The 70,858-nt window shown below is 46.0% G+C and overlaps 8 protein-coding genes across 8 annotated transcripts in view; all 8 read left to right on the top strand.

Annotated features, from left to right (window-relative positions):
- Positions 1-4,565, top strand: part of abcg1 (ATP-binding cassette, sub-family G (WHITE), member 1) — an 11,315-nt gene extending 6,750 nt beyond the window's left edge. Inside the window, exons 7-15 of the mRNA XM_062385176.1 lie at positions 294-417; positions 613-727; positions 859-1,004; positions 2,048-2,149; positions 2,235-2,403; positions 2,487-2,587; positions 3,611-3,769; positions 3,848-3,966; positions 4,187-4,565. Coding sequence (XP_062241160.1) covers positions 294-417; positions 613-727; positions 859-1,004; positions 2,048-2,149; positions 2,235-2,403; positions 2,487-2,587; positions 3,611-3,769; positions 3,848-3,966; positions 4,187-4,415 — 1,264 coding nt within the window. The 3' untranslated portion in view covers positions 4,416-4,565. The remainder of the gene's footprint in view (positions 1-293; positions 418-612; positions 728-858; positions 1,005-2,047; positions 2,150-2,234; positions 2,404-2,486; positions 2,588-3,610; positions 3,770-3,847; positions 3,967-4,186) is intronic.
- Positions 4,566-12,983: 8,418 nt separating this feature from the next.
- Positions 12,984-13,958, top strand: LOC133951432 (olfactory receptor 2K2-like). The gene has a single exon (XM_062385357.1). The coding sequence runs from the start codon at positions 12,984-12,986 to the stop codon at positions 13,956-13,958; it is 975 nt and encodes a 324-aa protein (XP_062241341.1).
- Positions 13,959-14,042: 84 nt separating this feature from the next.
- LOC133951431 (olfactory receptor 2A12-like) lies at positions 14,043-14,588 on the top strand (the record flags this gene model as incomplete). The annotated part of the gene is made up of 1 exon (XM_062385356.1): positions 14,043-14,588. A coding segment is annotated over one exon (546 nt), but the record flags the coding sequence as incomplete, so codon positions are not given.
- A 16,838-nt stretch (positions 14,589-31,426) lies between these two features.
- Positions 31,427-32,386, top strand: LOC133951430 (olfactory receptor 2G6-like). The gene has a single exon (XM_062385355.1). The coding sequence runs from the start codon at positions 31,427-31,429 to the stop codon at positions 32,384-32,386; it is 960 nt and encodes a 319-aa protein (XP_062241339.1).
- Positions 32,387-44,109: 11,723 nt separating this feature from the next.
- LOC133951429 (olfactory receptor 10A3-like) lies at positions 44,110-45,084 on the top strand. The gene has a single exon (XM_062385354.1). It carries the CDS (start codon positions 44,125-44,127, stop codon positions 45,082-45,084), a length of 960 nt encoding a protein of 319 aa, XP_062241338.1. The 5' UTR covers positions 44,110-44,124.
- A 1,171-nt stretch (positions 45,085-46,255) lies between these two features.
- LOC133951428 (olfactory receptor 4E2-like) lies at positions 46,256-47,191 on the top strand. Its single transcript, XM_062385352.1, has one exon. It carries the CDS (start codon positions 46,256-46,258, stop codon positions 47,189-47,191), a length of 936 nt encoding a protein of 311 aa, XP_062241336.1.
- Positions 47,192-58,497: 11,306 nt separating this feature from the next.
- LOC133951427 (olfactory receptor 8U3-like) lies at positions 58,498-59,436 on the top strand. The gene has a single exon (XM_062385351.1). It carries the CDS (start codon positions 58,501-58,503, stop codon positions 59,434-59,436), a length of 936 nt encoding a protein of 311 aa, XP_062241335.1. The 5' UTR covers positions 58,498-58,500.
- A 2,393-nt stretch (positions 59,437-61,829) lies between these two features.
- LOC133952174 (olfactory receptor 11A1-like) lies at positions 61,830-62,750 on the top strand. The gene has a single exon (XM_062386509.1). The coding sequence runs from the start codon at positions 61,830-61,832 to the stop codon at positions 62,748-62,750; it is 921 nt and encodes a 306-aa protein (XP_062242493.1).
- The last annotated feature ends 8,108 nt before the right edge of the window (positions 62,751-70,858 follow it).

Here is a 70,858-nt window from a genome sequence, read left to right as displayed (position 1 = left end):
TTTAATGTTGTTTCTATCTCTCATGCTTTTATCTTTTATCTTGTATTATTTTATTGTAAGGTGACCTTGGGTGACTTGTAAGGCGCCTCCAAAAAAATGTATTTTTATTATTATTATTATCAAACCAAATATACTTCACGTGTTAAAGGTTTCGTCGTAATTTAATGCTCACTTACAAATCTGAAACGTTTTTATGATCTCTCCCGGCCCACCTGCAGTGGCTTCACGGCCCACCAGGGGGCCGCGGCCCACACTTTGGCCCGATTTAAACGTCCTGTCTGCCTCTGTCTCAGTGGTTTGGACAGCTCGTCCTGTTTCCAGGTGGTGTCTCTGCTCAAAGCTCTGGCTCAGGGAGGACGAACCATCATCTGCACCATCCACCAACCCAGCGCCAAGCTGTTCGAGCTCTTCGACAAGGTAACTGAACCAAGACGCAGCAACTTGTTACACAGCAGAACACAAAGGCTCTGACATGTCAGAAGAACATCCTGATCCTGAACAGGTCGAGTCCTGTTTTAGTTATAAAACTGTATTTATTCACAAGTGATAAAAACTGATAAATCAGTTTATTAGGTTAATAATTCATGTGTGTGTGTGTATGTGTGATTTCAGTTGTACGTCCTCAGTCAGGGTCAGTGTATCTACAGAGGAAACGTTTCCAGTCTGGTTCCGTACCTCAGAGACCTCGGACTCAACTGTCCCACCTACCACAACCCTGCTGACTTTGGTAAGAAACCCCTCAAATTAACGTGCACACACAAACACACACACACACACACACACACACACACACACACACACACACACACATACATTTACAAACACACAAACCCTCACCCTGGCTCCTTGGTCTCTCAGTGATGGAGGTGGCGTCCGGGGAGTACGGGGATCAGATGGTGCGGCTGGTAAAGGCGGCTCACGACAGGAAGTGTGAGAAGAATTATCAGATGGAGCTGAACGTAGAAACAAACCTCCACCCATTCCTTTGGCAGCGCACAGAGGAGGTACGAAACAAACGCACCCCAACAACAACCTCTCCACTTCATTAACAACATTGAAGACTTTTATTTTTAAAAGATTCCTGAAATATATGTTCAGATCTGTAAATGAGGCATTATATAATAATAATACTCTATTCAGCATAAATCTGACCACCATTAAATGTTGACCACGTTTTTCAGATTCAGTTATTTCTATAAATCAAACTTTAAGCAAAGTTAAAACCTTCAGAATAAAGCTGTCTTCAGACATGAACTGAAGTCGGACATGTTCCTCACATGTTCCTCACATGTTCCTGAGGTGTTCCTCACATGTTCCTGACGTGTTCCTCACATGTTCCTGACGTGTTCTCCATGTGAGAACAAATGTCTGAGTCAGTGTCTCTGGACATGTTGTGGATCTTCTCCTGCAGCCTCCTAGTAGAATGTGTGTAACATGTCAGAGTGAGTCCATGTGAGGAACCAGCAGGACAATGTGTGGAAGCTTCCCAGTGATCGAGTGGACGTGTTGATGAGGTTTCTAACACGTGACGTGAAACATGAAGAACACAAACATCTCAGGATGAAGAAGAGGAGCCGGACACGTAGAAGACGAAGACGTCCACTTGGAAACACGAGGAGATTCCAGATCTTCTTGTGATGAGGGCCAACGCCGGTGTGGACGAGCTGTAAACAACAACACTGATCTTTCCACAGCAGAGTTCATACGTCAAGTCCCGCCTCCTGCTGCTCTACAGGATCCGCCCTGCTGCTCTACAGGCTCCGCCCCTGCTTCTGTACAAGCTCCGCCCCTCACCTGGATGTTGCCACATGTTCCTGTTTTGAGGAGTCGGACCCAACAACCTGCTGCTGCTTCACAAACACCAACTTCACAACATGTCCAGAGGGTATTTTACAGAGTTCACGTCTGAAAATATTTTTTGTCCTCATGTCCTCATGTCCTCATGTCCTCTGGCTTCAGTTGCTTGTTATTGTAACTAGATGACTTTGATAGTGGATTTGCAAAATCAAGTTGTTGACTCAACATTATTAAAAAACTTGTTTCTCAGGAGAATTCTTCGTCTGACGGTTGTCACAGTTTCTCAGCCAGCTGCATGACCCAGTTCTCCATCCTGTTCAGGAGAACTTTGCTCAGCATCCTCAGAGACTCAGTGAGTTTGAACAGAAGCACCTGCTGTTCGGGTAAGATGACTGCAGCCACACCTGTTAGTAAGAGTGTTCTCATTGGTGGAGCAGGTGCTGACTCACCTGAGGATCTCGTCTCACATTGGGATCGGTGTTCTGATTGGTCTTTTGTATCTGGGAATCGGTAACGAGGCCAAGAAGGTTCTGAGTAACTCTGGGTTCCTGTTCTTCTCCATGTTGTTCCTGATGTTTGCAGCTCTGATGCCGACAGTTCTCACATGTGAGTCACCGACCTCTCCTTCTCACCCTCTGCTCAACAACCTCTTTCTGTTGTGAGATGATGTCGTTACCTTCTCTGTTCAGTTCCTCTGGAGATGGGAGTTTTTCTGAGGGAACACCTGAACTACTGGTACAGTCTGAAGGCTTATTACCTGGCTAAAACCATGGCAGACGTCCCCTTCCAGGTAAATAAGACAAAGGTTGGTTGGTTGGTGTGTAGATATATAGATCTAAGTATGGGGACAGACCTCTTCATCATTGAACTCAGGTGTATAAAATCATCACCTATCATACAGTCTGCCTTTACAAACATTTGTGAGTGAACGGGTCATTCTGAAGAGTGGTTCTGTAATATAGCGCCACCAAAAGTTGAGTTAGTGAAGGTTCTTACCTTGTAGATGTTCTACAATCAAGTGTGAGTGGTGTAATTGAAAAGTGGAAGCGTTCAGGAATCACAACCACGAGGTGACAGATCACGTAAAGTCACAGAGCGAGTTCCCCGAGTGCTGTGGCCCATGGTGTGGAGACAATGTCAACACTCTGGGTGAGTGTGGAGTTAGGGATCTGGCCCCACAGAGCCCCGAGCCCTAACCACTGAACTACAACGGAGAGTCGGAGCCCTCTGGTCCAGCATCAGTGTCTCACACATACCTTCTGAAGGAAGGATCAGAAATTCACAGACACCATCCAGAGTCTTGGTGAAGAGTGAAGCTGCTGCAAAGAGGGGACCAGCTTCTTATTAATGCCTTTGGATTTAATAAAGTCATAAAAGCTCCCGTAGGTGTATAAATATATATATATATATATATAGTTGTGTTTGCAATGATAAGGATTTCCCCTTCCTGTAGAATTTCTCCCCTGGGATCTTTAAAGGGGACATATTATGCCCATTTTACCACAGTTGTCTGTGTCTTTGTCTTTCTCGCTCGTCCAAGGCCCTGTAGCGAGACTCCCTTCATGGGCATGGTGTGACTATGACGTTTATTTCGGTCGTAATCCCATTCGACGCAGTCTAGCGTGTCGTTTCTGAAAGAGAGGAACTACAACAAATCACGCGAGTTGTTTCTTTCCAGAGTTTTTGGGACGGTAGACATGCCAGATACCCACATCAACCTGTAGAAGCACTACAAAAGTGGAATTTTCATAATATGTCCCCTTTAATTCGATCGAGAGCTAACATCCAGGTCTCGGTGTCCTCTTCCCTACAGGTGGTCTTCCCGCTGGTGTACTGCAGCATCGTGTACTGGATGACGGCTCAGCCTCCGAATGCCGGACGCTTCTTTCTCTTCCTGTCTCTCGGGGTCCTGACCTCACTGGTGGCTCAGAGTCTGGGTCTGCTGATCGGAGCCGCCTCCACCTCCCTGCAGGTCACTTCACCAGAGTTCCCCATGTGACCTCACCGTCTTCACCCGCTGACTTCACTCAGTTCTGTTCGTGTCCTGCAGGTGGCGACATTTGTGGGTCCAGTCACGGCGATCCCGGTGCTGCTGTTCTCTGGGTTCTTTGTCAGTTTCGACACCATCCCCTGGTACCTGCAGTGGATGTCCTACATTTCCTATGTCAGGTGGGGGCGCTGTCTAATCAAAAAACATTCTGGGGATGGATCCTGGGCAGATTTATAACTGGTGTTGTGTTTCACCCCAGTGTTTCTGGGTCAAGTCCTGGTGCCCCGGGACCAGGGCCCGGGTCCAGGGCCTCATTGCTGGTTCAATGAGTCTAAAAGAGACTTATGGTGATCATCTCAATGCTTTGACTGAATCTCCTGATCCTGCCTTGTTTTTCAGATATGGTTTTGAGGGCGTCATCTTGTCCATCTATGGTCTGAATCGAGAAGATCTTCACTGCGAGAAAAATGAAACATGCCACTTCCAGAAGTCCGAGGCCATCCTGAAGGAGCTGGACATGCTGGACGCCAAACTCTACCTGGACTTCATCGTGCTCGCCATCTTCTTCTTCTCCTTGAGGCTCATGGCTTACTTCGTCCTGCGGTACAAGATCCGTGCTGAGAGGTAGACAAGGAACATGATGAAGAGTCACAGTGGAAGATCTGAGCTTGGGGCCACAGTTAGCGTTTAGCTGTACAAACACAGAACCTGCTTTGGCTTTAAAAACAAGTTCAGGTCCTGATCGGGAGCTGGTCTAAATAAAGAGACAAACAATTGATGATTTGTTATATTATTGTGATTTTATCATCAGTGACTGTTTATAAAGATGACCAGAAGGTGGAGTCGCACACTCACCTGCTGCAGTTTTCACTTCCTCCTCAGTCTGTTTTTCTTTTTACATATTTTACATTACAGTAACAACTGAAAACTTTACAGAATCATTCAAAAATATTAGTTTATCTAGAATCAGAGACAGTCTCTGATACACTTTAAAGCAGGACTCAGTTAAACTGACATAATCGTGAGAACCAAACCCATATCTTTTCAAAATAAAATCTCTGTAATGCTTCATAACACTAGTACTTGGTACCGAACTGTGAGAGGTTTGGTCAGTTCTCCATCAAGGACCTGGTAAAACCTCACAGCCCGTCCACTCCGCTCTGCATCGACCAATCAGCTGCTCCCTCACTGTGAGGGAGCAGCTGTCCCTCAACAACATCACGACTGTTTCCTGTCCCAGCTCCTAAACGGTGGAACCAGCTCCACATGGACATCAGAACAGGACATCTTTCTCAGAACGAAGATACTTCTCTTCAGACTAAACTTCGGATAAAAAATAAAAAATAAATAAATTAATATTAAGTATAGATATATTTAGTAGCGCTTACATGTTGCACTTCGTAGTTTGGCCTCTTGAAGCAAATGTTGCCTTCTTGATTCTTGTTGTTCTGGTTTCTTCCCCTATGGTTGATGCACTTATTGTGAGTCTCTCTGGATAAAAGCATCAGCTAAATGAAAGGTGATGTAAAGTGGGTTTGTGAACATGGCTCCTGAGGATATCAGAGACATTTGGACTTGGTGTAAAAAACCTTGTTTCCTGTGGAATTTGAATGACAGGGCTTCTGGTCACTTGATGACACCACAGGAGCAGGATTGAGGCTTTTATATTTAATTCTGATGTTTTAATACATTTACAGAAGTGTCTACAGGTACTTCAGGCTGCAACACTGATTACCCCTGAAACTCTAGAAGTGTTTTTCGGAGTCAAACACTTTAAGCTGCTTCAGACCTGAACTCCTCAGTTCTCTGGATCTTCTCTGGAGGATCAGACTCAGTTTCTGTTTGTATCCGGGTGTTTGGCTCTCGGGGTGAACAAGCTTCTACTCCAGGTCTGGGTTTAAAATGTTCAGGTCAGAGGCAAAGATTCTCTACGACCATCAGAACCATCAAGACCATCAGGACTCTCAGGACCATAAGGAACATTCAGACCATCAGGACCATCAGAAACATTTGGACCATCAGGACTCTCAGGACCATCAGAACCATCAGGACATCAGGACTCTCAGGACCATTGGTACCATCAGAACTCTCAGGACCATCAGAACCATAAGGACCATTTGGACCATCAGGACCATCAGGACCCTCAAGAACATCAGGACCATCAGGACCATCAAGAACATCAGGACCATCAGGAACATTTGGACCATCTGGACCATCAGGACTCTAAGGACCATCAGGAACATCAGGACCAGCAGGACCATCTGAACCATCAGGACCAGCAGGACCAGAAGGACCATCAGCCGGTCGCCCTTCCTTCCATTCAGTCACTGTCCACGCCTGTATGTCCCTCGTCTGCCGTCCATCTCAAACTCCACAGGACCTGGAGGTGATGGAGGACTTATTCTTCTGCTTATCTTTAAGAGAACTCAGTATGTGAGTCTAGTCTCATTAATGATTATTTATTATTTATAAATTATTCATAGTATTGATCAGAAAAATCACACAATTTACTTTTCACAAATCTGATGGATACATCTAAAACACAGTAAATGTGTTAACTTATATATAAACTGTATATATATATAAGTTGGCCTCTTTCAGCTCCTGTGTGTGTTATATATAATATATCAATAATATTTAAATGCATATATATTTATATAAATGCATACGCCAAAAAGCTGCAGGAGGAATCTCACAACATTTGTTCTAAAGAAGACACTGATTAGTGAAAGTTCAAACTCCAGCTCCCAGAGGCTGAAGTGTCCTCAGGTGGATGATCACCTCATTAAGCTGGACACGGTTAATGAAGTCCCTCAGGTCAAAGGTCACTGCAGCTCATCAACGTGTTTGTCCCTGAGGCGTCTTCACACGAGACACAGTTTCCACTGGTTCCCTCAGAAAGAACAGAGCACTTGGAGTTTTCCACAGAGACCAATCAGCAGGACCGGTAAGGACCTCCCCTCGGACCCGTGGACTTCAGGTCACATGACAAACTGAAAGTTACATGTGAATTTTAACTTTCTGATTCTTGTCGTGTAGAAAACTTTCTGAAACTGTTGAGTTGATTCCTGCTCACATTCACTGAAATTCTCTTTTATCAGGGACTTTCACTTCTTGTTCACTGATCTGTCTGTGATACATGTGATCAACGGGCTTCTGCATGGTACTGACCTGTGACCTGTGACCACTGACCTCTGACCTGTGACCTGTGACCTGTGTCCTGTGACCACTGACCTGTGACCACTCACCTCTGACCTGTGACCACTGACCTCTGACCTGTGACCTGTGACCACTGACCTCTGACCTGTGACCTGTGTCCTGTGACCACTGACCTGTGACCTGTGACCACTCACCTGTGACCTCTGACCTGTGTCCTGTGACCACTATCAGAGAGGCGGTGGACTAGTGGCAGAAAGTTACGGACATCGGACTGGAAGGTCGTTGGTTCGACTCCTCGCGATGACAATACAACATACCGGCCAGGACAACACCCGGATGTGTTCCAAAGTCCAAAGAGCACTCTCCCTAACCCCACTGTCTAAGTGCCCCTGAGCAAGGCACCGTACTCCCCCAACATCTGCTCCCCGGGCGCTGTGCATGGCTGCCCACTGCTCTGTGTGTCCTGTGATGTTCACCAGATGGGTCAAAAGCAGAAGACAAATTTCCCTACTCTGCATGTCGTGTGATTGTGTTTGGGATCAATACATGTATCTTATGTTATCTTAGCTGTGACCCGTGACCACTGACCTTTGACCCGTGACCACTGACCTGTGACAACTTGATTAGCCGTTTGAATTTTGTTAGGGTTAGCTCCAGCGCCCCCTAAAGGCTGGTTTCTGCTGATGAGATGTTTTCATTGCAGCAGCCAATCAGACTGGTTGATTTGCACAGCTGCACAACTCATTCTTCTGTGATGTCCTCAGGTGTCTCTAATGCAGCCATTCTCAAACTGAAGAAGCCAAACCTGTCATCACAATACGATCCACACACAAGACGGCAATCAAATGGAGTTCAGCGTAAGTTCAGTAAGGAAGACTTAAAACCCCATTCAGATCAGCTGACTGCGGGCGGTCCTAAATATCGGGAATGCCCATGGGAGGGCTTACCCTGTATGCTGTCAGCTGATCGTAGGTGTTCCCAATCATCTAATCAGGCCCGCGCTGGTTCCTTCAGCCAGTCACACAGCAGCTGTCAAACTTTAAAAATCCCTTCTCTTCTCTTCCTCAGCAGTGTCAATGCAGTGACTCGCACAACGCAAGCTGTCACTCATCTAGCTTATTCACATCGCTTTCATTTCGACGTCGGATCCTGACAACGACTATCATACACAAGAGGTTGGACCCAGCATTCAAGAGATCGGTCAAATCCTACGGATCCTCGGTGCAAGGCTTCGCCGGTTTAACTGACGAGGCTCCCACGGGGAGGTGACTTCATGGCTCAGATTCAACACCGCGGCATCGTGTCAGCTTCAGGCCGGCTTCCTCCTCGGCTCCGGGAGCAGCGGTTCAAGAAAACAGCTTGATTCTACCGGGTCGCAGTTCTGAACATGATCCAGCGACCCCAGCGGGTCCCGCGCCGCGTCTGTTCGCTGTCGAAAAAAGTTCAACAAGCGACCTCTTCCAAAGCCCCCTCCCAAACACAAGTATTACATTGTCCTTTTTAACACTCATAGTAACCACTCTAGCTTTAGATAATATTCTGACCACCACTCTGCAGTCCCCGGTCCTCAGCACACTGACACTCGTCTAAAACCCTCGCATGGCGCAGGCGCCGCATCGACGTATTTATTATCTGATCTGAGATTCTGAAGCATTTTACTTTTTCAGAATCATAAAACCGCGCTGTGGTTGAGGCATGCAATACACACCTGAACCGGACCGATTCATTTCCTCTAATTGATTACAGGTGCGCGTGCATTTGATGGCCGTCTCGTATATCCCGAGACCACGTGAGCGTCAGTCGTGCACGTCCTCAGAATAATCTAAACGTCCCGGCGGACATTAAAAAATACTGGGCCTGAATCCCATCAATTCCCCGCATCAGTGAACGTTAGAAACGTACTGGCATCGTCACGCCGTACACGATTGAGGGGCCATACAGATGATCTTCATGGCAGCGCTGCCTCCCTGCGTAATCTTAAAATCCACAAACATCGTTCACCAGGGGCGTTTCTAGGATTGAAAGAAAGGGGGGGCTTAGCCCCAAGGATGCTGAATGTTTGTCTAAGCCTAACCCTAGACATAATTTCAGGGTCATTGTGAAATCTGACAATACAAATATGAACTTTTCTCAAATGAAGAGAAATAATTCTCAATGAATCGGATGATATAGCACTATGAGGGACACTATGACATTACGTTTTCACTAGCATTAACTGATTATAAACAACAACATTCTGTAGGCACCGGTATTATTGTTTTAAAATACTAGAGATAGATATTAATGCAAAGAATAGAGAGCTGTCGATAGTTTCTTACATTTCAAATTTGCTTGTCCAGTCTTGCTCCCTGGAGACATTTTCTAACAAAATAGCTAGCTTAGTGTTAATATAGCTCATTACAATATTCCCTTTCATTTGCCTCAAGTAAACCTAAATTTAAGCAGGTAACAATTGTTAACATCTACAGAGCCACATTCTGCACTTAAAATGTCACTCCGTGCATCATTTACTATGAGCTAAACTCCTTGGCTGCAATCAATAATCAAAAACAATAGTTGATAAAAAGTAAAGATCCTAACTTATTTAGGGGGGCTGAAGAACAGTTTAGGGGGAATTCAGCCCCCTAAAATCGTAGAATACTGAGCACAAAAGTATTTTCATGACGTTTAAATACAGACTTATAAACTCTGGAGCGAACAACAATCTAAATTAATAGATAAATTAAATCATTCTTTATATTAAATCGATTCGTTCAACTCATCGTTCCCATAAAATAAATGCATAAATTCAAATATAAATAAATAAAAATAATCTATGAACACGTTTACTTACACGTTAATACACAAATTATCCCCAGCGGCGAGATTATAGGTACACCGTGATCTGATCAAGGTGCAAGCGCAACAGCTGAGTTCATTTTAAATTGTCAGACGTGTGCTCCTGAGAGGTCCTGCAGTTTTCATCTGCTGGATGATCCCCCCCCCCCCCCCCCACGATAGTTCCACGGAGTCAGGCGCAGCCTCTCTAACTAAACGCTTCAATCATTCGGTGTCCCGCAGTCCGAATTAAAATAAATAAATCAATTGTACAGCATATTCGCGACGTAAATCCTCCCATGCAGCTAATACGCCACTAATAAGCGGCTGCTTTCCTCAGCACTTCGCGGTACACATCATCTCTCATGAATTCCATTAACTATTCCATCCATGGGACTTGGAATGTCACGCATAACGTGCCGATCCGACCTGCGTCTGGCCCCATCTGCACAATCACAATCAAAATAAATCAAAATAATAATATAATTTAGCAGTGCATCTGACTGATTATCTGCAGTTATTCACAAATGTACTCCATCTGTGAGTTTTGGGGGATTTTCAAAGACAATGGCGTAGCCCTGGCCTTCTCCATTCGTCCTGTATTCCTCATTTTGGAAACCTCCTCTCTAAAACAAAACAGTTCTTCACCAGCATAAACAAGTTTAATTAAAGCAAACTCTTGCCTGCACTCTATTCAGCCATGCGTTCAGAATAGGAAATGCAACTTCTTCAGCCTTCCAAGGTATTCCCTTGGCTCACTAGAACAACCGGGAAGAGTATCTTCTGCCTTCACTCCCTATATCCGTCCTCGCATAAACACATTCCTTTTGAATCAAAGTTTAAAAAAAAAACAAAAAAAAACTGATGTCTTCAAATGCATATAACTGGTGGTGGTTCCGGATCATCTGCTCATTCTTTGAGTGACGCTAGCTATACAGTTAAATTCTCTTTAAATCAGAATCAGAATTATTTTTATTGCCATGTATATTTGCACATACAGGAAATTGCCTTGGGCACTCTCCTCACTACATACTGCACTACACCTGGTCGGATGACCCCATACGTGCGAGTAGCGTATGTGCACCCTGTATTTTACTTTCGGTCCAGCGGACCTTATTTTCAGTTTTGTCATATGACTTAATTTCTGTTACGGTGTGCCGTGCCGATTTGCATTTCTGTTGACATTTAATCTCATTTGGTCTTGGACCGTAATTCTGTTGGTCGAATGACCTTTTTATTTACGTTTGGTCCTCGTGACCGTTTTTTAAGTTTACATTTTGCATTGACCATGGCTTTAACTCGGTCAGTGGACCTTCACTTAACTTTGCCATGCCACTTAATTTCCGTTGGCGGTGAGCCGAGCCGCTTTTAATTTCTGTTCATCATGCGACTTAATTTCTGTTGCAGTGTGCAGTGCCGCTTTCAAATTCTTCTCAAAATTTTATCTAATTTTGGTCTCTGTGTAGTGAATAGGGGACTGACATAATTCACCCTCACGCTCAGTACAGGCACAGTCGGCATCAGTCTCCTACGAGGGCGATGACGTCGACCCCGGGGCATGCCGGGTGACGTGATGACGTCAGGATCCAGAGGCATGATGGGAACGTGGTGACGTCTGAGACCCGAGGGCATGCTGGGATGTTAAAAGCCATCTTGTTTGTTCTTGTTTTTTGATGCTAATAAATGTAGCACAATTTGTGTGTCCAACTTGATGGAAGTTGCCCGTTCAAATTACCTTTTTTTTAAGTTCTACATCTAGAACCTGCACTCACCCCGACATTTTACCTTCAGTCCAGCGGAACTAATTTTCATCAAGCAACCTAAAAATGTTTGTAGCGGTCGCTTTATCGACATGTAATTACCGTTATATGTTTTTGCTTCAATTATGTTTTACATTTTGAGATCCCTGTTTAAACTTGCGAATACCTCTTCATTTACCTCATATCTTGTCCACTCGGGGGCGCAGATGCACTCCGACGAGTCATCTTCATACTTTTTATGTATGTATTATCCTCTAGGATTCTACAACACAAGGTAAGACTCACCAGTATCTCACTTCCCCTGATCTACATTCTTCGTCTTCCTTCTTTTGGGGGTATTCCTGTTAGACGTTCTGCTCCACCCCCTTCTAATCCTGATGACATCACACAGGGGTCTAAAATGCCAAAGACTATAAATATTTGCATTCTCTGTGCACTCTAAAAATAAACTCGTTAAAGTAAAAACCAAGTCTCTCCTGATTGAAATGGAGCTCAGCGTAAGTTCAGTAAGGAAGACTTAAAACCCCATTCAGATCAGCTGACTGCAGGCGGTCCTAAATATCGGGAATGCCCTTAACCTGTATGCGTCAGCTGATCGTAGGTGTTCCCAATCATCTAATCAGGCCCGCGCTGGTTCCTTCAGCCTCAGGGTCCACAGGTGCTCCTCGATGACCCAGGCCTCTCCTCTTTGTTGGGAAACTCACACAGGTGGTCAAAGGACTGGTAGTTTTTCTGGACCACTCTTCTGTCCCATAGCTCGAGCTTCCTTCTCGTGGCCTCAATCTGTCCGGACAGGAAACAGGGTCAAGGCTTTTCCTTGGAGGGACAGATTGAGGAAACTCACGCAGCCAATCGAAGACACAGAATCGATCTGACAGTTCAAGTTCCCGACCTCGTCACTCAGTTCAGCACTCGACTCCTTCAGTCACATTCTATCCCCGATTATTCAGGGACATCAACATCAGCAGTTTTTTATGAAGATTGCTAAAGTGGAGGACCAGCTCAAATCTCTGAGGAAACACTGACAGTCATGTTGTCTGAACACTGTTCAGCTCAGTCAAAGACGATAATCGTGTTGCACTGATCAATCGTTGTCAGTGATTCAGTCTGAAGAGAAGATGAATTTGAGAATGAATTCCATGTCAGAGGCAGAATCTTTGGTCTGAGTTGCAACGTGAAGGGGGTTCTGATGACGTGGGACGGTCTCGGGGGACGTTCCTGTTGTTAAAGGCTCGTTGACAAGTGCAGTCGACTGCAGCTCGTTCTGTCGGCTGCTTGTTAAACAGACGTCTGAGTAAGTTCAGCTGCATGTTCACGTGTTTGTGACGCTATGTCGAGGAGCTTGTGCTGGTTCAGTGTCAGAAGGAATGAAAACAAAGGTGATGTTTGTGTTCAGTGAACCAAAGGATTTCAGTTCTTTGGGGGGGTTAATGTTTCAATATTTCTAAACAGTTTTTACAATGAAAACGAAAACGATGCTGAATTCAACATCATCAACTTCATCTTACTTTGTTCTTGAGGCTTATTTACATGTGGGAAATTTGAGATACTTGTTCTTCATGTTGACTGCAGTGATTTACGTGTTCATCCTGATTTCCAACACGTCTCTGATTGTAGTTATCTGTATGAACAGAAGTCTCCATGAACCTATGTACGTGTTCCTGTGCAGCCTGTTTGTAAATGAACTGTATGGTAGCACAGGGTTGTTTCCTCTCCTCCTGCTCCAGATCCTCTCAGACGTTCACACGGTTTCTCGTCCTCTTTGTTTCCTGCAGATCTTCTGTGTTTATTCTTACGGAAGTGTCGAATTTACTAATTTAGCCGTGATGTCTTATGACAGATATCTGGCCATCTGTTGTCCTCTGCAGTACAACACACGTATGACGGTGAACAAAGCAGTCACCTTCATTACTGTGCTCTGGTTTTACTCTTTGGTGAAGTTTCTGGTTACTTTATCGTTGAACATCCGTTTGCCTCTTTGTGGAAACGTCTTGGACAGTTTGTATTGTCAAAACTTCCTTGTGGTGAAGTTAGCATGTTCCGACACCACAGTGAACAACATCTACGGACTGTTCATTGTTTTCATAACCATATTAGTTCCTCTGCTTCTGATCCTGTTCTCCTACACGGAGATTCTCAAAGTTTGTTTCTCTGGTTCCAAACAGACGAGACAGAAAGCCGTCAGTACCTGCTCCCCCCACCTGGTGTCGCTGCTCAACTTCTCTTTCGGCTGTTGCTTTGAGATCCTGCGCAGCAGGTTTGATATGAGCAGCGTCTCTACTGAGCTGCAGATCATCTTGTCTCTGTACTTCCTCATCATTCAGCCGCTGCTCAGTCCCATCATGTTCGGAATGCAGATGTCAAAAATACGACAAACGTTTATACGTCTGTTCTGTTCTAAAGTCACGACTGTGTCTGCTCACGAGAATCAGTGACAGCAGATAATTCACAACATTGCAGCAGATTAAACACCTGACATGTTAGAGACGTGTTGTGTTTTAATATGAACTTTATGGAACACACGTATGACGGTGAACAAAGCAGTCACCTTCATAACTGTGCTCTGGTTTTACTCTTTTGTGAAGTTTCTGGTTACTTTATCGTTGAACATCCGTTTGCCTCTTTGTGGAAACGTCTTAAATAATTTGTATTGTCAAAACTTCCTTGTGGTGAAGTTAGCGTGTTCCGACACCACAGTGAACAACATCTACGAACTGTTCGGAGTTGTTCTGACCGTCCTAGTTCCTCTGCTTCCGATCCTGTTTTCCTACACGGAGATTCTCAAAGTTTGTTTCTCTGGTTCCAAACAGACGAGACAGAAAGCCGTCAGTACCTGCACCCCCCACCTGGTGTCGCTGCTCAACTTCTCTTTCGGCTGTTTGTTTGAGACTCTTCAGAGCAGGTTTGATATGAGCACGTTTCCCTCTGAGCTCAGAATCCTCCTGTCTCTGTATTTTCTCATCATTCAGCCGCTGTTGAATCCTCTCATGTTCGGACTGCAGATGTCAACGATACGAAACGCCTGGAAACTCCTCATCTGCGCTCAGACATCGCAGGAAGTTTGAACAACTTTAACAAATGTGTTGATGAAAGACGCTGATTTTAATTATAGCTCATTTACACTTCAATGTTTGTTATTTCATGATTCAGCCTCAGAGGTTGAATCAGAGGCTTCATGATCTTTAGCTGTAGCGCGTCTCTCATCCTGAAACTGTGACTCAGTGTTTCAGTGTTAATCTCAGACTTCATAAAACATTACGTAAGAGAATACATCTCCCACATTGCATCTCTTCCCAACAGTAACATTTTCCTAATAAGGTTTATTGGCCATGTGTCTAAAAACTGTGAATTAATCTAAATACATAACATCCCTTTAACAACAGTCTCCTTATGAACACATTGAAATTCACTCGAGTGTCATTGGATCAAATCAAAGTCATGAATATCAGTCTGATAGTTTTCATCATTAATGTTTTATGTCACAAAGGGTAAAGAAAGAGATCATTGATTCCTGGATCCGACCCCTGATCCAGATCTGCATCTAAATTTAACGAGTTCCTCTGTGACCCGAAAACCTTCCTGCACAGGTGCACTGGACATTTCTCCAGATGAACGATATGAAAACAATGAGACAAAGACATGACAAAGTGCTTCACTGCAAACCAACAGAACCAGGTTCAGTTTGATCCAGACCCAGAACTCCTCCTCTGCTCCGAGGAACCTTTCACATTCTGTACATGGATTTAAAAGTTCATATGTATTTATGTACATTCATAAACTGATTTAATAATGTTTTCATCACAGCCTGAGCATCGTCACAGTGACACAAGCAATTCCTCATTTTTCTAGAAACACTGGGACGAAAGCACGTATGTGTTTTAATAATCATTTATCATTTGGATTCGTGAGCTGCTGTGAGTATATGAATATTTTGTTGCTTGTATTGAATTGTTTATATAAAAATATGGATGCTTTTTGTTTATTAACATTATTCAAAACAACTCAATAAAAAGAAAAGATACATCAACAAATACTAAGAAAATAAAGATGATTTCTTATGTAAAGTATAAACATCTTTTCTTCATTGTTTCTTTTGTAAATCACATTTCATTGAGCTGATGCTTTTATCCAGAGAGACTCACAATGAGTTCATCCTGAGGGAACAGCCCAGAACAACAAGAATCAAAAAGGTAACATTTGCTCATCATGCCAGGCTGTCGTTGATTGGCAACCCACAACCATGCTTGTGTCAGTTCTGTCATTTTAGTTATGTTGATTTCAGTTTCTTTGTGTTTTCTGTTGCCTGTTTTTTTTTTGTAGTTTCTGTTCCTTGTGTGTTGTTTCTGTCTTCCTGTCGACTTCCTGTCGTTGATTGTCGTCCCCAATCCTCACGTGTTTCACCTGTGTTTAATTGTCCCTCTGTGAATTTAAGCCTCTGTGTTTCCTTTGTCCTCTGTCCTTGTTGTTCTTCTACCTGCTGTCGTCCATGGTCCTGTCCTGCCTTGTCCTGATCCCCTGAGCCTCTTCACTTTGAACCCCTCGTGTAAGCTTCCTTGTGTTTTTGTCTTCCCCTTTAGTGCTCACGTTTGTTTTGTTAAAAGAACAAGTTTAATCTAAATCACATTTTTTTTTTAAACTCTGCATCTGGGTCCATCTCCTTCCACAAACCGTAACAGAACTATCCGACCACATAATGGACCAAGCAGAGATAGTTTTTTTCATGAACAAGTTTATTATTTTGATTGTCTGGTTGAGGAGCTGGGTTTACCGGGAACCAAGAACAAAGCAGAGACCCTGGAGGAGATCTCGGTTGTGGAAGCATGGCTTAAAAGCGCCCTTGGGTTAGCCATTTTGTCCCGCACCTAGTGGTGGAGCAGGGCAGGCTAAGGGAATTTCGAACTTCTCCAGCCCCATCCTCCCGGCAGACGCCACTCTGGTTCCGGCGTTGGAGGTCCTTGCGGTGCCAGCTCCAGTCCCTGCTCCAGTCCCCGCTTCAGTCCCTGTCCCGCGCCGGAGGGTCCCGGCAGATGCCACTCTGGTTCCGGCGTCGGATGTCCTCGCGATGCCAGCTCCAGTTCCTGCCCCACGTCCGGGGCTGAGGTCGTAGCTCTTGCCCGCTGCCCCTGACCGGTCTTTGGGCCGCCCGCTTGAGCTCCCGTGTTTGTTCTCTGCCCTGGAGCGGCCATGTTTTGGGCCATCTTGGGTCCGGCCCTTGAAGGGGGGGTACTGTCAGTTCTGTCATTTTAGTATGTTTTCTAAAATCTAAGTTCCTCCCTTTTGGAGCGATTTATGTTTAGTGAGTTCTAGCTAGTTTGATAAGCCTCCTGTTTAGGTGAGCCTTTTCTTTTGTCCTTTTTTTCATAGCTTGGTTTATCATCCTTCGGGAGCGATTTATGTTTATAGACCTTGTTCTTTTCCTAGTGCTTATTTTGAATCTTTTAGGGAGTTTTCTTCCCCGGTTTATTTTTTGCCAGGTCCTAGAAATATTTAGTAAGTGTTTCATAGCCAAGTAAGTTGTCACTCATCATAGAGGATCTGAACGCAATAAAGTGTGCTGTAAGTGAAATCCTCTGCATCTGAGTCCTCATTCTAGTCCAGGCCTGACATCCCACTTCGGCCAGTATGGACTCAGCAGGGATGGAACAACTCACTGCAGCCCTGCGAGCCCAAGAAGCCCGGCTCTCCCGTCAGGAGGAATTCCAGACCGCCATGGCATCCCAGATGGGGCATCTCTTGACACAATTTCAGGGCCTGCACTATCATCTAGTGCAGACGACCACAGCCACAGAGCCTCCGGTAGCAGCGGCATGCTACACCCGTGGTACCCGTCCTGACTGGGCCGGCCGTTGGAGCAGGATGAAAGTAGCCCCACCAGCACGATTCGCTGGTGAACTGGAGTTATGCAAGACATTTCTCATAGACTGCTCCATACACTATGAACTAAACCCCCATGCTTTTCTGTCTAAGAGGGCTGGGGAGCTGAGCGGGCTGAGACAGGGCAGCGAATCCGAGTGTGATTACGCTATCCGTTTCCGCACCTTGTCGGCGGAGAGTGGCTGGAACACAACGGCCTTATACGACGTGTTTTTGAAGGGGCTGGCAGCTCCTATCCAAGACCTTCTGTTTCCCTTGGACCTACCTACAGATCCCGACTCACTCATCGCAATCGCAATCCGGACAGACAACAGAACCCGTCAACTTAGGCAGCAACGTCTCCCGAGACCCACAATGATGGAGAGACCCCTACGCACTCAAGCACCAGGATGCTATACCACCCGTCGATCACCGCCCGAGCAGCATCATCATTCTCCTCCGGAAGAAGAGGGAGAGCGCATGCAGCTAGGAAGAGCTCGACTAACACCCGGGGAACGATGGAGACGTCTGCAGGAGGGCCGATGCTTCTACTGCGGTGAATCCGGTCATCTCGTCGCCACCTGCACTGCCAGAAGGACCATGGTGGTGAGTGAATTCAAGGGTTCTGACACCACCTCATGCACTCTCACGACCGTCCAGGTAATGCACCACACCACCACTGAACTCAAGGCGCTCATCGACTCAGGAGCTGATGAAAGTTTGATGGACTGGGAACTAGTACAACAACTGGGCCTTCACACAGAACTTTCGTTGCTATGTATTCAAGTCACCGTCACAGACTCTAATTTTAGGACAGCCATGGTTATTTCAGCACAATCCCCATATAAACTGGAGATCAGGAGAGATCCTGGGCTGGGGAGAGGACTGTGAGAGCAACTGTTTGAACCTCTCGGTTCGGGAGGAGGGAGTCAAGAACATTAAATTGATCTGTCAATCCCGTCGCAGATCCCAATTACCCGGACCTGAGCTCCGTGCCTTCCTGCTACCACCACCTCAAAGAGGTTTTTAACAAAACTAAGGCCCTCTCACTTCCTCCTCACCGACCCTATGATTGTGCCATTGAGCTGATTCCGGGCTCAACCATTCCCAAGAGCCACCTGTACGCGGTTTCTGGGCCTGAGAAGGGAGCCATGCGGTACATCGAAACCTCCCAGAAAGCGGGGCTGATTCGCCCCTCATCATCATCAGCTGGAGCCGGGTTCTTCTTTGTGAAGAAGGATGGCTCCCTAAGACCGTGCATTGACTACAGCCCACTCAATGCCATCACTATAAAGAATCGCTATCCACTTCCTCTAATCTCATCCGTGTTTGACCAGCTCCAACAGGCCAAGATCTTCACCAAGTTGGACCTTCGCAACGCCTATCACTTGGTGCGGATCAGAGAAGGTGACGAGTGGGAGACTGGTTTTAATACACCCAGTGGACACTATGAGTATAAAGTCATGCCTTTTGGTCTCACAAATGCTCCTGCTGTTTTCCAGGCAATGATAAATGACGTGTTAAGAGAATTTCTTGACCTTTTCGTGTATGTTTATTTGGATGACATACAGTGGAGGAAATAATTATTTGATCCCTCGCTGATTTTGTAAGTTTGCCCATTCACAAAGACACAAACAGTCTATCATTTTAATGGTAGGTTTATTACAATAGTGAGAGATGGAATATCAAAAGGAAAATCCAGGAAATCACTTTAAATAAAATATATAAACAGACTTGCATTTTATCGAGTGAAATAAGTATTTGATCCCCTGCCAATAAATGGCTTAGTTCTTGGTGGCAAAACCCTTGTTGGCAAGCACAGAGGTCAGACGTTTCTTGTAGTTAATTACCAGGTTTGTGCACGTATCAAGAAGAATCTTGGTCTGCTCCTCTTTGCAAATCATCTCCAAATCCTTAAGGTTTCGAGGCTGTCACTTCGCAACTCGAAGCTTCAGCTCCCTCCACAGATTTTCGATGGGATTAAGGTCCGGAGACTGACTTGGCCACTCCATGACCTTAATGTGTTTCCTTTTGAGCCACTCCTTTGTTGCCTTGGCCGTATGTTTTGGGTCATTGTCCTGCTGGAAGACCCATCCATGACCCATTTTCAGTGCCCATGGCGGAGGGAAGAAGGTTTTCACTCAGGATTTTACGGTACATGGCCCCGTCCATCTTTCCATCAATGCGGTGAAGTCGTCCTGTTCCCTTAGCAGAGAAACTCCCCCAAAGCATAATGCTTCCACCTCCATACTTGACGGTGGGGATGGTGTTCTTGGGGTCATAGTCAGTATTTTTCCTCCTCCAAACACGGCGAGTCGAGTTGATGCCAAAGAGCTCAATTTTGTTTCATCTGACCACAGCACTTGCTCCTTAGACTTCTCTGAATCATTCAGGTGATCATTGACGAACTTCAGACGGGCCTGTACATGTGCATTCTTGAGCAGGGGGACCTTGCGGGCACTGCAGGATCTTAATCCATTGCGGCGTAGTGTGTTCCCAATGGTTTTCTTGGTGACTGTGGTCCCAGCTGCCTTGAGATCATCAGTGATACCCCACGAGGTGAGATTTTGCAAGGAGCCCCAGAACGAGGACGATTGATGGTTGTTTTGTCTTCCATTTTCGAACGATCGCACCAACAGTTGTCTCCTTCTCACCCAGCTTCTTGCCTATGGTCTTGTAGCCCAATCCAGCCTTGTGCAGGTCTACAATCTTGTCCCTGATGTCCTTAGACAACTCTTTGGTCTTGCCCATGGTGGAGAGTTTGGAGTGACTTATGAATGCATGTACAGGTGTCTTTTATACAGGTGATTGGTGACTGATTGACACACAGGTGTCTTTGCTGCAGGTAACATGTTTTTTTCAGTGTATCTAAGGAGTAGGAGTATTTAACCAGTCTGTGGGAGCCAGAATTGTTGATGGTTGGCAGGGGATCAAATACTTATTTCACTCGATAAAATGCAAGTCTGTTTATATATTTTATTTAAAGTGATTTCCTGGATTTTCCTTTTGATATTCCATCTCTCACTATTGTAATAAACCTACTGTTGGGCCACAGTCCAGAGGCTGAACACCAGACACTGGAGCCGACGGTGAGGACAAAGGGTTGTAAAACTTTTGGAGGGAAAACATTCTCCAGCAGGCCTGAGAATCTCCCCCTGGTGGTTGGAAAATGTCCTGAAGCGCCTTCAGGACCCCCGCTGAGTTCCAAGCCCTGATGATGCTGGCTTAAAGCCAGCATCATCCTATGACCAGCACCTCAAGGAGGCAGAACCTCTCAGGTAGAATAAAACCACTGAGACATCAATAATCGCTGCCATTTTCCCTGCTCTGAAGACGTCAACAGACCCCTCCGGGTCTTTCCAGATGATTTAGTTGCTAAAGGGGGCAACCAGAGTCATTTTCTTTCATTTCTTTCATTTTCTTTTATCTTAAGTCTGATCTTACTTTGATAGAGACTATTTTTGTTTTTAACCACAGGAACTCACTCGCTCGCTGGCCGAGCTCAGAGACTTTCTTTCCAAATCCACAGCTGCGTCAACCGCTGCTCATCCCTGCAGAAGAGACGAAGCCGAATTCCGTTCCAAGAGCAAGAGACTTCGCTCTTTTCGGTCCAGCGCTGACCTCCGTTGCAACCACGAGACCCACCGGAGCACCGCTTAAGAGGCCAGGACACTGATTTGTTTTCCAGGAATCCGCCCGTTCGCACGCATCCTGAGGTTTAACGACAGATTCACTGGACTTCCGGGAAATCCGCGCCCCACGCGCAAGCAACACCGCGGAGGTCACAGTAAGAGGCTTTATTGTCTGGGCAGAGACTAGTTTAAATACTTAGCGTGTCATTTGTTTGATTGTATGTTTGTTTGTAGATCGCTGATCTGTTTTTAGCCGTGCTACACGGCGGGCCGAGAAGACACATCCGGTTCCTTTGTTTACTGTGTTTTTGAGAAGAGCGCGATACAGAGCCTGCGCTTCCTTTTTGCGTGTTACCGTCAGAGATATTGTGCGGAGATTTACATCTGTTAAAAGATAAATCTCACGTAACTGGTCTGCTTCGCTGGAAGTTTGTCTCTGACGATGTTTTGAGAGCTTTCCTGATCTCTCTCTCTCTCTCTCTCTCTCTCTCTCTCTCTCTCTCTCTCTCTCTCTCTCTCTTCTCCTAAACCTGTTTTTACACACGTCCCGAACTACATTTATACATTTCATGTTACATGGAGAAATCTAGATTTAACGAGCATTTATACATCTCGACGCCATTCGGCGCCCAAACCACGAGATAAGAAATCTCTTTGTCTTAAAGATCCCCTTTGTTAAGGTCAGTGACCGGCAGCCATTTTGCTTTTCGCAACGTGGCTTCACTAAGGTAACCTCCATCTTGGAAGTACGTGAATGTAACATCACCTTGAATTCGGCCAGAGGACGTCACCACGTCATTACGCCATAGCCACTCCCCTTTCTCTTTCTTACACACACACACACACACAGACAGGCAGACACACACGACCACACACACACACATAGATACTCCGTATTACATGTGTGACAATTGTGATAAGTGCTGCTGCTGTTGTTACCATCTTTGAAATATTGGAGTTTGTTAAATGAAGAATCATTGAAATAACATTAACTTTATTTCCCCTTTTTAATAAATACTTTTGTAATTAAAGTATTTGTATTTCTGTGATTATTTGTGCATATGTATGTGTATACAGCTGGATTACCATAGCCTGTGTTCGAACTTAAAACTCTTCATTGTTTATTATATAATCATTAATACTAAATATTGAGATTATTAATATAACCTATATCATTGAGACTAATATTTAAAGATTGAATTGTTGGTCCCTGTAACCAGGGTGGTGCCCCGCGACAATAAGCAATGATTACAGATTTGTATTATTCTTAATTGATAATTTTATTGTTTTCATTAATTATTTTAACTATTATTAATGGATAACCGTATCATTTCTAATTAAATGTGTTACTAATCTTAACTAATAGCTTTATCATTTTTTGATTAATTTTAAGAAATAATTGTTATTTTAATAATCATATTTCATGATTATTAATAATTAGCCAACGTCAATTCTACTCCTACTATTGCACAACATAAATGGTGCCCCGTGTGAGGCTATCTAACTCCAGCTGTATCATAATACTGTGTACAATAATCCAGATTCATTGTCAAAGAAAGAATTTTTTTTTTTTTTTTAATTTCTAAATTCCCCTGCACCTTTGCAACACAGGTATACTCGTGCCTTGTGTATCTGTGATTGGCTGCAGAGTGTAATCGGTGGTTGTGTATTCGCGATGCACAATAATTATAATTAATTTCTTAAGGAGAAACATAATTCGGAAATTTATTTCTCTTTGAATTTTTTATTTTGTAATCCCTTTGCACCTGTGCCAAGCAGGTATACTATTGCCTTGTGTATCCGTTGTTGGATGCTTATTGCATATTAGTGGTTGTGTCATCTCAATGCATGATAATTATAATTAATTTTCTTAAGAGGAAAACAATTATGGAAATGTATTTCTCTTTGAATTTTCGTTATTCTTAATCCCCTTTGCTAAGCAGACGTTGTGTATCACTATGGTTGGTTGCTGACTACGTTTCAGTAGTTTAGTAATTTTTTTTATTGGAGAATTTCTGCATGCTTTGAATTTCAAAGAGACTAACTAGATTTGAGAGACTAGTTACGAGTAGACTAGTTGTTAACCAACTAGGTCTAAAGGATTGAGCCATCGAGCTATCCTACATAGCGCTACTATATAGACACAGAGTGAGGCTCACCTGTGCATCTTGTGTAGTGTTTATTAAGTTTTATTCGCTTTAACCTAAGCAAGCTTGAGCAGCCCACCAGGTGCGATTCGCAATCAGAAGATGAGTAGCATGGACCACCCTGGGGCGAGGGCTCCCTCAAGGCCAGATGACCTGTCAGGGACAGTCGCCAGTCTGATCAATTTTTCCAAGTGATGAAGTGAGTTAGTTGAGGGATTATGATTTAAGTTAATGTGATCCAAGGATTGAAGAACTGACCATACACCTCAACAACACCACTGGTCCGAAATTGAGTTTATCCTACGTTCTGGGTCACCTGGCACTCCTCTGCAAACAGAGGGCCACGCGACAAGCCCAAGAACATGTTGATGCGCTCAGAGTCATGCTAGCAGCATGCCTGGCGGAGCAAGAACAAAACTCCCACAATCGGTTTAGATCTCATTATATGAATACCTCTCAACAGAGAAGTTATTTTTAGCCAATGGAAACCATATCAGTACCAGGAGTATAGATATGGTGACCGAAACCCAAAACATGGGATGCATTCTGGGACAGGAGTTAATACGGAGAAGTGTGGCTGAAACAGAGAGACATTGTGCCACCTGTTCCTCCAAGCTCTCCTAAAAGACCAGACACTGATCCCCATGTGCAAAACTAAACAAAACTCCCTCTCCCCTCCGAATCTGAAATGGGGGGGAGAAATCCCAACTCCAAACAGAGAGACCACTCAAACCACTCACATCATCAATAGTTGCATGTCTTAGAACATCTGTCAGTAAATTGTATAACGTATGTTCAGGTAGTGAACCTTCTTAGACCTCGTTGAGTGAATCTTGAAGTTCTCTACCACTACGGTTGTGCAGCCCTCCCGGGTAAACTTGGCAATTCAGTCTTGGCAGTGCAATTTCCTATATCGGTAGATCTGCAGAACCTAGGAGTAGGATTCATCCTTAATTTACCGATTAGCGAACAACCGAACGTGATTCGCCGTTCTAAATGTGGTGGTTTGACAAGATAACACATGTTTACCTCAAACACCAGCACATACTCAGAATTTCCTTCTGTTTCCTTTTCTTTCATTTCACTCTTCACCGAAATTCATTTGGTATTTTAACAATAACTGCTGATAAGCATTGTGTGAAATTGAAAATGTGTGCCGTGCTTTAGAATATCTGTTATTTAGCCTGTCTGCCCAGACAATTACCTCTCTCTGTTTAGACTCATGCCTCAAAGACAATTATGCCTCTCTGCCTCATAATGAACTAACTTTCACTGCTTCAACTCCACTCAAGGATTCCCTGTCATGGATTATAACTGGACTCTTGACCTACTTTGCCCTGGAAACCGGGGTCACAACCCACTCTCCAGACCAAAAGGGGGAATGTTGGGCCACAGTCCAGAGGCTGAACACCAGACACTGGAGCCGACGGTGAGGACAAAGGGTTGTAAAACTTTTGGAGGGAAAACATTCTCCAGCAGGCCTGAGAATCTCCCCCTGGTGGTTGGAAAATGTCCTGAAGCGCCTTCAGGACCCCCGCTGAGTTCCAAGCCCCGCCCACTGAGGTCCAACTCTGACACTCAATTGGCTTAAAGCCAGCATCATCCTATGACCAGCACCTCAAGGAGGCAGAACCTCTAAGGTAGAATAAAACCACTGAGACATCAATGCTCGCTGCCATTTTCCCTGCTCTGAAGACGTCAACAGACCCCTCCGGGTCTTTCCAGATGATTTAGTTGCTAAAGGGGGCAACCAGAGTTATTTTCTTTCATTTCTTTCATTTTCTTTATCTTAAGTCTGATCTTACTTTGATAGAGACTATTTTTGTTTTTAACTTGAAAAGGCTGTGCACAGGAACTCACTCGCTCGCTGGCCGAGCTCAGAGACTTTCTTTCCAAATCCACAGCTGCGTCAACCGCTGCTCATCCCTGCAGAAGAGACGAAGCCGAATTCCGTTCCAAGAGCAAGAGACTTCGCTCTTTTCGGTCCAGCGCTGACCTCCGTTGCAACCACGAGACCCACCGGAGCACCGCTTAAGAGGCCAGGACACTGATTTGTTTTCCAGGAATCCGCCCGTTCGCACGCATCCTGAAGTTTAACGACAGATTCACTGGACTTCCGGGAAATCCGCGCCCCACGCGCAAGCAACACCGCGGAGGTCACAGTAAGAGGCTTTATTGTCTGGGCAGAGACTAGTTTAAATACTTAGCGTGTCATTTGTTTGATTGTATGTTTGTTTGTAGATCGCTGATCTGTTTTTAGCCGTGCTACACGGCGGGCCGAGACGTCACATCCGGTTCCTTTGTTTACTGTGTTTTTGAGAAGAGCGCGGTACAGAGCCGGCGCTTCCTTTTTGCGTGTTACCGTCAGAGATATTGTGCGGAGATTTACATCTGTTAAAAGATAAATCTCACGTAACTGGTCTGCTTCGCTGGAAGTTTGTCTCTGACGATGTTTTGAGAGCTTTCCTGATCTCTCTCTCTCTCTCTCTCTCTCTCTCTCTCTCTCTCTCTCTCTTCTCCTAAACCTGTTTTTACACACGTCCCGAACTACATTTATACATTTCATGTTACATGGAGAAATCTAGATTTAACGAGCATTTATACATCTCGACGCCATTCGGCGCCCAAACCACGAGATAAGAAATCTCTTTGTCTTAAAGATCCCCTTTGTTAAGGTCAGTGACCGGCAGCCATTTTGCTTTTCGCAACGTGGCTTCACTAAGGTAACCTCCATCTTGGAAGTACGTGAATGTAACATCACCTTGAATTCGGCCAGAGGACGTCACCACGTCATTACGCCATAGCCACTCCCCTTTCTCTTTCTTACACACACACACACACACAGACAGGCAGACACACACGACCACACACACACACATAGATACTCCGTATTACATGTGTGACAATTGTGATAAGTGCTGCTGCTGTTGTTACCATCTTTGAAATATTGGAGTTTGTTAAATGAAGAATCATTGAAATAACATTAACTTTATTTCCCCTTTTTAATAAATACTTTTGTAATTAAAGTATTTGTATTTCTGTGATTATTTGTGCATATGTATGTGTATACAGCTGGATTACTATAGCCTGTGTTCGAACTTAAAACTCTTCATTGTTTATTATATAATCATTAATACTAAATATTGAGATTATTAATATAACCTATATCATTGAGACTAATATTTAAAGATTGAATTGTTGGTCCCTGTAACCAGGGTGGTGCCCCGCGACAATAAGCAATGATTACAGATTTGTATTATTCTTAATTGATAATTTTATTGTTTTCATTAATTATTTTAACTATTATTAATGGATAACCGTATCATTTCTAATTAAATGTGTTACTAATCTTAACTAATAGCTTTATCATTTTTTGATTAATTTTAAGAAATAATTGTTATTTTAATAATCATATTTCATGATTATTAATAATTAGCCAACGTCAATTCTACTCCTACTATTGCACAACACTACCATTAAAATTATAGACTGTTTGTGTCTTTGTGAATGGGCAAACTTACAAAATCAGCGAAGGATCAAATAATTATTTCCTCCACTGTACTTATCTACTCCTCTGACCTGAAAAAACACCAAAACCATGTAACTCAGGTACTGAAAAGACTGCTAGAGAATATATATGTCAAAGGAGAAAAAAGTGAATTCCATGTCGAGACTGTCTCCTTCCTGGGCTTCATCGTAGCCCCTGGAAGAGTGCAGATGGATCCGGCTAAAATTAGCGCTGTGGTCGAGTGGCCTACACCTGATAGCCGCAAAAGGGTTCAGCAGTTCCTTGGGTTTGCTAACTTCTACAGGCGGTTCATCAGAGGCTTCAGCGCAATAGCTGCCCCTCTCCATGCTCTTACCTCCACACAGGTGCAGTTCCACTGGTCTCCTGAAGCTGATGCTGCCTTTCGGACCCTCAAGCACCGATTTACCTCGGCTCCCATCCTCACCCTGCCAGACCCTTAACGACAGTTCGTGGTAGAGGTGGACGCTTCCAACGAAGGGGTTGGGGCCATCCTCTCCCAGCGGTCAGAGCAGGATGGTAAGGTGCATCCTTGTGCCTTCCTGTCGCGGCGGCTATCCAAAGCGGAGCGGAACTATGACGTTGGTAACCGGGAATTGCTGGCGGTCAAACTCGCGCTGGAGGAGTGGAGACACTGGCTCGAGGGGGCTGAACATCCGTTCATTGTCTGGAAAGATCATAAGAATCTAGAATACATCAAGAAAGCCAAAAGACTCAATTCTCGCCAGGCCAGGTGGGCGCTATTTTTTAACCGATTCTCCTTTTCTCTCTCATACAGGCCGGGGTCCAAAAATGTTAAGCCAGACGCCCTGTCTCGTCTCTTCGACCCCGAACCTGTTGCCAAGGATCCAGAAACGATCCTCCCACCTACCTGTGTGGTTGGAGCACTGGCTTGGCAGATAGAAGATGAGGTTAAGCAGGCTCATGGTGAGGTCCGATCACCTAGTGGGTGCCCAGAGAATCGTTTGTTTGTCCCGGTTGAATTATGCCCACAGGTGATCCACTGGGCCCACACCTCGCTGCTTTCCTGCCATCCGGGAGTTCGAAGAACGATGTTCGCTATCTCCCGGAGGTTCTGGTGGCCCTCCATGGAACCGGAGGTCCGGGAGTACGTAGAGGCTTGTCCGGTCTGCGCCCAAAACAAAATGTCCTCCGGGTCACGCATTGGTCTCTTGCAGCCACTTCCCATCCCCTCCAGACCGTGGTCCGACATCTCGGTAGACTTCGTCACGGGGCTTCCGGTCTCTCAAAGTAACACCACTGTCCTCACAGTGGTGGATAGATTTGACATGCCGCGGAAAGTAATGGTTGAGTTCTACACAGCCATCATCTAGTACATCCTCACCTCATCCATCACCGTCTGGTTCGCTGCCTCCACTGCCAAGGACAAGGGCAGACTGCAGCGGATCATCCGGTCAGCTGAGAAGGTCCTCGTCTCTGACCTGCCGGCTCTCATAGACCTGTTCCACTCCAGGACCAGTAAGAGAGCAGGCAAGTTCATCGCTGATCCTTCCCATCCCGCTCACCACCTGTTCCAGAGACTCCCGTCCGGAAAAAGGTTCCTGCCATCAGGTTCCCCATGGCAGTGGGACTCACAAACAAGCCCCCTGCATCACACTGACTCCGCATCACACTGACCCCCCCCCCCCCCCCCCCCCCAGCCCCCACCCACCCTTGCACATAATTTATAACTCTATATTACTGGCACTATCACCAATCTCTGCACCTTAAAACCATACGTAACTCTTCTACTGTATATATTGTTGTTTTTTTATATTGTTATATTGTTCGATATTGTTGTTTTTAATTTGTTGTTTGTAAAGTGCACCAACCACACCAAGGCAATTTCCTGTATGTGCAAATATACATGGAAATAAAAAGAATTCTGATTCGGATTCGGATTCTGATTACGTTTCATGAAACGCCTCTTTGTATAAGTTCTGTCTTTTTTTAACTTGCGGCCAGTTCTTCCATTTCGAGCACCCGTGCTTGTTGTGTTAACTCTGCAGAGCTCATTATTATAAAGACTCAAAAATCAATTCCTGTTTGAGAATTCCATTATTTGAAATCTCAAGATGAATTTCCATCACAGCATATATATATTTATATAAATGCTTACGCCAAAAAGCTGCAGGAGGAATCTCACAACATTTGTTCTAATGAAGACACTGATTAGTGAAAGTTCAAACTCCAGCTCCCAGAGGCTGAAGTGTCCTCAGGTGGATGATCACCTAATTAAGCTGGACACGGTTAATGAAGTCCCTCAGGTCAAAGGTCACTGCAGCTCATCAACGTGTTTGTCCCTGAGGCGTCTTCACACGAGACACAGTTTCCACTGGTTCCCTCAGAAAGAACAGAGCACTTGGAGTTTTCCACAGAGACCAATCAGCAGGACCGGTAAGGACCTCCCCTCGGACCCATGGACTTCAGGTCACATGACAAACTGAAAGTTACATGTGAATTTTAACTTTCTGATTCTTGTCGTGTAGAAAACTTTCTGAAACTGTTGAGTTGATTCCTGCTCACATTCACTGAAATTCTCTTTTATCAGGGACTTTCACTTCTTGTTCACTGATCTGTCTGTGATACATGTGATCAACGTGCTTCTGCATGGTACTGACCTGTGACCTGTGACCACTGACCTCTGACCTGTGACCTGTGACCACTGACCTGTGACCTGTGTCCTGTGACCACTCACCTGTGACCACTATCAGAGAGGCGGTGGACTAGTGGCAGAATAATTGGACTATGGGCAGAAAGTTACGGACATCGGACTGGAAGGTCGTTGGTTCGACTCCTCGCGATGACAATACAACATACCGGCCAGGACAACACCCGGATGTGTTCCAAAGTCCAAAGAGCACTCTCCCTAACCCCACTGTCTAAGTGCCCCTGAGCAAGGCACCGTACTCCCCCAACATCTGCTCCCCGGGCGCTGTGCATGGCTGCCCACTGCTCTGTGTGTCCTGTGATGTTCACCAGATGGGTCAAAAGCAGAAGACAAATTTCCCTACTCTGCATGTCGTGTGATTGTGTTTGGGATCAATACATTTATCTTATGTTATCTTAGCTGTGACCCGTGACCACTGACCTTTGACCCGTGACCACTGACCTGTGACAACTTGATTAGCCGTTTGAATTTTGTTAGGGTTAGCTCCAGCGCCCCCTAAAGGCTGGTTTCTGCTGATGAGATGTTTTCATTGCAGCAGCCAATCAGACTGGTTGATTTGCACAGCTGCACAACTCATTATTCTGTGATGTCCTCAGGTGTCTCTAATGCAGCCATTCTCAAACTGAAGAAGCCAAACCTGTAATCACAATACGATCCACAAACAAGACGTCAATCAACTATTTCGATACATATTCTTTATTTCATAGCCAGAGTATTTGTATATGAACATGGCATATGCAGTGCAAATCTAATAACGGCCGTCTCACATGTCCATAAACTGAGGTAACACTGGATCTCCTCCAGCCTGAGTGACCCGGTAGTTTCTCTGGATAAACTTGACATTGAATCACACATCGCTCAAACGTATTTTCACGTGTTACTCACCTGATGAGAGGGAGGATGTTGTCAAGGTTCTGATGTCCGACTGAATGGAAGTCAACGTCAGGCGGAGACCAGGCCCAGCATCCAGTCTGTTCCTGTCCTTTGTCTTTAAGCCACAAGGGCTGAACATCCAGTCTCCCACAGGTAAGTTGTGGCAAAAGGCATGAGAAACATCAACGTCTTCGGAGACACATCAGTATACTCCAAGTACACATGTGTCCAGGACTGTGTCAGTTGCGTCTGTGCAAAGATCAGCTTCAAAGACGTATCACAAGAAGATCTTTCCTGCTCCCTGGAACTGAGGCCTGCGATATAACAGTTTTGGATCCAGCTTTTCTGCTCGCTGAGTGCAGGGACATGTCTCCGGAGCTGCGTCCTCAGGGTCCACAGGTGCTCCTCGATGACCCAGGCCTCTCCGCTTTGTTGGGAAACTCACACAGGTGGTCAAAGGACTGGTAGTTTTTCTGGACCACTCTTCTGTCCCATAGCTCGAGCTTCCTTCTCGTGGCCTCTATCTGTCCGGACAGGAAACAGGGTCAAGGCTTTTCCTTGGAGGGACAGATTGAGGAAACTCAAGCAGCCAATCGAAGTCACAGAATCGATCTGACAGTTCAAGTTCCCGACCTCGTCACTCAGTTCAGCACTCGACTCCTTCAGTCACATTCTATCCCCGATTATTCAGGGACATCAACATCAGCAGTTTTTTATGAAGATTGCTAAAGTGGAGGACCAGCTCAAATCTCTGAGGAAACACTGACAGTCATGTTGTCTGAACACTGTTCAGTTCAGTCAAAGACGATAATCGTGTTGCACTGATCAATCGTTGTCAGTGATTCAGTCTGAAGAGAAGATGAATTTGAGAATGAATTCCATGTCAGAGGCAGAATCTTTGGTCTGAGTTGCAACGTGAAGGGGGTTCTGATGACGTGGGACGGTCTCGGGGGACGTTCCTGTTGTTAAAGGCTCGTTGACAAGTGCAGTCGACTGCAGCTCGTTCTGTCGGCTGCTTGTTAAACAGACGTCTGAGTAAGTTCAGCTGCATGTTCACGTGTTTGTGACGCGATGTCGAGGAGCTTGTGTTGGTTCAGTGTCAGAAGGAATGAAAACAAAGGTGATGTTTGTGTTCAGTGAACCAAAGGATTTCAGTTCTTTGGGGGGGTTAATGTTTCAATATTTCTAAACAGTTTTTACAATGAAAACGAAAACGATGCTGAATTCAACATCATCAACTTCATCTTACTTTGTTCTTGAGGCTTATTTACATGTGGGAAATTTGAGATACTTGTTCTTCATGTTGACTGCAGTGATTTACGTGTTCATCCTGATTTCCAACACGTCTCTGATTGTAGTTATCTGTATGAACAGAAGTCTCCATGAACCTATGTACGTGTTCCTGTGCAGCCTGTTTGTAAATGAACTGTATGGTAGCACAGGGTTGTTTCCTCTCCTCCTGCTCCAGATCCTCTCAGACGTTCACACGGTTTCTCGTCCTCTTTGTTTCCTGCAGATCTTCTGTGTTTATTCTTACGGAAGTGTCGAATTTACTAATTTAGCCGTGATGTCTTATGACAGATATCTGGCCATCTGTTGTCCTCTGCAGTACAACACACGTATGACGGTGAACAAAGCAGTCACCTTCATTACTGTGCTCTGGTTTTACTCTTTGGTGAAGTTTCTGGTTACTTTATCGTTGAACATCCGTTTGCCTCTTTGTGGAAACGTCTTGGACAGTTTGTATTGTCAAAACTTCCTTGTGGTGAAGTTAGCGTGTTCCGACACCACAGTGCAGAACATCTACGGACTGTTCATTGTTTCTTTAACCGTCTTAGTTCCTCTGCTTCCGATCCTGTTCTCCTACACAAAGATTCTCAAAGTTTGTTTCTCTGGTTCCAAACAGACTAGACAGAAAGCCGTCAGTACCTGCACCCCCCACCTGGTGTCGCTGCTCAACTTCTCTTTCGGCTGTTTGTTTCAGCTCCTGCAGAGCAGATTTGATATGAGCGCGTTTCCCTCTGAGCTCAGAATCCTCCTGTCTCTGTATTTTCTCATCATTCAGCCGCTGTTGAATCCTCTCATGTTCGGACTGCAGATGTCAACGATACGAAACGCCTGGAAACTCCTCATCTGCGCTCAGACGTCGCAGGGAGTTTGAACAACTTTAACAAATGTGTTGATGAAAGACGCTGATTTTAATTATAGCTCATTTACACTTCAATGTTTGTTATTTCATGATTCAGCCTCAGAGGTTGAATCAGAGGCTTCATGATCTTTAGCTGTAGCGCGTCTCTCATCCTGAAACTGTGACTCAGTGTTTCAGTGTTAATCTCAGACTTCATAAAACATTATGTAAGATTGTTGGAAAAACTAAGAGAATACATCTCCCACGATGCATCTCTTCCCAACAGTAACCTTTTCCTAATAAAGATTATTGGCCATGTGTCTAAGAACTGTGAATTAATCTAATTACATAACATCCCTTTAACAACAGTCTCCTTATGAACACATTGAAATTCACTCGAGTGTCATTGGATCAAATCAAAGTCATGAATATCAGTCTGATAGTTTTCATCATTATTGTTTTATGTCACAAAGGGTAAAGAAAGAGATCATTGATTCCTGGATCCGACCCCTGATCCAGATCGGCATCCAAATTTAACGAGTTCCTCTGTGACCCGAAAACCTTCCTGCACAGGTGCACTGGACATTTCTCCAGATGAACGATATGAAAACAATGAGACAAAGACATGACAAAGTGCTTCACTGCAAACCAACAGAACCAGGTTCAGTTTGATCCAGACCCAGAACTCCTCCTCTGCTCCGAGGAACCTTTCACATTCTGTATATGGATTTAAAAGTTCATATGTATTTATGTACATTCATAAACTGATTTAATAATGTTTTCATCACAGCCTGAGCATCGTCACAGTGACACAAGCAATTCCTCATTTTTCTAGAAACACTGGGACGAAAGCACGTATGTGTTTTAATAATCATTTATCATTTGGATTCGTGAGCTGCTGTGAGTATATGAATATTTTGTTGCTTGTATTGAATTGTTTATATAAAAATATGGACGCTTTTTGTTTATTAACATTATTCAAAACAACTCAATAAAAAGAAAAGATACATCAACAAATACTAAGAAAATAAAGATGATTTCTTATGTAAAGTATAAACATCTTTTCTTCATTGTTTCTTTTGTAAATCACATTTCATTGAGCTGATGCTTTTATCCAGAGAGACTCACAATGAGTTCATCCTGAGGGAACAGCCCAGAACAACAAGAATCAAAAAGGTAACATTTGCTCATCATGCCAGGCTGTCGTTGATTGGCAACCCACAACCATGCTTGTGTCAGTTCTGTCATTTTAGTTATGTTGATTTCAGTTTCTTTGTGTTTTCTGTTGCCTGTTTTTTTTTTGTAGTTTCTGTTCCTTGTGTGTTGTTTCTGTCTTCCTGTCGACTTCCTGTCGTTGATTGTCGTCCCCAATCCTCACGTGTTTCACCTGTGTTTAATTGTCCCTCTGTGAATTTAAGCCTCTGTGTTTCCTTTGTCCTCTGTCCTCGTTGTTCTTCTACCTGCTGTCGTCCATGGTCCTGTCCTGCCTTGTCCTGATCCCCTGAGCCTCTTCACTTTGAACCCCTCGTGTAAGCTTCCTTGTGTTTTTTGTCTTCCCCTTTAGTGCTCACGTTTGTTTTGTTAAAAGAACAAGTTTAATCTAAATCACATTTTTTTTTTAAACTCTGCATCTGGGTCCATCTACTTCCACAAACCGTAACAGAACTATCCGACCACATAATGGACCAAGCAGAGATAGTTTTTTTCATGAACAAGTTTATTATTTTGATTGTCTGGTTGAGGAGCTGGGTTTACCGGGAACCAAGAACAAAGCAGAGACCCTGGAGGAGATCTCGGTTGTGGAAGCATGGCTTAAAAGCGCCCTTGGGTTAGCCATTTTGTCCCGCACCTAGTGGTGGAGCAGGGCAGGCTAAGGGAATTTCGAACTTCTCCAGCCCCATCCTCCCGGCAGACGCCACTCTGGTTCCGGCGTCGGATGTCCTCGCGATGCCAGCTCCAGTTCCTGCCCCACGTCCGGGGCTGAGGTCGTAGCTCTTGCCCGCTGCCCCTGACCGGTCTTTGGGCCGCCCGCTTGAGCTCCCGTGTTTGTTCTCTGCCCTGGAGCGGCCATGTTTTGGGCCATCTTGGGTCCGGCCCTTGAAGGGGGGGTACTGTCAGTTCTGTCATTTTAGTTTGTTTTCTAAAATCTAAGTTCCTCCCTTTTGGAGCGATTTATGTTTAGTGAGTTCTAGCTAGTTTGATAAGCCTCCTGTTTAGGTGAGCCTTTTCTTTTGTCCTTTTTTTCATAGCTTGGTTTATCATCCTTCGGGAGCGATTTATGTTTATAGACCTTGTTCTTTTCCTAGTGCTTATTTTGAATCTTTTAGGGAGTTTTCTTCCCCGGTTTATTTTTTGCCAGGTCCTAGAAATATTTAGTAAGTGTTTCATAGCCAAGTAAGTTGTCACTCATCATAGAGGATCTGAACGCAATAAAGTGTGCTGTAAGTGAAATCCTCTGCATCTGAGTCCTCATTCTAGTCCAGGCCTGACATCCCACTTCGGCCAGTATGGACTCAGCAGGGATGGAACAACTCACTGCAGCTCTGCGAGCTCAAGAATCCCGGCTCTCCCGTCAGGAGGAATTCCAGACCGCCATGGCATCCCAGATGGGGCATCTCTTGACACAATTTCAGGGCCTGCACTATCATCTAGTGCAGACGACCACAGCCACAGAGCCTCCGGTAGCAGCGGCATGCTACACCCGTGGTACCCGTCCTGACTGGGCCGGCCGTTGGAGCAGGATGAAAGTAGCCCCACCAGCACGATTCGCTGGTGAACTGGAGTTATGCAAGACATTTCTCATAGACTGCTCCATACACTATGAACTAAACCCCCATGCTTTTCTGTCTAAGAGGGCTGGGGAGCTGAGCGGGCTGAGACAGGGCAGCGAATCCGAGTGTGATTACGCTATCCGTTTCCGCACCTTGTTGGCGGGGAGTGGCTGGAACACAACGGCCTTATACAACGTGTTTTTGAAGGGGCTGGCAGCTCCTATCCAAGACCTTCTGTTTCCCTTGGACCTACCTACAGATCTCGACTCACTCATCGCAATCGCAATCCGGACAGACAACAGAACCCGTCAACTTAGGCAGCAACGTCTCCCGAGACCCACAATGATGGAGAGACCCCTACGCACTCAAGCACCAGGATGCTATACCACCCGTCGATCACCGCCAGAGCAACATCATCATTCCCCTCCGGAAGAAGAGGGAGAGCGCATGCAGCTAGGAAGAGCTCGACTAACACCCGGGGAACGATGGAGACGTCTGCAGGAGGGCCGATGCTTCTACTGCAGTGAATCCGGTCATCTCGTCGCCGCCTGCACTGCCAGAAGGACCATGGTGGTGAGTGAATTCAAGGGTTCTGACACCACCTCATGCACTCTCACGACCGTCCAGGTAATGCACCACACCACCACTGAACTCAAGGCGCTCATCGACTCAGGAGCTGATGAAAGTTTGATGGACTGGGAACTAGTACAACAACTGGGCCTTCACACAGAACTTTCGTTGCTATGTATTCAAGTCACCGTCACAGACTCTAATTTTAGGACAGCCATGGTTATTTCAGCACAATCCCCATATAAACTGGAGATCAGGAGAGATCCTGGGCTGGGGAGAGGACTGTGAGAGCAACTGTTTGAACCTCTCGGTTCGGGAGGAGGGAGTCAAGAACATTAAATTGATCTGTCAATCCCGTCGCCGATCCCAATTACCCGGACCTGAGCTCCGTGCTTTCCTGCTACCACCACCTCAAAGAGGTTTTTAACAAAACTAAGGCCCTCTCACTTCCTCCTCACCGACCCTATGATTGTGTCATTGAGCTGATTCCGGGCTCAACCATTCCCAAGAGCCACCTGTATGCGGTTTCTGGGCCTGAGAAGGGAGCCATGCGGTACATCGAAACCTCCCTGAAAGCGGGGCTGATTCGCCCCTCATCATCATCAGCTGGAACCGGGTTCTTCTTTGTTAAGAAGGATGGCTCCCTAAGACCGTGCATTGACTACAGCTCACTCAATGCCATCACTATAAAGAATCGCTATCCACTTCCTCTAATCTCATCCGTGTTTGACCAGCTCCAACAGGCCAAGATCTTCACCAAGTTGGACCTTCGCAACGCCTATCACTTGGTGCGGATCAGAGAAGGTGACGAGTGGGAGACTGGTTTTAATACACCCAGTGGACACTATGAGTATAAAGTCATGCCTTTTGGTCTCACAAATGCTCCTGCTGTTTTCCAGGCAATGATAAATGACGTGTTAAGAGAATTTCTTGACCTTTTCGTGTATGTTTATTTGGATGACATACTTATCTACTCCTCTGACCTGAAAAAACACCAAAACCATGTAACTCAGGTACTGAAGACTGCTAGAGAATATATATGTCAAAGGAGAAAAAAGTGATTTCCATGCCGAAACTGTCTCCTTCCTGGGCTTCATCGTAGCCCCTGGAAGAGTGCAGATGGATCCGGCTAAAATAAGCGCTGTGGTCGAGTGGCCTACACCTGATAGCCGCAAAAGGGTTCAGCAGTTCCTTGGGTTTGCTAACTTCTACAGGCGGTTCATCAGAGGCTTCAGCGCAATAGCTGCCCCTCTCCATGCTCTTACCTCCACACAGGTGCAGTTCCACTGGTCTCCTGAAGCTGATGCTGCCTTTCGGACCCTCAAGCACCGATTTACCTCCCATCCTCACCCTGCCAGACCGTGTTCGTGGTAGAGGTGGACGCTTCCAACGAAGGGGTTGGGGCCATCCTCTCCCAGCGGTCAGAGCAGGATGGTAAGGTGCATCCTTGTGCCTTCCTGTCGTGGCGGCTATCCAAAGCGGAGCGGAACTATGACGTTGGTAACCGGGAATTGCTGGCGGTCAAACTCGCGCTGGAGGAGTGGAGACACTGGCTCGAGGGGGCTGAACATCCGTTCATTGTCTGGAAAGATCATAAGAATCTAGAATACATCAAGAAAGCCAAAAGACTCAATTCTCGCCAGGCCAGGTGGGCGCTATTTTTTAACCGATTCTCCTTTTCTCTCTCATACAGGCCGGGGTCCAAAAACGTTAAGCCAGACGCCCTGTCTCGTCTCTTCGACCCCGAACCTGTTGCCAAGGATCCAGAAACGATCCTCCCACCTACCTGTGTGGTTGGAGCACTGGCTTGGCAGATAGAAGATGAGGTTAAGCAGACTCATGGTGAGGTCCGATCACCTAGTGGGTGCCCAGAGAATCGTTTGTTTGTCCCGGTTGAATTATGCCCACAGGTGATCCACTGGGCCCACACCTCGCTGCTTTCCTGCCATCCGGGAGTTCGAAGAACGATGTTCGCTATCTCCCGGAGGTTCTGGTGGCCCTCCATGGAACCGGAGGTCCGGGAGTTCGTAGAGGCTTGTCCGGTCTGCGCCCAAAACAAAATGTCCTCCGGGTCACGCATTGGTCTCTTGCAGCCACTTCCCATCCCCTCCAGACCGTGGTCCGACATCTCCCAAAGACATTGAGGTTCATTATGATCTTGATTTTTCGTCAGTGATCACATAGTTATTGAGGATCAAAGGGGGAAATGAAAGGGTAGAGTTTGCTACAGAGGATGGACACAGCAGATAGACACCGAGGAGGATTCCATGTCTTTTTTCATATTAAAAGTAGAAAAGATGGCGCTGCGACTGGCTGCCATGGTGTGTTGGTGCGCACTTCTGTGTTTGTTTTTAGTATTTAATTCTGTTAATTGCGACCCAACTCGGATTACTTTCACGATGGCCGAGCTTCTTAATATCAGGGACACAACATCATCTGATTTATGTCCCAACTTTCTCGCCTCTTCCGTGGATTTACTGATTAAAGCTGCGGTGTTCCTCGGACACGCAGCGAGACTGAAGCGGAGACGGAGAGGTAAGTGCTCCAGGGCCCTGGTGCACTTCAGGGAGAGAGGATTACGCTCCCCTCTCCCGAGCATTCTCCTCTCCAATGTTTCGCTCGCTGTGTAATAAGTTGGACGAACTGCGACTTCTCATCCGGACAAATAGAGACTTTTCACTCTCTTCTGTCTTGTGTTTTACGTAATCGTGGCTGACCGAAGCCAAACCTGACTCCGCTGCACAGCTGACCGGCTTTCAGCTGTTATGCGCGGACCGCGACCCGATCCTCTCATGCAAGGCAAGGGAGGAGGGATTTGTTTTTATATAAACCATGGCTGGTGCAGCGACGTGAAAGTAATTTTACAGTCCTGTTCTCCGGACCTGGAAACTTTTTTCATCACCTGCAGACCGTTCTACTCTCCCCGTGAATTCAGCTCTTTCATCCTGGCCGGAGTTTACATCCCCCCCCCCCCCCGACGTGCGCGAGGCTCAACGACAACTCGCTGAGCAGATACTGGGAGTGGAGAGAAGGAGAGAGAACACGTATTCCCCCGTTATTGTTCTTGGGGACTTTAATAAAGGGAACTTATCTAAGGAGCTCCCAAAATACAAACACTTAATAAAATGCCCGACCAGGGGGGATAACACTCTGGATCACTGCTACAGCACCATCATCAAGGCTTATCATGCAGTTTCCTGCGCTGCCCTGGGTCTATCCGACCACGCTCTCATTCACCTGATCCCGGCTTACAGACAGAAACTTAAACTTTCTAAACCTGCTGTGCTGAAATCCAAGAACTGGAGCAGCAGAGAAGCTGTGGAGGAGCTGCGTGACTGCCTTGAAAACACTGACTGGGACATTTTTAGAACTGCTTCTAACAGCCTGGACGAATATACAAATGCTGTGACGTCCTACATCAGCTTCTGTGAAGACAGATGTATGCTCAAACAGCTTCGTTTGGAGAAGGAGGTGGCCTTCAAGAGTGGGGACATGGATAGGTTCAGACTGATTAAATACTTGTTTGGCAGGGAGATGAAGGAGGCCAAACGACAGTATTCAAAGAAGCTGGAACAACAGTTTGCAGCCAACGACTCCTCGTCATTCTGGAAAGGCCTTCGTGTGATCACCGGCTGCAAAACCAAATCCCCCCCACTCTGTGGAAGACTTGAGACTTGCAAACGAACTGAATGACTTTTACTGTAGATTCGATAGACACTCTCGACGCCCCCCCCCCCCCCCCCCGCATTTATCACACCTCTTCTCCCCAGCCTGGACAAAGACAATGGCCCCCCCCACAAAATGGCCCCAGACTGCCCCATCCCCTCCATCCCCCCCATCACACCCCATCACACCTCTCTCAATTCAGGAGAGAGATGTAAATAAGCTCCTGAAGAGACTGAACCCCCGTAAGGCAGCTGGACCAGACGCTGTCTCCCCCTCAACACTGAGGCACTGTGCGGATCAGCTGTCTCCAGTATTCACGGACATCTTCAACACCTCCCTGGCTGAATGTGTTGTACCCGCCTGCCTCAAAACATCCACCATCATCCCCGTTCCCAAGAAGCAGAGGATCACAGGCCTTAATGACTACAGACCAGTCGCCCTGACCTCCGTAGTGATGAAGACCTTTGAGCGCCTCGTGCTGACCCACCTCAAGACCATAACCAACCACCTCCTCGACCCGCTGCAGTTTGCCTACAGAGCCAACAGGTCCGCAGACGACGCAGTCAACATGGGACTCCACTTCATCCTCCAGCACCTCGGCCTGAGCCCACCTGCAGGTGGATCACTAACTTCCTGACCGACAGGAAGCAGCGCGTGAGGCTGGGGAAGCTTGTCTCTGACACCCGGACCATCAGCACTGGAGCCCCACAGGGTTGTGTGCTCTCTCCTCTCCTCTTCTCCCTCTACACGAACAACTGCACCTCCAGCCATCCCTCTGTCAAACTTCTGAAGTTTGCTGACGACACAACCCATATTGGATTAATTTCCAATGGGGACGAGGCCGCCTACAGAGAGGAAGTAAACAGCCTGGCTTCCTGGTGCAGCCAGAACCACCTGGAGCTGAACGCTTTAAAAACTGTAGAGATGGTAGCAGACTTCAGGAGGAGCTCAGCTCAAACCCCCCCATCCCCCCCACCATGTGCAACTCCCCAGTTAAAACAGTTGTGTCTTTCAGATTCCTGGGGACTGTCATCGCACAGGACCTGAGATGGGCGGAGAACATCACCTCCATCATCAAGAAGGCCCAGCAGAGGATGTTCTTCCTGTTCCAGCTGAGGAAATTCAGCATGCCGCGGAAAGTGATGGTTGAGTTCTACACAGCCATCATGGAGTCCATCCTCACCTCATCCATCACCGTCTGGTTCGCTGCCTCCACTGCCAAGGACAAGGGCAGACTGCAGCGGATCATCCGGTCAGCTGAGAAGGTCATCGTCTCTGACCTGCCGGCTCTCATAGACCTGTTCCACTCCAGGACCAGTAAGAGAGCAGGCAAGATCATCGCTGATCCTTCCCATCCCGCTCACCACCTGTTCCAGAGACTCCCGTCCGGAAAAGGGTTCCTGCCATCAGGTTCCCCATGGCAGTGGGACTCACAAACAAGCCCCCTGCATCACACTGACTCCGCATCACACTGACTCTGCTGACCCCCCCCCCCCCAGCCCCCACCCACCCTTGCACATAATTTATAACTCTATATTACTGGCACTATCACCAATCTCTGCACCTTAAAACCATACGTAACTCTTCTACTGTATATATTGTTGTTTTTTTATATTGTTATATTGTTCGATATTGTTGTTTTTAATTTGTTGTTTGTAAAGTGCACCAACCACACCAAGGCAATTTCCTGTATGTGCAAATATACATGGAAATAAAAAGAATTCTGATTCGGATTCTGATTCTGATTACGTTTCATGAAACGCCTCTTTGTATAAGTTCTGTCTTTTTTTAACTTGCGGCCAGTTCTTCCATTTCGAGCATCCGTGCTTGTTGTGTTAACTCTGCAGAGCTCATTATTATAAAGACTCAAAAATCAATTCCTGTTTGAGAATTCCATTATTTGAAATCTCAAGATGAATTTCCATCACAGCATATATATATTTATATAAATGCTTACGCCAAAAAGCTGCAGGAGGAATCTCACAACATTTGTTCTAATGAAGACACTGATTAGTGAAAGTTCAAACTCCAGCTCCCAGAGGCTGAAGTGTCCTCAGGTGGATGATCACCTAATTAAGCTGGACACGGTTAATGAAGTCCCTCAGGTCAAAGGTCACTGCAGCTCATCAACGTGTTTGTCCCTGAGGCGTCTTCACACGAGACACAGTTTCCACTGGTTCCCTCAGAAAGAACAGAGCACTTGGAGTTTTCCACAGAGACCAATCAGCAGGACCGGTAAGGACCTCCCCTCGGACCCATGGACTTCAGGTCACATGACAAACTGAAAGTTACATGTGAATTTTAACTTTCTGATTCTTGTCGTGTAGAAAACTTTCTGAAACTGTTGAGTTGATTCCTGCTCACATTCACTGAAATTCTCTTTTATCAGGGACTTTCACTTCTTGTTCACTGATCTGTCTGTGATACATGTGATCAACGGGCTTCTGCATGGTACTGACCTGTGACCTGTGACCACTGACCTCTGACCTCTGACCTCTGACCTGTGACCACTGACCTGTGACCTGTGACCACTCACCTGTGACCTCTGACCTGTGACCTGTGACCACTGACCTGTGACCTGTGTCCTGTGACCACTCACCTCTGACCTGTGACCTGTGACCACTGACCTCTGACCTGTGACCTGTGTCCTGTGACCACTGACCTTTGACCTGTGACCACTCACCTGTGACCTCTGACCTGTGACCTGTGACCACTATCAGAGAGGCGGTGGACTAGTGGCAGAATAATTGGACTATGGGCAGAAAGTTACGGACATCGGACTGGAAGGTCGTTGGTTCGACTCCTCGCGATGACAATACAACATACCGGCCAGGACAACACCCGGATGTGTTCCAAAGTCCAAAGAGCACTCTCCCTAACCCCACTGTCTAAGTGCCCCTGAGCAAGGCACCGTACTCCCCCAACATCTGCTCCCCGGGCGCTGTGCATGGCTGCCCACTGCTCTGTGTGTCCTGTGATGTTCACCAGATGGGTCAAAAGCAGAAGACAAATTTCCCTACTCTGCATGTCGTGTGATTGTGTTTGGGATCAATACATGTATCTTATGTTATCTTAGCTGTGACCCGTGACCACTGACCTTTGACCCGTGACCACTGACCTGTGACAACTTGATTAGCCGTTTGAATTTTGTTAGGGTTAGCTCCAGCGCCCCCTAAAGGCTGGTTTCTGCTGATGAGATGTTTTCATTGCAGCAGCCAATCAGACTGGTTGATTTGCACAGCTGCACAACTCATTCTTCTGTGATGTCCTCAGGTGTCTCTAATGCAGCCATTCTCAAATTGAAGAAGCCAAACCTGTCATCACAATACGATCCACACACAAGACGTCAATCAACTATTTCCATACATATTCTTTATTTCATAGCCAGAGTATTTGTATATGAACATGGCATATGCAGTGCAAATCTAATAACGGCCGTCTCACATGTCCATAAACTGAGGTAACACTGGATCTCCTCCAGCCTGAGTGACCCGGTAGTTTCTCTGGATAAACTGGACATTGAATCACACATCGCTCAAACGTATTTTCACGTGTTACTCACCTGATGAGAGGGAGGATGTTGTCAAGGTTCTGATGTCCGACTGAACGGAAGTCAACGTCAGGTGGAGACCAGGCCCAGCATCCAGTCTGTTCCTGTCCTTTGTCTTTAAGCCACAAGGGCTGAACATCCAGTCTCCCACAGGTAAGTTGTGGCAAAAGGCATGAGAAACATCAACGTCTTCGGAGACACATCAGTATACTCCAAGTACACATGTGTCCAGGACTGTGTCAGTTGCGTCTGTGCAAAGATCAGCTTCAAAGACGTATCACAAGAAGATCTTTCCTGCTCCCTGGAACTGAGGCCTGCGATAACAGTTCTGGATCCAGCTTTTCTGCTCGCTGAGTGCAGGGACATGTCTCCGGAGCTGCGTCCTCAGGGTCCACAGGTGCTCCTCGATGACCCAGGCCTCTCCTCTTTGTTGGGAAACTCACACAGGTGGTCAAAGGACTGGTAGTTTTTCTGGACCACTCTTCTGTCCCATAGCTCGAGCTTCCTTCTCGTGGCCTCTATCTGTCCGGACAGGAAACAGGGTCAAGGCTTTTCCTTGGAGGGACAGATTGAGGAAACTCAAGCAGCCAATCGAAGTCACAGAATCGATCTGACAGTTCAAGTTCCCGACCTCGTCACTCAGTTCAGCACTCGACTCCTTCAGTCACATTCTATCCCCGATTATTCAGGGACATCAACATCAGCAGTTTTTTATGAAGATTGCTAAAGTGGAGGACCAGCTCAAATCTCTGAGGAAACACTGACAGTCATGTTGTCTGAACACTGTTCAGCTCAGTCAAAGACGATAATCGTGTTGCACTGATCAATCGTTGTCAGTGATTCAGTCTGAAGAGAAGATGAATTTGAGAATGAATTCCATGTCAGAGGCAGAATCTTTGGTCTGAGTTGCAACGTGAAGGGGGTTCTGATGACGTGGGACGGTCTCGGGGGACGTTCCTGTTGTTAAAGGCTCGTTGACAAGTGCAGTCGACTGCAGCTCGTTCTGTCGGCTGCTTGTTAAACAGACGTCTGAGTAAGTTCAGCTGCATGTTCACGTGTTTGTGACGCGATGTCGAGGAGCTTGTGCTGGTTCAGTGTCAGAAGGAATGAAAACAAAGGTGATGTTTGTGTTCAGTGAACCAAAGGATTTCAGTTCTTTGGGGGGGTTAATGTTTCAATATTTCTAAACAGTTTTTACACTAAAAACGAAAACGATGCTGAATTCAACATCATCAACTTCATCTTACTTTGTTCTTGAGGCTTATTTACATGTGGGAAATTTGAGATACTTGTTCTTCATGTTGACTGCAGTGATTTACGTGTTCATCCTGATTTCCAACACGTCTCTGATTGTAGTTATCTGTATGAACAGAAGTCTCCATGAACCTATGTACGTGTTCCTGTGCAGCCTGTTTGTAAATGAACTGTATGGTAGCACAGGGTTGTTTCCTTTCCTCCTGCTCCAGATCCTCTCAGACGTTCACACGGTTTCTCGTCCTCTTTGTTTCCTGCAGATCTTCTGTGTTTATTCTTACGGAAGTGTCGAATTTACTAATTTAGCCGTGATGTCTTATGACAGATATCTGGCCATCTGTTGTCCTCTGCAGTACAACACACGTATGACGGTGAACAAAGCAGTCACCTTCATTACTGTGCTCTGGTTTTACTCTTTGGTGAAGTTTCTGGTTACTTTATCGTTGAACATCCGTTTGCCTCTTTGTGGAAACGTCTTGGACAGTTTGTATTGTCAAAACTTCCTTGTGGTGAAGTTAGCGTGTTCCGACACCACAGTGAACAACATCTACGGGCTGTTCGGAGTTGTTCTGACCGTCCTAGTTCCTCTGCTTCTGATCCTGTTCTCCTACACAAAGATTCTCAAAGTTTGTTTCTCTGGTTCCAAACAGACGAGACAGAAAGCCGTCAGTACCTGCACCCCCCACCTGGTGTCGCTGCTCAACTTCTCTTTCGGCTGTTGCTTTGAGATCCTGCGCAGCAGGTTTGATATGAGCAGCGTCTCTACTGAGCTGCAGATCATCTTGTCTCTGTACTTCCTCATCATTCAGCCGCTGCTCAGTCCCATCATGTTCGGAATGCAGATGTCAAAAATACGACAAACGTTTATACGTCTGTTCTGTTCTAAAGTCACGACGGTGTCTGCTCACGAGAATCAGTGACAGCAGATAATTCACAACATTGCAGCAGATTAAACACCTGACATGTTAGAGACGTGTTGTGTTTTAATATGAACTTTATGGAACACGTCAGGCGGAAGATGAGCTGGACGACGTCTGAGGCCTCACTTCTCAGTCACGGGATGGAACATGTGTGTCCTGGGTTAAAGGTCATCTTCATGTATGTGAACATCTACTTGTGTGTGTTTACGTTTCCTCTGTGAGAAGAGGAGGACAGATTATAGTCTTTATTTATTTTTCTATTTTCTATCTTTATTCTTTTGTTATATGATACTGTAACAAAAGGCCGGGTCCAATCTTGAACTGTAATCTGTGATGATCATCTGTTCATTCATGAAGCTCTGATCTTCCAGGATCTTCTGTGTTTGGTGAATCTGAAGCCGTTTGACAGAGCTTCTGAAGTTAGAGAGCTTCACAGCGTCTGCACGTCAGCTTCACTCACTACAGGTGGATTCAGAAACATCTCCGAGATGAAGAGGAGGGATGTGCGTCACCTCAGCAAAATGTAAACGTGTGGGAAATATTTCAAAAAAATTTCAGTTGATTCTATAAATAAATTGGAAATAAAACAACATTACAAATTGTGTTTTCACTTTGTTATCACAGTGTTTTCACTTCAGACTGAGGAAGAAAAAATAACGTGAACGCAGTTTAGGTTCTAAAAACTTCCTGAATGAAGTTTGTATGTTTGTAGTCAAGAAATATCGTAATGAACAAAAATACCTTGGTTATCACATTATATAATAATATATTAATGACACATATGATCATCTAATGTTAACGCTACATTTGAATCACGTTTGATAATATCTTAATGAGATGTTGACATGAGCAGCATGCTGTGTACTTCACGTGACACATATGACGTGTGTCTGTTGTAATAAAGCAGCAGTTCTAAGTTCAGTCAGTGCTTTGGTCTGCAGGAGAAGTTTAACGTGTTAGTGGAGTCACTCCACATGTATGTTGATTGAGTGAGGAGGACAGACATGTTTCCCTCTCGTGTCTTTTTAATAGTAAACAATGTTATCAGAGTGAAGCTCAGTAAACATGAAGGTAACACGAGTGTTGTTCAGGGAGGTTAATTAAAGCAGAAGGTTTAGAACATGAGAGTGTTTGAAAAACTGTTGTTCTTTTATCAACTCAAACCAGAAACATGATCAATTCAACTTCATCATATTTTATCTTCAGCACTTATTTACCTGTGGGAACTTTGAGATACTTGTTCTTCATGTTGACTGCAGTGATTTACGTGTTCATCCTGATTTCCAACACGTCTCTGATTGTAGTTATCTGTATGAACAGAAGTCTCCATGAACCTATGTACGTGTTCCTGTGCAGCCTGTTTGTAAATGAACTGTATGGTAGCACAGGGTTGTTTCCTCTCCTCCTGCTCCAGATCCTCTCAGACGTTCACACTGTTCCTCGTCCTCTTTGCTTCCTGCAGATCTTCTGTTTGTACACATATGTACACATCGAGGTTTTTAATTTAGCCGTGATGTCTTATGACAGATATCTGGCCATCTGTTGTCCTCTGCAGTACAACACACGTATGACGGTGAACAAAGCAGTCACCTTCATTACTGTGCTCTGGTTTTACTCTTTGGTGAAGTTTCTGGTTAATTTATCGTTGAACATCCGTTTGCCTCTTTGTGGAAACGTCTTGGACAGTTTGTATTGTCAAAACTTCCTTGTGGTGAAGTTAGCGTGTTCCGACACCACAGTGCAGAACATCTACGGACTGTTCATTGTTTCTTTAACCGTCTTAGTTCCTCTGCTTCCGATCCTGTTCTCCTACACAAAGATTCTCAAAGTTTGTTTCTCTGGTTCCAAACAGACGAGACAGAAAGCCGTCAGTACCTGCACCCCCCACCTGGTGTCGCTGCTCAACTTCTCTTTCGGCTGTTTGTTTGAGACTCTTCAGAGCAGGTTTGATATGAGCACGTTTCCCTCTGAGCTCAGAATCCTCCTGTCTCTGTATTTTCTCATCATTCAGCCGCTGTTGAATCCTCTCATGTTCGGACTGCAGATGTCAACGATACGAAACGCCTGGAAACTCCTCATCTGCGCTCAGACGTCGCAGGAAGTTTGAACAACTTTAACAAATGTGTTGATGAAAGACGCTGATTTTAATTATAGCTCATTTACACTTCAATGTTTGTTATTGCATGATTCAGCCTCAGAGGTTGAATCAGAGGCTTCATGATCTTTAGCTGTAGCGCGTCTCTCATCCTGAAACTGTGACTCAGTGTTTCAGTGTTAATCTCAGACTTCATAAAACATTACGTAAGATTGTTGGAAAAACTAAGAGAATACATCTCCCACGATGCATCTCTTCCCAACAGTAACCTTTTCCTAATAAAGATTATTGGCCATGTGTCTAAGAACTGTGAATTAATCTAAATACATAACATCCCTTTAACAACAGTCTCCTTATGAACACATTGAAATTCACTCGAGTGTCATTGGATCAAATCAAAGTCATGAATATCAGTCTGATAGTTTTCATCATTATTGTTTTATGTCACAAAGGGTAAAGAAAGAGATCATTGATTCCTGGATCCGACCCCTGATCCAGATCTGCATCCAAATTTAACGAGTTCCTCTGTGACCCGAAAACCTTCCTGCACAGGTGCACTGGACATTTCTCCAGATGAACGATATGAAAACAATGAGACAAAGACATGACAAAGTGCTTCACTGCAAACCAACAGAACCAGGTTCAGTTTGATCCAGACCCAGAACTCCTCCTCTGCTCCGAGGAACCTTTCACATTCTGTACATGGATTTAAAAGTTCATATGTATTTATGTACATTCATAAACTGATTTAATAATGTTTTCATCACAGCCTGAGCATCGTCACAGTGACACAAGCAATTCCTCATTTTTCTAGAAACACTGGGACGAAAGCACGTATGTGTTTTAATAATCATTTATCATTTGGATTCGTGAGCTGCTGTGAGTATATGAATATTTTGTTGCTTGTATTGAATTGTTTATATAAAAATATGGACGCTTTTTGTTTATTAACATTATTCAAAACAACTCAATAAAAAGAAAAGATACATCAACAAATACTAAGAAAATAAAGATGATTTCTTATGTAAAGTATAAACATCTTTTCTTCATTGTTTCTTTTGTAAATCACATTTCATTGAGCTGATGCTTTTATCCAGAGAGACTCACAATGACTTCATCCTGAGGGAACAGCCCAGAACAACAAGAATCAAAAAGGTAACATTTGCTCATCATGCCAGGCTGTCGTTGATTGGCAACCCACAACCATGCTTGTGTCAGTTCTGTCATTTTAGTTATGTTGATTTCAGTTTCTTTGTGTTATCGTATCTTTCCAGCAGTAGAGTCTTGTTGAAGTCGGTGTTCGAAGAGAGGAGACGCAGACCCAGTACTTACAAGTATAATGTTTATTACACAAGAGTATTACAGGTCAGGACGAGTTTCTAGAAAACTCGGAGATAACATACCAGCTGAATAGTGAAAATCTGCCTTGATTCTGCAAGGTAAGGCGTTTTATAGGGGAGTTGTTTACCACAAACCTAGAGATAAAATTCCGTCACACAACCGGGCCTTCTGCCTACATTTGGGAATGTGTCGTACCTTAAGATTTAAGGACCGGCTGAAAACCATCTCTCCTCTCATTATTCCATAGGCAGTTCAAGGATAGTTCAGACAAAGAGAAACACAGTGAACACATCTGGAGATAATACTTAAAGGTTTGAACTTAAGATTCAAGGCGCCTTAAGATATTAACATGTCATTATGATCTATACTTATGCTAGAGCAGGGGTGTCATTCGTACGGCCCACGGGCCGGATCCGGCCCGCTTACGGGTTTAATCCGGCCCGCGAGATGATTTTGCCATGCATAAAAATGAAACAGAAACTGCTGTTCTGAATGTGTCCACTGGATGGCGTAATAGAAATTCTGTTAAGCAAGCAAACTATTTATACCGGGGGTGAGCAAGAAGCCTACAGCTAGTCCGGAGCTAGCTTGCCATTCTGCCTGCCCGACTTAACCATTACATGACAAAATGTCTCTGTCAAGAAAGAGAAAAGTGGACGCAGAGTGCAGACTGTTCCAAGAAAAATGGTGATCCTCCTATTTGTTCACGGAATCGAATGGGAAAGCTGTGTGTTTGGTGTGTTTACAGCAAGTTTCAGTGCTGAAAGAATATAACGTTCGCCGGCACTATGAGACTCTTCATGCCGACAAATACAACAACTTTCAAGGACAACAGAGAAGAGAGAAGGTGAATGAATTGTTGGCGGGTCTGAAGAAACAGCAGTCTGTGTTTACTCATAGCCGAGAAATCAGTGACGCTGCAGTGAAAGCCAGCTACCTTATTGCTAATGAAATTGCAGTGGCTTCAAAGCCATTTAGCGAGGAGGAATTTGTGAAAACATGCATGCTGAACGCTGCGGAGATTGTGTGCCCTGAAAAGCGCCAGGCTTTTGCAAATATCAGATTTGAAAGGCAAATTTGCCGCAGCTGGCTTGGACACATTTTATCAGTATCTCTTGCCACGTTACCCCAACTTGACAGCCCTTGCTGCAAAAGTGTTGTGCATGTTTGGAACCACATATCTTTTTGAGCAAGTTTTCGTAATGAGCATCAATAAAACAAAGCTGCGCTCAAGGCTCACGCACAAGCACTTGAATAACATCCTAAAATTGGCTGCCACTCAAGAGGTGACGCCTGATATTGATGCACTTGTGAAAGCTAAAAGATGCCAGGTTTCAGGAGTGAAATAAACAATGCGTATCCCCACTTAAAATGCTGCATGAGACACTGCACCCTGATATAATTCTGTGAAAATGATTGTCTTCTGTGGAAATTTAAAGAAAGTGAACAGTGTGTGATTTACTGTAATAATGTCAGTCAGTTCATAAGTTTGGTTTGTTGAAATTGTTCATGCAATGCACAGCTTTTATTTTTCTATCAATAAATAGTTTAGCCTACAAGGCAGGGAGTAACTCAACCCTCTTGAATAGTTTCTACCTCAGTTTGTATGGTTTGTTGAGTTTGCACAGGATTAATATGTGGAAATGACAAATGAGGTATTTGATACCTAGAAGAGTTGTTTTATTTATTTATTCATTATTTATTTTTATTTTGTTCAATCCCAGGAAGGCTGTGACTTAAGTTAAATTTTTTTGTAGATACACTGAGCCGAAGTCTAAATTTCAATCACTAAGGAATTGTGTTCTTGAAATTGCACCAATTTTTTCCACAGAATTTTCAACTAGCTTGAAGAGTTTTGTCAAGAGGATCACTTCTGATGTGTACATTTTCAGAATGTGCTAGTTCTATTTTGGACCAAAATAAACAAAGAAAACAATCTGAAGTTGTCATTGTTTTTAGGTTATTATGCCATGATTTTACCGGCCCGGCCCACTTGAAAATAGATTTTCCTCCATGTGGCCCCTGAGCTAAAATGAGTTTGACACCCCTGTGCTAGAGAAACTCAGTAGCTGAATATTAACCTACCATTTATGGTTTGTAACTGTGCTATGGATATCTATTAGCTAAAGGAATACACTACAGTGTTTTCTGTTTCCTGTTTTTTTTTGTAGTTTCTGTTCCTTGTGTGTGTTTCTGTCTTCACTTCCTGTCGTTGATTGTCGTCCCCAATCCTCACGTGTTTCACCTGTGTTTAATTGTCCCTCTGTGAATTTAAGCCTCTGTGTTTCCTTTGTCCTTGTTGTTCTTCTACCTGCTGTCGTCCATGGTCCTGTCCTGCCTTGTCCTTATCCCCCGAGCCTCTTCACTTTGAACCCCTCGTGTAAGCTTCCTTGTGTTTTTTGTCTTCCCCTTTAATGCTCACATTTGTTTTGTTAAAAGAACTAGTTTAATTAAAATCGCATTTTGTTTTAAAACTCTGCATCTGGGTCCATCTCCTTCCACAAACCGTAACAGAACGATCCGACCACATTATGGACCCAGTAGAGATAAATTTTTTTCATGAACAAGTTTATTATTTTGATTGTCTGGTTGAGGAGCTGGGTTTACCGGGAACCAAGAACAAAGCAGAGACCCTGGAGGAGATCTCGGTTGTGGAAGCATGGCTTAAAGAGCGCCCTTGGGTTAGCCATTTTGTCCCGCACCTAGTGGTGGAGCAGGGCAGGCTAAGGGACTTTCGAACTTCTCCAGGCCCAATCCTCCCGGCAGACGCCACTCTGGTTCCGGAGTCGGAGGTCGTCGCAGTGCCAGCTCCAGTCCCTGTCCCACGGCGGAGGGTCCCGGCAGACGCCACTCTGGTTCCGGCATCGGATGTCCTTGCGGTGCCAGCTCCATTTCCTGCCCCACGTCCGGGGCTGAGGTCGGAGCTCTTGCCCGCTTCCCCTGACCGGTCTTTGGGCCGCCCGCTTGAGCCTCAAAACTCTGTCCCTGAGCGGCCATGTCGCCACCCCCCCAAGCCTAAGAACTCTTCCCTTGAGCGCGATGGTCCCGCCCCCCTGTGCCTCAGAACTCTGCCCTTGAAAAATTCATGTTTTGGGCCATCTTGGTTCCGGCCCTTGAAGGGGGGGGGGTACTGTCAGTTCTGTCATTTTAGCTTGTTTTCAGTCTCTTTGTGTTTCTGTTTCCTGTTTTATTTTGTAGTCTCTGTTCCTTGTGTGTTGTTTCCGTCACTTCCTGTCGTTGATTGTCGTCCCCAATCCTCATGTTTTTCACCTGTGTTTAATTGCCCCTGCCTTCCCTCTGTGTATTTAAGCCTCTGTGTTTCCTTTGTCCTCTGTCGGATCGCTTGTTCTTCTACCTGCTGTCGTCCATGGTACTGTCCTGTCTTCCTGTCCTGCCTTGTCCTGATCCCCTGAGCCTCTTCACTTTGAACCCCTCGTGTAAGCTTCCTTGTGTTTTTTGTCTTCCCCTTTAATGATCACATTTGTTTTGTTAAAAGAACTAGTTTAATAAAAATCACCTTTTTGTTTTAAAACTCTGCATCTGGGTCCATCTCCGTCCATAAACCGTAACAGCCTGACATACTGTATTCACCCAGTCTGAGTGCATTTGATCTAAAATCATTCTCCAACCTTCAGTTCTCAAGCCACACACTCATTTGTTGTGACGTTGTCCAAAGTTTCTCCTTTACTTTCAGATCTGCCTTAAACACTGTGGGCAAAGATCAAATGTGATGTGGGTCTCATCAGAAGCTGTGATCCAGTCAGAATCACTTTTGTCCTGTTTTTGAATCCTTTTTGCAGGCTGGTGTAATTGTCCCCTGCTATGATTCACGTGTCCGCACTCCACTGTTCCCATTTACAAAGATCAGAGACAAAGGTCAACCTACTGAGTGGCAGTTTGTGCAGGATTTGAAGGCTGTGAACGACTCTGTAATTGTTTCTAGGTCATGTCGTCACCAAAGATGGCAAATCCCTGTCTGATAAGAGAGTAGAAGCTCTTGTTAACATGCCAAACCCCTTGACAAAGAAACAACTCGTTTCATCATCGGCACATGCTCTTTCTGTAGAATGTTCATTCCTGACTTTGCTCTTCTGTACCACGGCAAATCACTCACTCCTCACGAGTGTGTGGTTTGGACTCTAGAGGCAGACGAGGCATTTGTGACACTGAAGAAGACGCTGCAGCAATCTCCCACTCTTGCTCTCCCTAACCCTGACAAACCATTCGTTCAAGCTGTGGATGAGAGAGACCGCTGCATGACTTCCGTCCTCCTTCAGTCTCATGGTGACAACTATCGGCTACTTCGCCTACTTCTCCACCAAACTTGATCTGGTTGCAGCTGGCCTTCCATGTGTACCTGCAGTGGCAGTCCTTACGAGACATAGTAGTTCAGTCTGACTTGACGCTCCTTGTTCCTCATGCTGTGTTTCTCATTCTTACAGAACGGAAGACCTCACATCTCTCTGCTGCTCGCTGGTTGTGGTACCACACTGTTCTTCTTGAACTGCCCAACATCACAGTGAAACAGACACAGCGGCTAAAGCTGCAGCTCACTTACCACCTCCTCTTTCTCACACACAAGCAGCTGCACTCAAATCTGACATGTCCTCCTCTCTCTCTGCAGTACAGTCCACAGCTGCTCCTCCTCAGATCTCCCTATGGAGGACGTTCTGGTGTGACGTATGGTCCTGACGACAAACCCTGTTTGCCAAAACATTTCTTTCCCCATTATGCTAAGGTAGCTCATGGAAAAGATCACACATCTAAAATGGGGATGTTATCTATGATCACAGAACATTGGTTTACGAAAGGTTTCTCCACCTCTGCCTCTGGTGCTGATGTACATGATGATGAGAAAACCAACCAGGTCTAACCTTTCACCTTATGAGATTATTTTTGCAACTCCTCCCCAAATTGGTGTGGCTCCTCCTTCTTCTCCGCTTCCATCCACAGACTTGTGTGATGATGACATATTGTGCTAAACTAACTTTGTCTCTTTCAGACATCAGGAGACAGGTGACCTCCTCCCTTCCTCATCCGTCTACTGAACCGCTTCACAACCTCCATCCAGGCGACTTTGTGGTGGTCAAGGACTTCCGGAGAAAGAATTGTCGCTCACGCAGCTGGCAAGGGCCTCACCAGAACTGCTCACAACCTACACAGCTGTGAAAGTTGCTGAAAGAGCCACCTGGATCCAGGCCAGCCATTGCAAACGAGTACCAGCTCCATCGGACCAGCTGACGCCTTCAACTGAAAGCACACACAAAGATACTCCCACTGATTGAGAAGCAGCGAGAGATGTGTACGATTAACCACACAACCGTCCTGCCTCAACACAGAAGAAATCTGCCTGACAACTGAGACGATGGACAGTCCACAGCCATGGCATTCTTTTTGACATCCAGGGTTGTGTGGCCTCAGAGGCTCACTATGTATGTAATCCATGATCTCTTTGATTATGATTACTGGGGCTGTGTGGCCTAGTGGTTAGAGTGATGGTTCTCCAACTGGAAGGTATACCGAAGTGTCCTTGGCAAGATACTGAACCCCTAAATGGCCCCTCATGAATGTTGAGTGTACTAATTGTAAGTCGCATTGGACAAAAGCGTCAGCTAAATGACATGTTATGTAATTATTGTTTTGAACGTTATTTTGTCTAGACACACTCCTGTGAAAGTCTCAGATGATTAAACAAACTCTAAGAACCATCCAGCACATGTAAATTTGACCAGACACGAGAGAAGGGATTCAGGTCCCCTTGATCCGTCACTTGTACCATCAGTCCATCAATCAATGAGCTGATGTTGTTTGACCTGATTTCCTTTCATTTTAAATGCTTGCTCATTGCAGGAAAATAACTTTTCTTTTCTTTACACAAAAACAGCAGCAGCTACCTATTGTGGCCTCATCGCAAGTGACCCTGTACGTACGCGGAGTACCAGGCTAGCAGTTTCGTCGATTTTCTTCTATGATTGAATGTTTGTTATTGATGTTGATTTTTCGTCAGTGATCATATTTTTATTGAGGATCAAAGGGGGGAATGAAAGGGTAGAGTTTGCTACAGAGGACGGACACAGCAGATAGACACCGAGGAGGATTCCATGTCTTTTTTCATATTACGTTTCATGAAACGCCTCTTTGTATAAGTTCTGTCTTTTTTTGAACTTGCGGCCAGTTCTTCCATTTCGAGCACCAGTGCTTGTTGTTTTAACTCTGCAAAGCTTATTATAAAGACTCAAAAGCAATTCCTGTTTGAGAATTATATATTTATATAAATGCATACGCCAAAAAGTTGCAGGAGGAATCTCACAACATTTGTTCTAAAGAAGACACTGATTAGTGAAAGTTCAAACTGCAGCTCCCAGAGGCTGAAGTGTCCTCAGGTGGATGATCACCTCATTAAGCTGGACACGGTTAATGAAGTCCCTCAGGTCAAAGGTCACTGCAGCTCATCAACGTGTTTGTCCCTGAGGCGTCTTCACACGAGACACAGTTTCCACTGGTTCCCTCAGAAAGAACAGAGCACTTGGAGTTTTCCACAGAGACCAATCAGCAGGACCGGTAAGGACCTCCCCTCGGACCCGTGGACTTCAGGTCACATGACAAACTGAAAGTTACATGTGAATTTTAACTTTCTGATTCTTGTCGTGTAGAAAACTTTCTGAAACTGTTGAGTTGATTCCTGCTCACATTCACTGAAATTCTCTTTTATCAGGGACTTTCACTTCTTGTTCACTGATCTGTCTGTGATACATGTGATCAACGGGCTTCTGCATGGTACTGACCTGTGACCTGTGACCACTGACCTCTGACCTGTGACCTGTGACCACTGACCTCTGACCTGTGACCTGTGACCTGTGACCACTGACCTCTGACCTGTGACCTGTGACCACTGACCTGTGACCTGTGTCCTGTGACCACTATCAGAGAGGCGGTGGACTAGTGGCAGAATAATTGGACTATGGGCAGAAAGTTACGGACATCGGACTGGAAGGTCGTTGGTTCGACTCCTCACGATGACAATACAACATACCGGCCAGGACAACACCCGGATGTGTTCCAAAGTCCAAAGAGCACTCTCCCTAACCCCACTGTCTAAGTGCCCCTGAGCAAGGCACCGTACTCCCCCAACATCTGCTCCCCGGGCGCTGTGCATGGCTGCCCACTGCTCTGTGTGTCCTGTGATGTTCACCAGATGGGTCAAAAGCAGAAGACAAATTTCCCTACTCTGCATGTCGTGTGATTGTGTTTGGGATCAATACATGTATCTTATGTTATCTTAGCTGTGACCCGTGACCACTGACCTTTGACCCGTGACCACTGACCTGTGACAACTTGATTAGCCGTTTGAATTTTGTTAGGGTTAGCTCCAGCGTTTTTTTTTTTTCTAAACAGTTTTTACAATGAAAACGAAAACAATGCTGAATTCAACATCATCAACTTCATCTTACTTTGTTTTTTACCTGTGGGAACTTTGAAATACTTTTTCTTCACGATGGTCCTGTCCTTGTACTTGTTGATCCTCTAAAATGACAGAACATTACATGTAGAACCAGTCGAGTTAAAGTGCTTGACTTATATTCCAAATCTGTTAAGGACTAAGTTCTATTTTACCCCCCCCCCCCCCCCATCAAGTTCTTACCTTGGTGACTTTTGCCCCCCCGACCCACCCTTGACCCCCTCTTACATTCTTCCGTCTATCGCTCTTCACCTTCTTCCTTTTCTCACCCATCTTATCAACACTTCCCTAGTGTTGATAAGATGGGTGAGAAAAGCTGCTGTTTCCCTAACTCTCTCTCTCCACACTGCTGGAACGGCCTCTCTGTCCTCATCTTTCTAGACCTCTCTGTCCTCTGTCCTCATCCTTCTAGTCCTCTCTGTCCTCTGTCCTCATCCTTCTAGACCTCTCTGTCCTCTGTCCTCATCCGTCTAGTCCTCTCTGTCCTCTGTCCTCATCCTTCTAGACCTCTCTGTCCTCTGTCCTCATCCGTCTAGTCCTCTCTGTCCTCTGTCCTCATCCTTCTAGACCTCTCTGTCCTCTGTCCTCATCCGTCTAGTCCTCTCTGTCCTCTGTCCTCATCCTTCTAGACCTCTCTGTCCTCTGTCCTCATCCTTCTAGTCCTCTCTGTCCTCTGTCCTCATCCTTCTAGACCTCTCTGTCCTCTGTCCTCATCCGTCTAGTCCTCTCTGTCCTCTGTCCTCATCCTTCTAGACCTCTCTGTCCTCTGTCCTCATCCTTCTAGTCCTCTCTGTCCTCTGTCCTCATCCTTCTAGTCCTCTCTGTCCTCTGTCCTCATCCTTCTAGACCTCTCTGTCCTCTGTCCTCATCCTTCTAGACCTCTCTGTCCTCTGTCCTCATCCTTCTAGTCCTCTCTGTCCTCTGTCCTCATCCTTCTAGTCCTCTCTGTCCTCTGTCCTCATCCGTCTAGTCCTCTCTGTCCTCTGTCCTCATCCTTCTAGACCTCTCTGTCCTCTGTCCTCATCCTTCTAGACCTCTCTGTCCTCTGTCCTCATCCTTCTAGACCTCTCTGTCCTCATCCTTCTAGTCCTCTCTGTCCTCTGTCCTCATCCTTCTAGACCTCTCTGTCCTCTGTCCTCATCCTTCTAGTCCTCTCTGTCCTCTGTCCTCATCCTTCTAGACCTCTCTGTCCTCTGTCCTCATCCTTCTAGACCTCTCTGTCCTCTGTCCTCATCCTTCTAGACCTCTCTGTCCTCATCCTTCTAGTCCTCTCTGTCCTCTGTCCTCATCCTTCTAGACCTCTCTGTCCTCTGTCCTCATCCTTATAGTCCTCTCTGTCCTCTGTCCTCATCCGTCTAGTCCTCTCTGTCCTCTGTCCTCATCCTTCTAGTCCTCTCTGTCCTCTGTCCACATCCTTCTAGACCTCTCTGTCCTCTGTCCTCATCCTTCTAGACCTCTCTGTCCTCTGTCCTCATCCTTCTAGTCCTCTCTGTCCTCTGTCCTCATCCTTCTAGACCTCTATGTCCTCTGTCCTCATCCTTCTAGACCTCTCTGTCCTCTGTCCTCATCCTTCTAGACCTCTCTGTCCTCTGTCCTCATCCTTCTAGACCTCTATGTCCTCTGTCCTCATCCTTCTAGTCCTCTCTGTCTTCTGTCCTCATCCTTCTAGACCTCTCTGTCCTCTGTCCTCATCCTTCTAGACCTCTCTGTCCTCTGTCCTCATCCTTCTAGACCTCTCTGTCCTCTGTCCTCATCCGTCTAGACCTCTCTAATGCTGCCCTCCGACCTCTGCAGCTCATCCAGAAACCAGCAGCTCCACTGGTCTTTAAGCTGATTTCACTCACACTCCTCAGCTCCCTTCACTGGTTACCAGTAGCTGCATCCGTTTCAAAACATAGTACTTGGTACCGTGCTGTGACCGGATCGGGTCCAGTCTCCATCGAGGACCTGGTCAAACCTCACAGCCTGTCCACTCTGCATCGACCAATCAGCTGCTCCCTCACTGTGAGGCACAGCTGTCACTCAACAACATCACCAAAAAGGTTATTTCTTGGTTCTTGTGGTTCTGGTTTGTTCCTCATGGTTGATGCACTTTTTGTGAGTCTCTCTGGATAAAATCTTTACTTCAACTACTCGGAAAACGCGTAAAGTAAAAATGTAAAATCTGTTTTCTGTCTGTGCAAGAACCAGTTGACAGGTGATTCTTGTGGAGCATTTGACAGGGTTATTTTATTCTGTGAGATTTAGTCCCGGTGCTGAGAATATACGGATGACAGGACTCCAGTGAAGTCAGACAGAAACACGACAGTGGCTGTTTCATTTGTGTGTCTGTGTTAGTTGTGTGTGTGATGTGATCTCCTGACGTCACACGGTGACACTGCAGCTGAGGGCGTCTCCCTGGTTCGAAGGTTAAAGGAAGCTGCAGGCGTCTGGGCTCAGTCGGGGGGGATCACAGAGGAAGCAGGTGGTGTCAGTTTATCGTTCGATGAACTCGTTTGTTTAGTGAACGTATAGAGTCGTGATGAACTCCTCACAGGTTTCTTATTTCACTCTGGCTGCTTATGTGGACTCTGGACTGTTGAGATACTTGTTCTTCACGATGGTCCTGTCCTTGTATGTTGTGATCCTCTGTGCCAACGTGCTGCTGATTGTAGTTATCTGTATGAACAGAAGTCTCCATGAACCTATGTACGTGTTCCTGTGCAGCCTGTTTGTAAATGAACTGTATGGTAGCACAGGGTTGTTTCCTTTCCTCCTGCTCCAGATCCTCTCAGACGTTCACACTGTTCCTCGTCCTCTTTGTTTCCTGCAGATCTTCTGTTTGTACACGTATGTACACATCGAATTTTGTAATTTAGCCGTGATGTCTTATGACAGATATCTGGCCATCTGTTGTCCTCTGCAGTACAACACACGTATGACGGTGAATAAAGCAGTCACCTTCATTACTGTGCTCTGGTTTTACTCTTTTGTGAAGTTTCTGGTTACTTTATCGTTGAACATCCGTTTGCCTCTTTGTGGAAACGTCTTAAATAATTTGTATTGTCAAAACTTCCTTGTGGTGAAGTTAGCGTGTTCCGACACCACAGTGAACAACATCTACGGACTGTTCGGAGTTGTTCTGACCGTCCTAGTTCCTCTGCTTCTGATCCTGTTCTCCTACACAAAGATTCTCAAAGTTTGTTTCTCTGGTTCCAAACAGACGAGACAGAAAGCCGTCAGTACCTGCACCCCCCACCTGGTGTCGCTGCTCAACTTCTCTTTCGGCTGTTTGTTTCAGCTCCTGCAGAGCAGGTTTGATATGAGCACGTTTCCCTCTGAGCTCAGAATCCTCCTGTCTCTGTATTTTCTCATCATTCAGCCGCTGTTGAATCCTCTCATGTTCGGACTGCAGATGTCAACGATACGAAACGCCTGGAAACTCCTCATCTGCGCTCAGACGTCGCAGGGAGTTTGAACAACTTTAACAAATGTGTTGATGAAAGATGCTGATTTTAATTAAAGCTCATTTACATGAGCTTTAATTTCAATGTTTGTTATTGCATGATTCAGCCTCAGAGGTTGAATCAGAGGCTTCATGATCTTTAGCTGTAGCGCGTCTCTCATCCTGAAAATGTGACTCAGTGTTTCAGTGTTAATCTCAGACTTCATAAAACATTATGTAAGATTGTTGGAAAAACTAAGAGAATACATCTCCCACGATGCATCTCTTTCCAACAGTAACCTTTCCCTGATGACTTTTATTAGCCATGTGTAGGGTTGCAAAGGGGTGGCAAATTCTCCAGAACTCCTCCTCTGCTCCGAGGAACCTTTCACATTCTGTATATGGATATAAAAGTTCATATGTATTTATGTACAGTCATGAACTGAATAAATCATGTTTTCATCACAGCCTCAGCATCGTCACAGTGACACAAACAATATCCTGTCCTGATGTCCATGTGGAGCCTGAACAGTAAACAGTTGTGATGTTGATGAGTGACAGCTGTGCCTCACAGTGAGGGAGCAGCTGTTTGGTCGATGCAGAGCGGAGTGGACGGGTTGTGAGGTTTGACCATGTCCTGGATGTACACAGAACCATGTACTAGTGTCTTTAATCGGATGCAGCCACTGGCAACCAGTGAAGGAAGTGGGGGAGTGTGAGTGAACTCAGGTTAAAGACCAGTGAAGCTGCTGGTTTCTGAATGAGCTGCAGAGGTCGGAGGGCAGCAGCAGGTCGAACTGCCAGGAAGGGGGGGGGGGGCAGTAGTCTAGGAGTGAGATGACCAGGGCCTGGGGGGGGGGGGGGGGGGCAGAGTTGTAAGGTCGTCGGTGGGAGGAGTCTTTCCCTGGAAGGAAAGTAGTTCAGTCTTATCACTGAGACGTCAGTCAGACAGATTCCTGCTGCTTCCTGTGTTTCAGGGGAAGAGAGAGGATTAGTTGTGTGTCATCAGCGAAGCTGTGCTAGGAAAAGAGAAGAGGACGGGACCAATCACTGTTTTATATCATCAAACACTGATACTGATTCGTCTGTGAAACACTTGTATAGATGATTGTTATCAACTAATCTCTCTTTACCATATTCAATCAATCACATTCTATCAGTCTCATATCCCCAGTTTGTCTCATAGATGTTCACCAGGACACACACATGCTGATGGACAACAGGATTCACTATATGAGAAGAACCAGTTTGTAACTTCATTTTTAAATGTTTATACTTAATGTGTGATGGAGATGAAGGAGCAGATGAACTGAGGAGTTCCTGATGGTAGAAGATGTGAGGAGACATGTTGATCATAGTCCTCAATAAACTGACACCACCAGGATCTGGATCCACCACCAGGATCTACGATGTGGCTGCAGCTGTGATCCTGGATCTACAAATGATCAGCTCAGATCTCACATGTCCCATCAGCAGTTAACAATACTTCCTGTCCTGTCGTTGTTGAGGATCCTTTGTACCGGTGTGTTGTGGTTTGTTCCTTTTACTATCGTTCAATAAATAAAGTGTTTTATCTTTTGATCAGCTGACGACGTCAGGTCTCGTTCAATCTCTGATGATGAACTAATTGATTTTATAAATTGTAAATCAGCAGAAATCTGGTTCTCTGTTTTCAGTCTGAATCGTTCTTTCATCTCCGGTTGGATGTTGTTCCAGCTCCAGACAACACTTTGTCTCATCTCCCTTCAGAACTACAGCCGATGTGTTTCAGCTCCACATGTTGGCCTGCAGGCGACTCAAAGCCTCGGCTCCAACTGGAACGGGAGCAGCAGCTTTTCATGTGTTTATATGGATTTGTTTTTCGAGTTTAGTTCAAACATGAAGATTAATTTATGCTCAACGTTAGAAACAGAAACAGGCCGAGCCCTTTGTTGACTTTGTGCTTTCATCTTGACATGTGTGTATGTATGTCTACATTTATATGTATATACATATATACGGTTTGTCTATATATAAAACCCTTTGTAGGTTCTAGTTATTTTAGCTGACGTGATGACACGTGAACTTTGTGTTGAGGAAACTGAAGTGTTTTTGTGAAATTGATATGAATCCTGTTTTGAGCCTTCAGTTCATCTTCCTTCAGGTTCACAGATTCCTGATGAATCGTTCTGATGGTCTCACAATTTATTGATAATTGCTCGGTTTCGTGATCATATTGTATCACAGCACATGTGTTGCTACCCTGGGTTCCCCCCCACATGCTGTACCGATGTAAAGTGCTGAGTATTCCTATGAGTACGCACCTGTGGGATTGAACTGGGAGGCTTACTGTGATGAGGTGACCAGTTAAAAGCAGCAGCAGAGGAGGAGGCTGCAGTCTTCATCTTCTCTGACTCAGAAACACGAAAATCCTCCTGTGATTCATCATGAACTCTTCAAGAGTTTCTTATTTCACTCTGGCTGCTTATGACTCTGGACTGTTGAGACACTTGTTCTTTATCACTCTCATCTGTATGTATGTTGTGATCCTCTGTGCCAATGTGCTGCTGATTGTAGTTATCTGTATGAACAGAAGTCTCCATGAACCTATGTACGTGTTCCTGTGCAGCCTGTTTGTAAATGAACTGTATGGTAGCACAGGGTTGTTTCCTCTCCTCCTGCTCCAGATCCTCTCAGACGTTCACACTGTTCCTCGTCCTCTTTGTTTCCTGCAGATCTTCTGTTTGTACACGTATGCGAATGTGGAGTTTTGTAATTTAGTCGTGATGTCGTACGACAGATACCTGGCCATCTGTTGTCCTCTGCAGTACAACACACGTATGACGGCGAACAGAGTGGCCGCGCTCATCGCTCTGACCTGGCTGTTCCCGTTTGTGGAAGTTGCTGTGATGATTTGTCTGAGTGCACCGTTGCAGTTGTGTGGAAACATCATCAACAAAGTTTACTGTGATAATTACAATGTGGTCAAACTTGCCTGTTCCGACACCACAGTCAACAACATCTACGGAACCATTTACTCCACAGTCATCGTGGCCGGAGTCATCTTTTCGGTCTTTTTCACGTACGTGAAGATTTTGAAAATCTGTCTCTCTGGTTCTAAGCAGACGAGACAGAAGGCCTTCAGCACGTGCGCCCCCCACCTGGTGTCGCTGCTTAACTTCTGCTGCGGTGCCACGTTCGAGGTGTTTCAGAGCAGGTTCGACATGCGCAGCGTTCCCAACGCGCTGCGCGTCTGTTTATCTTTATACTGGATCACGTGTCAGCCGCTCTTCAACCCCATCATCTACGGACTGAACTTGACCAAAATACGCATCGCATGTAAAAGTCTGCTCGCTGGTAAAATGTAACTTTAATGGAAAATCTAGGTCTGAATGAAATATCTGAAGATGTTTTTATTAAGAGTTGATTTCCGTGAAGATGATGCAGAGCTGGTTTGATGTGGTGTGATATAGAACTCACATCACAGCTGTGATCACTCTTTGTTCCTCTTGTGTAGAAACACTTCACTCGTGTTTCACTCGTCTTCATCTGAAATCTGGTTCCATGGTGTTAGACTTGCTCCTCACATGTGACCCGACAGTTTGACTCCTGATCATCAGAGGATGTGGCTCCTTGTTGAGATCCATGAGACAAACAGAGATTCATGAATATGAGACAATACAAATGAAACTTCATTGTTTGGTGGATTTTATTGTAGAAACAAATGTTTTTTTAAGTATGGATTTCTTCTATTCTGCAGAACGTTCCACAGGAGAACATCAAGGACGCTTTTTTTAACCTGAAGAATTCTGCCGTAGATTTTATGTCAAATATTCTCAGATTATGGTTCCTGTTATTATTATTATAAGTTGCAAAAAATAAACACGAGTCAATGTGTCAATCACATAAACTTGTAAGAAACCAAATCTATTGTGAAACGATTTCATATGAATAAATGTGTGAAGAGGGCTCGGCCCATCAGTCTTGTTTCTCTCTTTCTTCTCATAAAAGAAAACTGAGAGATATGATTACACATCTCTCTGATGTTTTCTAATCATGAAAATGCCCCTCATAAATGCTGAGTGTACTAAAAATGTAAGTCACTTTGGACAAAAGCGTCAGCTAAATGACATGTAATGTAATAACTTGGAACTGATCTTTATAAAAACCTGCTGAATTCATATTTCTGTTCCTTGATCAACGGCCGTGTTTCTTCTGCCACAAACAAGTTAAAACCCTGCGTCACTATTGTTGATGTTTGTTGTCGGGTTGAAGGATTCGTGACAAATGGTGCTTCCTGCAAACAGCTGTTTAGACTCCGCCCCCTATATTCCAAACATCTGTGATGTTGATGAGAAGGATTTAAAGGTCGCGCCTCTTCGAGGAGAACCTCAGAGCTCCACTTCCTGTTCTTTGCAGATGATGTGGTTCTGTTCTTCAGTTTGTAGCCAAGTAGGAAATAAGTGGAAAGACATCACCTCCAGATCTACAGTTAACGGTTAACTGTTAACAGCTAACTACTAAATGCTAACTGCTATCTGCTAACAGCTAAAAGCTGACTATCAGCTAGCAGCCATAAGTTAGTAGTTAGCAGTTAACAGTTAACCGTTAACTGTAGATCTGGAGGTGATGTCTTTCCACTTATTTCCTACTTGGCTACAAGCTAACTACTAACTGCTAACTGCTATCTGCTAACAGCTAAAAGCTGACTATCAGCTAGCAGCCATAAGTTAGTAGTTAGCAGTTAACAGTTAACTGTTAACTTGGGGTTAAGGAGTTAACCCCCGTTCTCTGAAACACACCCTCTGCGCTGTCCCCCAGAGGCAATTTTACACTCCGCCAGTTGTGACTGGCAGGCAGATGTGACGTCTGTCACTAGAGGAGGGACCTCCTACTCTATATAAAACTGGATGTCACGTCATCGCATTTGGTCTAAAAAATATGTACACCTCTTCCTCGCTCCAGGCAAGGAGGTTGATCTGATGAGATACCTCACTCATGTTTCAGAGAACGGGGTTAACTCCTTAACCTCAAGGTCTCTTTCAACATTTGTTTCGGTATCTCACTATGGGATACAGCGACTCCCGTATTGCCAGATAAGCTTATCTCGAAGACCAATAACCAACGAAACAATCCATCAGTCAGACAGGAACATTTGAGACTGACCCCACGCTCAGAACTGTATGAGACCATGTAGGTACAGTAACGTCCAGATTGTAGAATCTGGTGAAGGTATGAGGCGTTGCCCAGTTGGCCGCCTCACATATCTCTTCCGAAGGGGGGGAAGCAGGTGTCCGGCTGAACCTTACCCAACCCGCCTAGCGGAGGTGCGCTAGGTAACGCGCCTCTTCTTCTTGGCCCCCAGAGTGGCAGGGTGGGCAGCTGGATCTCCCGCTGTCATGCTGGGAGCGCAACGTTTCTTCGCCCAGGCTCCCTTGAGCGCCGATGTTTTTTTCTGGCCCCGACCGCCCGCCTGAGGGTGCGTCTGACGTTTGGAGACTGGGAAAACGTTGTGACTGCTTGGGTGAATACTTGCCGGTGTACGGCTGGGGAAAAGGCCGGCACCTTCCTGGGGAGGCACAGTTGGAGCGCTTCTTCCTCTCTCTTTTTCTCCTCCCAGCGTTTTTGCATGGTAGCTAACGCCGGGCCGAATAAGCCTTTCGGGTCCAGGGAACATCGAGGAGCTCTCCTGGGTGATCATCACGGCCATGGCTCTTCCAGATGCCTGGACAGTGCTTCTGTGCAGACGCAGGCAGAGGTCCGTAACCACGCACAGCTCGTCCCACAACGCCATGGAAGGTGACACCACCATTTCATCCTCCAACTCCGCCTGGTAGGTGAGCAACAGCGAAGAGGCGTTAAGAGCTTTCACTGATGTGGCCACCGCCTTGTAGCTCTTCTTTGTCAGTGACGACTGGAAACAACCGTGTCGGGTGGAGGTGAGTCGCCAGTAAAGGTTTGACCGGGATAGGTGGGAGAAACCTTTCCCTTCCATATCAGCCCAATCCAGCATTGCCCCTCCCTGGACGGGGTTCTTGGCGGAGAGTGGATTACTCCAGGACCTTGTCGCCTCCTCCAGGCACTCGGGAAACACAGGCAAAAACTGCTTGGTGGCAGCTTTTGCTCTGATGGCAGCCTTTTGCCCTCATAGCGGTGAGGGCTTCAGGCCACGCAATTCCCAATTTAACCGCTGCTTTTTTACAGATCTCGTGAAGGTCCATGCTGGAAGCCGGTGGGCCGCATGAACTATCCTCGGACGCCAGCCTGCGGCTGGTGGGGTGAACATGGATTCCAAGTCCACCTCGTCGTCCTCGGAGCCGAGGCTGATAGACTGCAGTGAGTCGGAGTCACCTCCGATTGCTCCATCCTGACCAGACCTTAGGTCGGTATTGGGCTCGTCGGAGTCATGTAGCGGTGCCACGGCATCCAGCTGATCGCCCCAGCTGGCACCCACGGGAAAGTTGTTTCCCTGGGTGTCTTCCGCACCATCCTGTGTACTTGGGACGGTTACCCCAATCACAGGATCCACCTCTGACAGACTAGCTTGGCGCGCTAGCCTGCGTCGGTGTGTTTTCATGGTTAGGCGTGCACAATGCTCACAGGTGTCCGGGGTTGTTAGCGATTCTCGGGCGTGTTCAAGCCCGAGGCACGCCGAACATACAGAGTGGGTATCTGCCCCCGCTATTTTGTTTTCACACATGCACAACCTTGGTGGTACCTTGCTCATGCCCAACTCTTAATAAAATGGTGAGGACAGAAGCCGGGTCCATGGTTGCCATCTCTTCCGTTAAATTGGAAACGGCGAGTAGATAGTATGGTGACAATCTACTAACCCTAGCCAGCTATGTAGTGTTTTAAACATATTATGAAAAATCCACTTTTGTAGTGCTTCTACACGTTAATGCGGTTATCTGGCATGTCAACCATCCCAAAAACTCTGGAAAAATCAACTCCCGTGATTTGTTGTGGTTCCTCTTTGTAAGAAACTATTCGATAGAGTGCATCGAATGGGAATACGACCAGAATTGACGTCATAGTCGGTCTACATGGCATAGCCCCCTGCCCCTGGAGGTGGAGATCTGGTGGAGGAGGAGACCAGCTTACGTTACGAGCCATAGCACGGGTGTTACCTGGGAAGCTAGCCAAGGGGGGACGCTAACCAGCCGGTGAGCGGGGTGAGAGACAGAGATCTGGCCGAGAAGCAGAGCCTGCGGTCGGGGTAAGTCACATGCCCATGCCCCCTCCTCGGCTCGGGCTCGCTATGTGATGTCGGGTTGCTGGCGCCATGGCAGCAGCTTGCTTCTGGTGGACCTGTCCGTGTTTGTATAGGGTTAGCAGCAGGGAGCTAACGCTAGCTTGCTGTTAGTTTGTGTTTATAGTTGCAGCACTTTTTGAAATGGCTGGTTGTGCACGTAATTACAGAAGTATTGCATGTGGCAGCCCACCTGGGAAGCAGCGGAGATCTGGCCGAGAAGCAGAGCCTGCGGTCGGACATGCCCAAGCCCCCTCAGCCCGGGCTCGCAATGTGATGTCGGGCTGCTGGCTCCATGTCAGCTGCTTGCCTCTGGTGGACCTGTCGGTTTGTTTAGCATCAGCCCTCTGACTGATCTCCCATCGGACAGGGGAGCGTTAACTGTGGTGTCTCGTGTCACAGTGAGTGTCTTCAACTAGAAAAGCTGATGTTTTGTTTCGGTAATTGACGGTGACATGTAAGCTAGGTGGCGTTAGCCTCATAACAATCAGTGCCGGCAGCGGCGGCAGCGGCAGCCAGCTGCTCGGTGGCGTGTTGGATCCCGGCTGTACCCGGGCGGCTCACTGCGAGGCTGGCGTTGCTCCCTCTGACTTCACACACCTGAGAGCCGGACACGTCTCACCAGCTCAGGGTTCCCCACGTCTGCAGGATATGTCTCATTTTCATCATTGATCATTATCGATCTGTGACAAATCTCCATCCTGTGCCCCCTGTTGTTACCTGTTCACAGATGGCGCCACGAACGGCTGCCACGGTGTGTTGGTGCGCACTTCTGTGTTTGTTTTTAGTATTTAATTCTGTTAATTGCGACCCAACTCGGATTACTTTCACGATGGACGAGCTTCTTAACATCAGGGACACAACACCATCTGATTTATGTCCCAACTTTCTCGCATCTTCCGTGGATTTAGTTGATTTACTGGTCAAAGGTGCGGTGCTCCTCGGCCACGCAGCGAGACTGAGGTGGAGACGGAGAGGAAAGCGCGCTGGGGCTCTGGTGCGCTTCAGGGAGAGAGGATTTCGCTCATCACTCCCGTGCATTCTCCTCTCTAATGTCCGCTCGCTGTGCAATAAGATGGACGAACTGCGCCTTCTCATCCGGACAAATAGAGACTTCTCCCTCTCTTCTGTATTCTGTTTTACTGAATCGTGGCTGACCGAAGCCACACCGGACTCCGCCGCACAGCTGACCGGCTTTCAGCTGTTACGCGCGGACCGCGACCCGATCCTCTCACGCAAGGCAAAAGGCGGAGGGATTTGTTTTTATATAAACCAGGGCTGGTGCAGCGACGTGAAAGTCATTTTACAGTCCTGTTCTCCGGACCTGGAAACTTTTTTCATCACCTGCAGACCGTTCTACTCTCCCCGGGAATTCACCTCTTTCATCCTGGCTGGAGTCTACATCCCCCCGCAAGCTGACGTGCGCGAGGCTCAACGACAACTCGCTGAGCAGATACTGGGAGTGGAGAGAAGGAGAGAGAACACATATTCCCCCGTTATTGTCCTTGGGGACTTTAATAAGGGGAACTTATCTCAGGAGCTCCCAAAATATAAACAGTTAATTAAATGCCCGACCAGGGGGGAGAACACCCTGGATCACTGCTACAGCACCATCAGCAAGGCTTATCATGCAGTCTCCCGCGCTGCCCTGGGTCTGTCCGACCACGCTCTCATTCACCTGATACCGGCTTACAGACAGAAACTCAAGATTTCTAAACCTGCTGTGCTGAGATCAAAGAACTGGAGCAGCAGAGAAGCTGTGGAGGAGCTGCGTGACTGCCTTGAAAACACAGACTGGGACATTTTTAGAACTGCCACTTACAGCCTGGACGAATATACAGATGCTGTGACGTCCTACATCAGCTTCTGTGAAGACCGATGTATTCCAACACGCACCAGGGTGTGTTATAACAACGACAAGCCCTGGTTCACAGCAAAACTCAAACAGCTTCGTTTGGAGAAAGAGGTGGCCTTCAAGAGTGGGGACATGGATAGGTTCAGACTAATTAAATACTCGTTTGGCAAGGAGATTAAGGAGGCCAAACGACTGTATTCAAAGAAGCTGGAACAACAGTTTGCAGCCAACGACTCCTCGTCTGTCTGGAAGGGCCTTCGTGTGATCACCGGCTGCAAGACCAAATCCCCCCACTCTGTGGAAGACTTGAGACTTGCCAACGATCTGAATGACTTTTATTGTAGATTCGATAGACCCTCTCAAACCCCCCCCGCATCTATCACACCTCTTCTCAGAGACAAAGACACTAGCCCCCCCCACAAAATGGCCCCAGACTGCCCCATCACCTCCATCCCCCCCTTCACACCTCTCTCAATTCAGGAGAGAGATGTAAATAAGCTCCTGAAGAAACTGAACCCCCGCAAGGCAGCTGGACCAGACGCTGTCTCCCCCTCTACACTGAGGCACTGTGCGGATCAGCTTTCTCCATTGTTCACGGACATTTTCAACACCTCACTGGCTGAATGTGTTGTACCCGCCTGCCTGAAAACATCCACCATCATCCCCGTTCCCAAGAAGCAGAGGATCACAGGCCTTAATGACTACAGACCAGTCGCCCTGACCTCTGTAGTAATGAAGACCTTCGAGCGACTCGTGCTGACCCACCTCAAAACTATAACCAACCACCTCCTCGACCCGCTGCAGTTTGCCTACAGAGCCAACAGGTCCGTAGACGATGCAGTCAACATGGGACTCCACTTCATCCTCCAGCACCTCGACTCCCCCAGCACCTACGCCAGGATCTTGTTTGTGGACTTCAGCTCCGCATTCAACACCATCTCTCCAGCTCTTCTCAGGGACAAGCTGACCCAGCTGAGCGTGCCTGACCCCACCTGCAGGTGGATCACCAACTTCCTGACCGACAGGAAGCAGCGCGTGAGGCTGGGGAAGCTTGTCTCTGACACCCGGACCATCAGCACTGGAGCCCCTCAAGGTTGTGTGCTCTCTCCTCTCCTCTTCTCCCTCTACACCAACAACTGCACCTCCAGCCATCCCTCTGTCAAACTCCTGAAGTTTGCCGACGACACCACCCTTATTGGATTAATTTCCAATGGGGACGAGGCCGCCTACAGAGAGGAAGTTAACAGCCTGGCTTCCTGGTGCAGCCAGAACCACCTGGAGCTGAACGCTTCAAAAACTGTAGAGATGGTGGCAGACTTCAGGAGGAGCCCAGCCCAAACCGCCCCCCTCACCATGTGCGACTCCCCAGTTAAAACAGTGGAGTCATTCAGATTCCTGGGGACGATCATAGCACAGGACCTGAGGTGGACGGAGAACATCACCTCCATCACCAAGAAGGCCCAGCAGAGGATGTTCTTCCTGCGGCAACTGAGGAAATTCAGCATGCCGCGGAAAGTGATGGTTGAGTTCTACACAGCCATCATTGAGTCCATCCTCACCTCATCCATCACCGTTTGGTTCGCTGCCTCCACTGCCAAGGACAAGGGCAGACTGCAGCGGATCATTCGGTCAGCTGAGAAGGTCATCGGCTGTGACCTGCCGGCTCTCCTAGACCTGTTCCACTCCAGGACCAGAAAGAGAGCAGGCAAGATCATCGCTGATCCTTCCCATCCCGGTCACCACCTGTTCCAGAGACTTCCATCTGGGAAAAGGTTCCGGGCCGTCAGGACTAAAACCTCGCGTCACCTGAACAGCTTTTTCCCCATGGCAGTGGGGCTCACAAACAAGCCCCCCCCATCACACTGACTCTGCTGACCCCCCCCCCCCCCACCCTCGCACATAATTTATAACACTACATTATTGGCACTACCACCAATCTTTGCACCTTAAAACCGCACACAACACATTTACTGTATATATTATTTTTTCGATATTGTTGCTTTTTATATTGATGTTTATATTGCTCTATATTGTTGTTTTTATATTGTTGTTTGTAAAGTGCACCAACCACACCAAGGCAATTTCCTGTATGTGAAAATATACAAGGCAATAAAAAGAATTCTGATTCTGATTCTGATTCTGTGTGTGTCCCGCTACGGTTAGCAGCCGGCTAATTTGTGTTTATAGTTGCAGCACTTTCTGGAATGGCTGTTTGTGAACGTATTTACAGCAGTATTGCACGTGGAACCCCGGCTGGGAAGCATGGGACTGGGAGGTGGGGGGAGAGATCTGTTGCTTCTGTGTGTGTGTGTGTTTCGGCTGGTAGACGCAGCACCTATTAATAGAAAACAATGCACTCGTGTTTTTTT

The sequence above is a fragment of the Platichthys flesus genome, chromosome 4 (assembly GCF_949316205.1).
Source record: "Platichthys flesus chromosome 4, fPlaFle2.1, whole genome shotgun sequence".
Lineage (NCBI taxonomy): Eukaryota > Metazoa > Chordata > Actinopteri > Pleuronectiformes > Pleuronectidae > Platichthys > Platichthys flesus.
This window is presented reverse-complemented; position numbering and strand designations above follow the sequence as displayed.

What these genes read in the sequence shown, in the direction of transcription:
- LOC133951430 (XM_062385355.1), top strand. Translation starts at nt 31,427, where the DNA reads ATGAAAACGAAAACGATGCTGAATTCAACATCATCAACTTCATCTTAC.
- LOC133952174 (XM_062386509.1), top strand. Translation starts at nt 61,830, where the DNA reads ATGAACTCTTCAAGAGTTTCTTATTTCACTCTGGCTGCTTATGACTCT.
- LOC133951432 (XM_062385357.1), top strand. Translation starts at nt 12,984, where the DNA reads ATGAAAACGAAAACGATGCTGAATTCAACATCATCAACTTCATCTTAC.
- LOC133951427 (XM_062385351.1), top strand. Translation starts at nt 58,501, where the DNA reads ATGAACTCCTCACAGGTTTCTTATTTCACTCTGGCTGCTTATGTGGAC.
- LOC133951429 (XM_062385354.1), top strand. Translation starts at nt 44,125, where the DNA reads ATGCTGAATTCAACATCATCAACTTCATCTTACTTTGTTCTTGAGGCT.
- LOC133951428 (XM_062385352.1), top strand. Translation starts at nt 46,256, where the DNA reads ATGATCAATTCAACTTCATCATATTTTATCTTCAGCACTTATTTACCT.